The sequence below is a fragment of the Onychostruthus taczanowskii genome, unplaced genomic scaffold, assembly GCF_017590055.1.
Source record: "Onychostruthus taczanowskii isolate IOZ18803 unplaced genomic scaffold, ASM1759005v1 scaffold323, whole genome shotgun sequence".
Classification (NCBI taxonomy): domain Eukaryota; kingdom Metazoa; phylum Chordata; class Aves; order Passeriformes; family Passeridae; genus Onychostruthus; species Onychostruthus taczanowskii.
Window position 1 is genome coordinate 1 of NW_024500606.1, and position 67860 is coordinate 67860.

At 40.9% G+C, this 67860-nt stretch overlaps 1 protein-coding gene across 1 annotated transcript; it reads right to left on the reverse strand.

Annotated features, from left to right (window-relative positions):
- Positions 1–8314: 8314 nt before the first annotated feature.
- On the reverse strand, positions 8315–53657 carry LOC121339049 (integrin alpha-9-like; the record flags this gene model as incomplete). The annotated part of the gene is made up of 14 exons (XM_041410516.1): positions 53380–53657; positions 45232–45359; positions 43892–43998; positions 36738–36861; positions 30683–30750; positions 28297–28426; positions 26676–26761; positions 24031–24099; positions 20692–20829; positions 17976–18081; positions 15802–15896; positions 12507–12597; positions 11943–11988; positions 8315–8469 (listed from the first exon to the last, which is right to left on the reverse strand). Coding segments are annotated over exons 1-14 (1510 nt in total), but the record flags the coding sequence as incomplete, so codon positions are not given.
- Between the last annotated feature and the right edge of the window lie 14203 nt (positions 53658–67860).

A 67860-nucleotide genomic window follows, 5' to 3' on the forward strand; every position in this document is an offset into this window, starting at 1 on the left:
AGATCTCCTGCCTTATTTATGTCAACACTGACTCATGCCTGCCTCCAAACAGACTGGAAAAATGAGAGACAGACAGAAATAATACCCCTGCACCAAACTATAGCTGCACACAGGTTAGAAGATGAGAATCTACTTTTTAAAAGTTTTTAATAAAGAATCTTTTTTCAGTCCTAGGAACATGTTTAAACAGTAAAATATATCAAACAACCTATTATCCTACACTAAATCTTGCCAGTCTTTCAGGCAGTAGTATTAGGGACATGACATATTAGGGACAGGACTACCCTAGATATGGATCAACACACAAGCAATGTACATCTGAAATGAAGAGTACAGGAGAAAATTTGGAGCAATTTCTAACATATCTATCTGCCTAACTCTAGTCAAATGACCAAATCCCTTCATTTTCACAGCCACTGAAATTCACCTAATTCTCAGACTGGCACTGTTACTACTGTTGTTATTATTGTAGAGGAAATTATCTAGACTGTTGTCAGAGACTGAAATAGTTAATGCCTCAAACACTGATATAAAATTTTGTTCATAATAGCAAAACTGTATAGAGAGAAGCCATTGAAGCCCATCTTTCCCTAAAGATGCTTTCCAGGGGGATCATCACCACCAAGAAGACCAGCTGGAGAGAATCAGTGGAACATCGTTGTGTGATAGATGAGTAATTTAATGGTTTACTCTCACAATTAAAGGGCAAATATTATGTATATGTTAAGAGAAATTTTATAGATTTATAGTTAAGTTTCACCCCCCCACCTCTTGCACTGTTATAAAGGGATGGCCTGGGTAGTTGGGGCATTTTGGAGGGTCAGCTCATTGTTATGAATAAAAAGTTATCTATTTTTTTAAGGTTGCAGAGTTAAAAAAAGTTGAACCAGTTGCTGTTAAGTTAGCTTCATGTTGCAGCCACCTATTGTTGAGAGTTCTTCAATTACCTGTTAATGGTTGGTGATTAGCCATTGTCCCCCAGATGCCTGCCAAGGAGTGGCACCAAACCCTGCAGGTAGCAGGGCAGGGGAGTGGCATCAGAGCTAGTATGCAGATGAGAATGCATTTTGCCAGATTTTGCAGTTTTCCAGGAAAACCCCTGAAAACAACGAGCCAACATAGAATTAAGAGACCTAAGTGATGTCTAAAGATGAGGAACTTAATCCAGTATCTGCCAAGATCCTTTTTACTTCTCACCCTAACCTGAAAAGATGTCAACTAGAGAGAGGACCTGAAATGTTAAACTGAAAAAGTGGAATCTCCTAATCTCCCGTGAGGACGGAAACCCCAGCTCTGCCTGCAGACCAGCAGACAAAGCTGCATCATCCTCCTCCTCCATGCCACTCCTGGGAGCAGCGGCGGCATGGGCGCGACCCATCGATTTCTCCCCACCTGAGCTGATTCTTTTTAATAAAGGCATTAAAAAGGAGAAAGATCTCCTGCCCAATTAATTTAACTTCACTCATTACTACCTAATCTAAGAAAGATATAAGAAAGTGATCTCCGCCACTGGACAGCGAAGAAGGAGCCAATGGACAGAACACTGGGAGGGGCTAAAGGATTAAAAAGGCGAAGTATCCATTGCGTGGGGGAGCACATCTTGGGAAAAAATCCTTTGCTCCCAGTGCTGTATCATCTTCTCTATTCAGTTTTCTGTTGTATTTTCTGACAAGGTTTTAATAAACCTTTATAAATTTTTAAAAGTGGTATCATTTCTTACAATTGTGATATTTTCTTTATTGTCTCTGTCACTCTCTATCTGTTCCCCACACCTATTTTCTATTTCTTTCTTTCCTTCCCACTCTCTCTCATATTTACTGTCAAATAAAATCCATACCATTGACTTTGACATATGGTCTTGTTTGCACCTTAATTTGGGCAGAGGCATTTCTAATAACTTCAGTAACTCGATCTTGACATTTAGTTGGCATAGTCAGCAGGATTAATGTTCTCTGACCCGAAGTGTCTTTCACAATTGCATTGTCTCCTCTCACAAAATTATTTCATATACTTCCTTCTGTAGTAAATCTTAGAAATCTAACCACTACTTCTTTTAAGGAGCTGTGAGGATGTTAGGGTTCCATCCATAGGAATTCTTAGCACTTGGACCAACTTCCTTTGAGGGGTCGTTGAGACTGATTTCTTCTGGAGGCTTAGAAATTTGAATGCATCTTTCTCTGAGGGAATTGTGGAAATTATGGTAAACTGACTTGGCTCCGTGGTGTTTTGTGCAGAGCCGAAACTCCTGTTTGATGGGGACTAACGCCCCTGTACTTTTGTGTGTGTTTTGTTGTGAAAAGCCAAAATTGGGAGGTTCCAGTCTTTGAAGCCAATTCTGCAACTCCTATCTTGTGTAGAACACCCCCCACATAAGTCTGTGGTTTGTTGTGGAGAACTAGAAGCAGGCAGGTTGTAATCCTGAGGCCAGTCCTGCAGCTACTGCCTTGGGGGGATGGTTTTGTCCCTTTGCAGACTTAGGTATTTATCATGCAGCTTCCTCTGGGGGGGTGGTAAGAAAACTTTAGGGGGAAATGTTTTGTTGTCTTTCCTTAGTGAATCTGTTAGTCACCTCTCTACCCCTGCGGTGGACATAGTGAGAAAAAAAAAAAAAAAAAAAAAGAGAAAAAAAATTGGGATAGAGAGCAATTGGTTATTAAAAAGGTGATGGGTTACTAAAAAAGACTTTAGGCAGTGGCATTCCTTGCTGCCAAATTCGATCATGTCCAAAAGGAAAATCACTGGAATAAAAGGAGATAACTGATAAGGCTGACTGCTGCCAGGCAAAAAGCAGAAGCCTACTCAAACCCTGGAAAAAAAAAAGCAACTCAAATGCCAAAACCACTCCCTAATTCACAGATTGCAATTAAAGCAGTCTCACCCCCTCCACTGAACATGAAATCAGTATGAGGAGACCTCACTGAAAAACTGTGGGAAACAACAGAAGTGGTGCAACAAGCACTTTGTAGAATAAAAGCTAAAATTTCACCTAAGAAAGTTAATGCGATCAGCAACTTGTTTCATTCTGGCATATTTTGCCAGGGAAGTTTATTTCTTTTCTTTTTTATTATGAAGGTAAAACATCCCTATATCGAAAATAAGGAAAACAGTTTGGGAGCAGAGAAATTGCAAACAGCACATTCACTTTCTTTTTATAGGAACCTACCAACTCATGAAATGGAGCTGCATGAAAATCAATGAAATTTTAAGTGTCACCATAATTGTTTGAATTTTCAGTTTGTTAATGTTTGTACTTTGTATTTTTATTGCAAGTGGCTTGCTGGGAGATCAAATACTAGTTAAAGTATTCTACATAAGTTTGATTTTTGTCTAACTTGTTTTCTTTTTGCTGAAAAATTGTGTGGCAAAAGGTCTTATGAATGTATAATTTGTCTCAACCAATTTTATACATATTTTAAATCATACAAATATGTACTAACCACCCCAGTTATGCCTCAGAGGGCTTTAAAATTATTATGATTTGGCTAAATTTTTCTGATTTACTAAGTAGAGAACTAAAAAAAATCTTAACAAAACACAAGAAAATGTCACTTAAGAAATTATTAAATCCTGCTTCATAAACCTGGAGGGATAGCCATGGACTGCAAAAAGGATGTAAATAAAATACAAAAAACCTTCTACAAGCTCTTAAGGCAATGTATATTTCCTGCCATATGTCCAAAGAGGGTATTTTAACTTTGCTTCACTAAAGCTATTTATGCTAATCAGTGTAGTGACTATAGCACATTCTGCAATACACATGCTTCTCACTGTGGGTGCAGAATGTGATGAGGGCAATTTACTCACTGAAATTAAAAAAAAAAAAGGCTACTTAGGATAATACAACTAAGTTTGAAAGGGAATTAATATAATTTCTAATCCCATCAATAATATATCCACAGTTTCTATTTTATGTCAAGATTAAATTACAACTATCTTCTGGAGAACAGAGCATTGCCCTGATGTAAAAATATGCTTGCATGAGAACATTTTGCATGAATATGTTTTGTGTAGTAATTTTGTATTATAAAAAATGGTTTTCATAATATATAGAATTTTCATAATAATAATAATATTTTCATAATATATAGAATTATCCAGTGGACTAAGAATACTACATATAATATTCTTCCAACTATACGTGAATGCAGTCAAGAAGAAAACACACATCCTCAAAAAATCCATTTACTTTTATCCCAGGATGCGAAGTTAATCAATTATACTACAAGAGCCGGGAATCCTCTTGAAACCTGGCTGACTGACACACATTAATATGTATATCTGTTGAAGATACTCCTCTATAGAATTTGAAAATGAAGACCCACTGTATAATTCTGTAACTAATTTTAAAACATATTGAACCAACACCTAAGAGATACAATATTGCGATATCCCTCATATCCACTACACATTAAAAAACACTCATTCCTGGGCTTCACAGAGTGGGAGCATTGACTAATGAGAACTGGGTTGATGATTATTGTATGCTGTATAATTACTCATCTTACTGCTTCTGTTGTTTCTGTCTTTACTCCTATCATCTTTCTATTATCACCTCCATGGAGAAACCATAAACTAAAGAAGATCGCAAGGAAAGAGAAATTTATTATATGTTTGAGTCAAGGTGTGGATGTCAGAGATGGAAATAGTTCATGCCTATTGATATAAAATTTTGCTCATTATAGCAGAACTCTATAAAGGAGCCATCAAAGCCCACCCCCCCCTTAAGATGCTTTTCAGGGGGACCATCACCACCAAGAAGATGAGCTGGAGAAGATCAACGGAACACTGTGGGATCCACAGATGGTGGTGTTTTCTTTATTCTGTCTCTGCCACTCTCTTTCTGTTCCCCTCATCTATTTTCTATTTCTTTCTTTCTCTCTCTCATTTTTACTATCAAATAAAATCCATACTATTGACTTTGGCATATGGTCTTGTTTGCACCTTAATTTGGGCAGAGGCATTTCTGACAGCTTTCATAAGCAGATCTCAGCAATTTTACTATACAAGTTTACTTCCATTCTCCTTCAGGGATGAATGCAGAAGCAGCACTTGATGCACAGAGATGCCAGCAGCCTCTTTCTTGTCCTGGTCACACAGAATTAAACAGTCTGAACAGGCTGAAACCTTTTCACCCAAGATAGGAAAGGCGTTCCTCTAATCACTGGCTTTCCTGGTAATGCAGAGACCCCAAGGGAGACAGAGCAATGACCCCTCAAGCGAGGGAGGAACAGTCTAAGTGAGATTCTGAGATGACAGAGTGAAAACTTAAAATGCTGTACTTCTTATATGTCCAAGACATACTGGAGGCTGTCTCTGTCAGGAGGCATACAACTAGATGTTCAGCTCTACAACAAGCACTGAGGCAGAGTGAAGGGTCAGACAGAAAGTGCAGAGCACATCTTTCACTTGGCCATGGCTCTTTGCTCAGACAAAAACATTTCAGTGATAAATTCATACTTCTGAAAACTATAGTCTGCAAGAAACTACTTAATGGAAATTGTACTGTCATTTGCAATGTCAAGCAGTATCCATAAACAGATCCTCAGATAGCTGTTTCAGTATTGCAACTACCACTAGAAGAAGAAGGAAAAAAAAAGGTAGATAATGTTTACATGCTAGTGTGAGGCAGATGAAGATGACTTCTCTTCCCATTCTTGCTAATAAAATAACCACACACTGAAATAAGTATTGAAGACACACATTTGCCACATGAGAACACTGCATGTATGTTCAGCTTGACTTGCTGAACACTATGTAGTAGACGGCAAATTTCAGCTGCCCAAAAGCAGGAGATATGCTCAGGTTTACACCAGTAAGCAGTAATCTTGAGAATCCATGCTGACAAGCCATAGGGCAGTGCCACTCTAGATGAGCACTCCATTCTCACAGCCTGATTTAACAAAATGCACCCAGACATCTGAGGGTGAGACAATCCTAATAATTTCAGCCACAAAATTCTGGCATAGCATTTTAACACCTCTGTAAGCCTTTCAAAGTCTGAACTGCATACCAATGCATGAACAGGAATAGTCTAGGGTTTTTTCCCCATACATTTAACCATACAGGAAATTAACCACTACAATATTTACAATAATTGTACCATATTTTGTAAATTAATATTCTTCAACTGCAACATAATTAAAATGGCCTGACTGCTAGAATACTAATTGAAAGATTATTTGAGATATTTTATCTAAATCACATCCTGAATGAGTTTTATACAGTCAGATAGCTCTGGCTGTAACATTTTCAAGAAAAATCACTTTGTTAGAAGTATTGTATGAAAGGGCAATAGCTGAAGTTTATAATAACCTACTTAATTATAAAAAAGTTCCTTGTAACGCGATGTATGTTAGTCATGGAAAAAGATGCATATGTGCTTTTACCCAGTAAATCATGGGCAGTACAATGTGTATGACAACACAGGCAAATTCAGCCAGCTCTTCCAACACATGATGAACAGGGAGACAGGTCTTTTGTAAACAAGGGAAACTGACATTTAGATTACAAAAAAGGCAGTTTACTTCTTAGCCACAGATACAAAGATAGGAAATTAAAGCAAAGGAAACATTTTAAATAATGCCCCAGGAATGTAAGAACACCTAGATATTCAGAAAACCTATCTGTAATTTTTCAGAGAGGAATTAACACCTCAGGAACCCTCAGAAACTTATTTCCTTAATGACAGAATAGTGGGTAGCAAAAACAATATTTTATCAAAGCATGCATTTTTCTACTTAGAGTCATCATCTACAGAGAAGGAAAAAGTCAGCATTTAGGTGTTGAGAGCTTTGTAACAAGCTGGCTCCTGGATAAGGGCCACAGCCAGATTAATCTGCCCGAGATACAAACAGGGGAAATGTAGAGGATTTTGTAGATAGTTAGCTAGCTAACAAAGATCATGCTGGAAGCAAGAAGGAGACGAGGATAAAAGCGGCAAGGTCACTGTGCCCTTGCCGAAACTTGAGGTTGTGGGAGAAGCTTGTTAGCTAGCAAGAATGAAGGAACGATAGCAGAAACCATAACAAGGTGAACACAAGAATGTAAACGTAGACGTAGTTGACTGATAAATGACTAACCAATGATGAGCTCAATTTTTACAATATGCATTAGCCTTATTAACACTGCTATAAATGTGTGTGCCTATCCAATAAACTTTTGAGACTTGTTGTTCATCATCTGGTGTGCAAGTCTTCCTTCTCCATCATTTAGAGGACGCAAAAACCTAAACTGAAGTCTCAGTTGCACCAATATATTAGAATACAGAGGAATCTTAAATATAGTAACTCCATTTTTTTGAGCTGTTCAGGTGACAGTGACAAGCTGCTTGCAGTTCTGACTTCATGCCAATGCAAAAAGTAGCAAAAAGCCTTTTCCTTTTCTGACTTAATTAAAAACAGAATACTGCAGCAGGCTTAGGTAAGGATACAGACACAACTCACCCTTCTCAACTAGCTGCTCAAAAAGGTTAGGGCACAGAGCAGGAGGAGGCAGTGCTTCCCCCAGCTCCCCACCAGACTCACTGGTCAAGACACAGCATGCTGTGAGGCTGAGGCATCTTCACTGAATAGTACAGTACAAGTCCTCTGCCATTCTTAAAGTATGAAAAAGGTGAAACATCATGAAAAAAATTAACCCAGGCCTTAAATATTTAGAAATGCTGTATCTGTCCAATACCACTTCATAAAACAGCTAAGATTTGTAAGCATTGAAATGTAAAAGACATAAGTAGTAGTTCAATAGAGCCAAGATGTAAAGGCTAGGGCAATTGCACATTACACAATTCCATTCACCTGAGAAAATCTAAGTGTTTCTCTTCATCTGGAAGATATTCTTGCAATCAGTAAAATACTGGGCTATTTATAATCAATTTACAAACAGGTAAACTGATGCACAGAAAAGGATTTTCTCATGTCTGTTTCAAGAGCTCCTTGCAGACTTTCAACACTATTAATCCAGAGCAAATCATGCTCTGTTTTCTAAAAACACCGATAGAGGATATGGATACAGGTATGTATTATCAAGAGGTAGACAGGGAATATGAACTCAGAAGGCTGTGTTCTCTATCCTTGCAATAAGCCCAAAGAGACATTTTCCTTATTTCACTCAGGAAGAATCTGCCTCAGTATTATGTCAGCCTCATTAAGGTGAAAACACGTCCAACAAAGTTCTCAAGCCTCCAGCTTTCTGGGATTGTATGGCCCATGTTAATCTTGAAACTACTTACTTCACACAAAAGCTCTGCTACTAAGTACAACAAGAGACCTTAACTCTATTACTGAGCTTCTGTCTAGGGCCGGCACAGGTACCTTACCTATTTCTCCAGGAACATGCTTGCCGCTGAAACGAAAGCATGCTGTGACATTGAGACAGTTCACCGGCTGCAAACCATCATGGCACTGAGGAGCTGTGATATTGATAGATATGGGCAGGAAAATGGCGATATCCATGGTAATGACAGGCCTGGATCTGGAGATCAACAGAGAAGTAAAATTGAGTGACCATTCAGAGGGAAATTCTCCATGAAAGGAAAAAAAAAGCAAATTTGGTAAACTGCCCAATTTCAAGCGGACAGGAAAAATAAGAGAGTACATTTGAATTGTAAAATAAACTAGCATTTTATCTAGCTGGCAAGGGCTACTAGCATTTAAATGAAAGTGGTAATGTCAGCTTGAAGTTTAGTGCTCAGATACAGACTGCAGGCAGGCAGCTGAGGAAACTGATATCATGTAATAACAATAATCATCTCCAGCAAATGTTGCATAACCCTTCATGATGACTGAAGAGGATAACAATATTACCAGAACAGCAAACAAGTTTATGCAAATGAGACTGTTTGCTAAGCATCTTGGATGAACAGGGACAGTTAGGGAGAGACTGTGTGTTTCCACAGAATTGTCTATAGTCAAATTTGTGACCTCAAAGTTAAGGAGAGTGCACAGAGGTCCTCCAAGGAGATGGATTCATACATAATTTTTCTGACAGCATAAGAGGGACCAAGAGATATCACATCCATGTTTTCTGAAGGAAAAGTTCAGCTAATTGCCTCCTGGCAAGTGATAAGGATTGAATACTCTTATCACACTGCTGAACTGTGTTTCAGGAACTATCCAGTGCACTGTGAAGAAAAGCTTTCTACTCTTGCAACTCCAGCACCAGGTTATTGCTACCAGTGCTCCTGGCTGAGGGAGACCTCAGCCAGAATCACAGAGCAAGTTGACTGGCTTAAAGCACAGATGTCTTGCTAGGAAAACTTCTCTGTGTGATCATCCAGGAGGGATGTCACACATCCATCAGGGAGTCACACTCCCAGCACCAGATAATTTAACTGCTGGGACCAAAGCACATTACAGCATGTGGCTCCAGTGAGTTGACAGGTGCCCACATTGACTCCCTACACACACTACACTCACACAGTCAGACCAGACTTCCCATTGTTCCATAAAGCCTTTTATTCACAGTGCAGTAACACATAAACAGCTGGAGGTGGTGCCTCCAAGGAGAAACCCCAAGCAAAGCGCCCCAAGGGCTTTTATAGCCTCACAGCCCAAGCACACTAAAGTCTCTGCTCTGCCTCCTGAGTCCTCAGCTCCTGCTATGTCTCAGTGTCCCCAAGTGTCCCCTTGCTTTGGGCTCCCACCACCCAGAGCTCAATCTGCAGTTCACACACTAAGCTACTGCACTGAATTTATTTCTCAACAGTTTCCTCCTTCACACAACACAGAAGGCCCAGCAGCTTGATTGGGAAAAGCAACCCAGAAACTCAGGCACTCCTGAGCCACCTCCAGTGCAGGACTTCAGCCCAAAAATTATGGGTGTTAGTCTTCCTGTTTTCAATTCTGTATGTGTTCAAGATGAACATGTTCTTCCAAAATCAACTACAGTAATAAAAAAATTTAAAGTGGCTTGTGGAATGAGAGCCCTGCAACCAGCAGATTCAGTTCTAAGGTAGTTCCAGCAGCCATGCAAGGCCAGAGCTTGTAAACCACTTCAGGACTCTCATTCCACAAGCCACTTAAATTTAGAGGTAGGGGAGAGGGAGAAGAGAGCAGGGATTGTGGCTACACGTAATTTATATGAACTGGAACAAGAATCACATCAATCTGCTATACAGCTGCTCAGACTGTTTTATCACAGCCTGAAGTAACAGTGCAAGTTCACATTTTGAGATGGAGGATAAAAAGAAATTATAGCCTTAGAAATATATAGGTAGGGGGAAGGGAGGGGAAAAAAGTCAGCATCCTACGATCATTTCACATCTTCAAAAAAACCCACTCTTTCTGAATGCTTAGGGAGACATAAAAGAGTAAATGCTATAACTGATCTAGAAAGTATTCCAAAAAGTATTTATCCACCTATCACACACTGTGTGATTTTTCCTTAATGCTATGTCACTCGGTTATTCACTGGGGAAAAACAACCCAATGCATCTGTCAAAGAGCCATACACACACATGATCAACAGAAAGTGTCTGCCCCAAGTCATGAAATTCGGCTTCCACCAAAGGCATTAAGTATCACTTGACAAAACATTTGCTGGTTTTGGTTAAAGAACTTCACAAAAGCAGGAAGGGTGAGGGGATGCACGGGGGAGAAAAAGTTTATCTCTTTATCCTAACAGCAAGAGAGGCACACTGTAAATTGGCAGTAACAGCAATTAATCAAGCTGTTTACAAAGTTAGTCAGTAATGCACTAATTTCCCCTGAAATGGGCAAGCATAACTGAATGCATGAACAGAGGTCATCATGCTGTTGTGATGTATGTGGTTTTAATCACAATAAGCCTTTCAGTTTGTCTTCCCCTTCTCTCGCAATTAACATCAATGTAGGTGAAAAATGCAGTTTTCTTTCTAGCAGCTTCAGAGATGTGAAACTGTGAATTCCTATCTGGGGCATGGCACATCTTTTCACAGAAGCAGTTTATTAGCCTTCTCTGTCTGTATATATGATGAAGAAACAGAAAGCTCTTCAAAAGCCTTGACCACCTGACATGCTGATCATCAAAAGTATTTCTTCCCTCTCTCTCCTTTTTCTTTTTCTTCAGTGTAACTGATTCAAAAGGAAACAGAGCCAAGTTTCTCCTGCCTTGAACAGGAAGAAGGTCGGCACATCTGTTCTGCAGCTCCAGCATTTGTCTTACCTGGGTCACCCCATCCCTGTATCTTCCATTAAGATGCAGGAGTTCCTAAAGATATCTAAGTATTGAAATGATTTTTTAATTTAATACTAACGAGTATAACAAAGGAACTACTGACAAAAATCCAGCTTTCCATTCTGTTACCCAGGTCATTTGCACTCTAACTCTCCACCTACACAATTTGGTGAACCAAGCTGTCCCACCTCTGTAAGACAGAACAAGCAATTACACTTAACTCACAAACTTGAAAGAGCAACCCAGCTCCTGTGTGTACTGAAAATGTATCCGTATTTCATTTCCCTAAACACTCTTATTTCACTCTGCATCCCATTATAAAATTATATATATTCATATATATATTCATATATATATATATATATATGCAAAACTATCTATCTATCTATCTATATCTGCAAAATTACATCCTGGCATCCTATACTACTCATTTTTTGCTCAACTGCATTCCCTTCAATCACCATTGATTTACTTTAGGTAAACATAAAAAAAAGCCTTGTCACAAGTCAGGAGCAACCTTTTTAAAGAGGCACTGAGATACAACACATCTCCTTTCACTTCTAACCCTTTTTCTTCATAGACCAGGTATTATCCTGGTATTATCAGCCCTCACTGTTCTATTTAAATTGGACTGCATTCTTTGACACCATTCATGTCTAAGGTTTTGCTTAAAAAGTAATCCAGCTAGCTTCTTCTGGCCACAATAAACCGGGGAGGAAACTGGACTTAGACCACATAAGATATAAACAGAAAACAGAAGAAGACAACAGTAAATAAAAAAGATATCTCACCTCAGAAGTACCACACTGTCTGACAGGAAGGCTCCAACAGTCATATCTGAAATGTTTGCAACACTGAGGCAGTTACAAAGGATGCGTAAAATTCAGTTCTCTCAAATCTGCTGCTAAATCACAGAACATGAAACTAAAAAAAGCATTTTATGACTTAGCCAGTTTGTCCTTTCAAATATCATTATGTCATAAGTCTTGTAATTGAAGGATTAGTTCTGTGATGTTCACTTCTGCTTCGTTGTTTGATTTTTATTACTACTATTATATTCTGGTCTACTTTTTGGGTTATTTTAAGACTACCATCCTGACAGAGCATCTTCCCAGTAACTTAAAACCTTGGCCAGATACTGAATCATTGTAACTGTCCAAATACTTTAATTGTGCAATCACCGAAAATTTTTATCAGGAGTTTTGAGTGGCAGAAGGGAAATGGAAAAAGCAGCTCAGTTTCACTGACTACCTGCAATGGCAGGAACTAGAAGCCTGAAAACAACCAGCTCTGCTGTTTTCTCAGCCTGCTACTGTATTTTCCTGATGCTCTCACTGCCAGAGTAATTGACATACCTGGGTAACCATTGCTATCCATATCAACACCTCCTGATATGGACTGGCCAAACATACGCAGCTTTGGGTTTATTGTTTGTCCAGACAGCTTCTGCAGTAGAAAACACACAAGTGAAATTAGTCATTGACACAAAAAATCCTCTAAAAAAACCTCTTACCAAAACAAAAAATCCCAAAACATTTAAGCATGATTTCCATGGCTACTGGGTCTCTCTTCTATGGGTTGGAAGCGCTATGCACCTGCTGTCTTGCACTGCACCCACACAGCCCTAACAGGAAGGCAGTCAACTGCCCCTCTGCTCCTGGCTGGTAGGAGACCACTGTTGACTTGAACTAAAAACCCACACCTGCATTACAATACTCATGCAGCCCTAAGCAAAATAAGGAACAAATCAAACAGATTTCTGCATGAGGAAAAAATACAACTGCACCCAAGAGATTTTTTTAATTTCTGTGAATAAAAGTCTTAAGAAGCATCTTAACAATATTAATGATTAGCTAAAACAAAAAATCATGCACAATCATTTCTTTTCACCAAGTCTGCCAGCATACTCAAAGTCAAAATTATTAATTCTCATCCCATTTGGAAATTCTGGTTTCCATCATCTATTACAGAGTATTTTCTGCCAGTTTGGACATTGTATTTCATTTTTGCCTCCCCCACACAAAGATTAATTGACTTCTAACATAATTTCTTTCTTCTTTTAATTACTTTCTCTAAATTTGCATTGTAAATGCAAATGTCTGAAGCAAATTAACATATCAAAATCTCTTTCTCGGTGAAGGCAATCCGCCAGCTTTCAATCATTCTGCTGGGCTGCCAATGCAGGACCTGAACTCAAATCAACTTCTGACTGCAGAAGTTACAGACAGAGGAAACCATGAAGTAATTTTAAGTCTGTTGGAGGTGCTTCACTGTTTGTGACATGTGACCAACTTTTCCTGGCCCTCCCATAAAAGAATGCAATATGGGACAGAAGATCAGGCAGGAAATTTATGGAAAAAAAGACTAGCTGAAGATAAGAAAGATATCCTGACAGTTAGTTTACAGGGAAAACAGTACTACTCTGAGTACAGATATCTTTTTCTACTTGTGGGCAGGTAAGCTTAAGACAACTGGAAGTAATTTCATCCCCACATTACACTCACATTCCATTTTTAGGGGTCCCAGTTAGGGTGGTAAATCCCACCTGCAAACACCTAAAAGACATCTGTGGGTTCTTTCAGCCTACAAGACAGAAGAATAACGCTGCTTTTAAGTACCATAAATGAAAATAGCAGGACACAAAGCCAAGTCAGCTGTTTCTGCTAATACCTGCCACTGAAGCTGCTGAAGGGACATCAGAGAATGACATGTACCAGCACTATAAATGATGAAAGCAGTAGGAGGGAGAAGGAAGAGCTAACAAAATGAAAAGGGTGAAAATATATACCCTGCTGGACAACCCTCCCTCCACCTCTCACAGCTCATTTCAAACAGGAACTCCACAACAATAAGATGGATCAAGAATATAGTAATAAGATACAAAATGTCTTCCACCTTCAGGTTAAAATCCAGGGCAGATAGGTAAAGAGATGAAATTGTTACACAGTTTTGGCTGCACACAGGACATGAGCCAGTGGTGTGTCTAGTGCCCTGCACCAGACACTGGGAAATGGCAGAGAGACAATGCCTGTAAGCAGTACCCCCTTGGCCGCCTCAGGACATGGGACAATGATAGGAACAGTTCATCAAGAGTCAATGACCACACAGCCAGCCAATCTCTTGAGCTGGGTGTTTTCCCACTGGCCAGAGAGACATGTGCTGTATCTGCTGGCCTTGCTCCAATGGGGAAGGAGAGATCACAAACAGGATGCCTTCCTTCCCACCCTGCTGATCTATCCTTAAAAAATGTGAAATTTGCCCAAGAATTACCAAAAAAAAACCCAAACCAAAAAATCAAACCAAACCAAAAAACTAAACTATACTAAATAAAATAAAACAAAACAAAAAATCTAATCCTTTTCAGCAAGAGCTGGAGAGCTCTGGAGTTTTCAGAGAAGAACCTCCCAACCAGTGGCTCTTGGCAAAAAACAGACAGAATCCTCCACATGCCATACATTATGAATACTTCTAAAATGCACTGAAGAGTCACTTAACTTCCCTTTTTTTCAAAAGTAGTGCATGTCATATACATGGTAAAGAAGGACTAAACTTTTATAGTCTTTTGAAAGAGTTGCCAATATAACCACTGAACACTTTAATTCTGTGTAAACTGATTTACTATGAAGGATCCCACCCAGTAACAAAACAAAACAACCAGAACTTCAAACACACAGAGTGAGGGAAGAGTCAGGCTTTCAGAACAATAAAATGTGTCACCTTGATTTTGTAAGACTTTGTTAAGCTTTCTGATGTTTACATTCTTTCAACACAGTTCTGTAAATAACCTATGTTTTGTATTCTTTCATGGAGGTGGAGAGAATTGATGGACCCTTGGTCTGTCCAGTGGCATTGGAGAGGTGGCACTGTCACCCTCCAATCCACTGTCACCTTTGGAAAACTATAAATGTTGGAGTCAGAAAATAAAGGTGCTTCTTTTTTGTTCCCCTCAAGAGCAGCAGTGTCTGTGTCATCATTTTGTGTCTTATCACAACAAAAATATGCTAGACAGAGACTATGATACATATGTTGGGTGGCATGAGCATAAATTTATCTTCTCTACTGCCTGGCTACAGCAGCTAAATTGTCTGTGTTGTCTCTGCACAAGACACCATACCATATCCCCAACAAGGTTTTACTTCATCGTAAGTGGGTAAGGGCGATGGTACTAAGAATGGCCTTCTGACACATTGTCAGAATGCAAGAAGGCCAATAAAATGGGTAAGGAGGCACAAAAGAACAGTTAGTAACTCTTCATTCTCACAAAGTCTGCTTCTACAAGAAGTGCAACCTCCCAATTTCCCATGGGTTTCTCCACAATTTGCATGCTCAACCTTTCCAGGGTTTTCATTTCTCCTCTGCATTAGTACTATCCCTAAAAACTAACACTCAACTTTTAAGACTCTGCTTGCTTCAAGAAGATACAGCTGACAACTGTAACAAAAGAGTAAAAAATACCTCCTAACTAGCATAATTTTACCTTTCAGCATAGATATAGACAAATTTTGGGAGAAGCTATCTTCAAACCAGAACTGAGAAAAGAATATAGCTATGACAAGGTTACCTATTAAGGGACCCTTAAGTATTGTTCATTTCTGCAGGTCCTGGAAAAGTGACTTTCAGATAGGGATCATAAGCAGTAGTGTCACATACCATAGAGTACTGAGGAATAATACCATTGGCATCCCCATGGTAAATGTACACTGCTCCTATGTAGTTATCTTCCTTAGGCGCTCCAATGGCAACATCTGTAAAACAGTGCAGATTTCACAATCCATTCCATTAATCCAACTTTTCCCTAATTTTAGGATACAGCTATCCATAGGAAAACAGCTCCCCATGAAAAGCTGATCACCAGCTTATATGAACCTCGGTAGAAAAACTTAGTTGATTTTATTAAGAGCTCATGTTAAGATAAACTTTAAAAATACACAAATGCATATGAATTTGTACACATACGTATGTTTCACATAATCAGATGTTGTGCCTAATTAGACATGTTCTTTTACAAAAATGTGTTTTTCAACCAGCAACCATATTCAAAAAATTAATTTAGAATCCTTTTATAGCCAAATACCCATGAGAACAACTATGAGAACACCAACTTTGTGAACCAAGGCAAGACTGCCGAAATATTTACTGTAGCAGTACATTAAGGTTGGTTGAAAATCCAAGGCTACACAAAGAAGCTGGGTATATTAAATGGATAGGCAAGAATTAAAAGCAACTGCTGAGAGTGACTTTTCAAATTACAATTGATCCAACTTAACTGCAAACTCCTACAGAGAACATGATCCCACCTCCCGTTCTCCTCTCCTACTTGGATCTAGTGACCATGCTATCTGCTAAAATTAAGGTTTTCACAATTTCTTCGTACCCATGGACTGATCCTCTCCAGTCTCAGCATCACCGTAACTGACCATATATTAGCAAGTACACACAAGCACATGTCCAGATGCAGAGGAAAAGCATGTTCATGATTTGTGAGGGCAACCTGCAAGAAGGCTGGGTTAGGCTTAATGGGATACTGTGTCCTGAGTGGCTTGGAAGAAATAAATCCAAGCACACACTAAGTTGGCCTTTGTTTATGTCCTGGGTTGACTATATGATGCTTTTATCCCCAATCGTCTTGTCTTGTTTATACTGAATAATAAGTTTTACACCTTTAAGACTCTCTTCCAGAGAGTGAAGAGGGGAGGAAAGAAGCGTGCAGTTTGTTTTTCAGACTGCACTCACTCCTCCATATTCCTGCTCCTGGACTGTGTTGTCTGCGGACGTACAGACAGCAGGACAGAGCTCCTCTTTTCCCCTTTTTTTTGCTTTTAGTTAGTTTTAGCTAGCTGAGGCAAAGAAGTTCCCTGGACTGTGATTTTTCCTTTTTCTTGGATCTGTTCAAGCCTGCTCTGGACTGAACACCCAGAAGAGCACCGGCAGCTCCACCTGAGGCCCCTTGGCCGGGCCTGGGCCGCGGCATTTCCAGCACCAGAGAGACTGATCAGAAACTGAGTGAGACGAACTGCAACCTGGGGAGGGGACTGTTCTGAGTTTGTTTTTTTGGAGCAGTGAGAAGTTATATTGTTTGGGTTCTATTGTTTAATAAACAGGTTTCTTTCCACTTTTTCTCCAAGGAGATATTTTCTCCCGAACCGGTTGGGGGGGAGGGGGCAATTGAATCTGCTTTCGTAGAGAAGCCCCTTTGGAGGTTATCTCCCAAACTTGCCCTAAGTCAGGACAGTTTAGAAGTCCTTAATCTGCACTTCCAGAAACCAGGGCAGAAAAGGAACACTGACATTTTGTTCTCACCTACTGCTCTCACAGCATGGGGTCTCACATTGAGCATCCTGAGAATGGAGCAGGGGGAGAACAAAGCAAAAGAGAGAAATTAATAGACTATGTGTTGTCAGGAGTGAGAAGCTACTTCTGAATTATACATCTTGATAAGAAATAAGATTATGTCAACAAAACCAGAAAGGCTTGGAAAAATAGGGAAATGGTCAAGAAGAAAGAAGTCAGACATAGGTTTCTGTTTTGTTCAGGGTGAGGGTACCTACAGCCTTTTATAAGCCATACAGGGAAGAAGAAAATACAACAGCAAGGAAAACAAAACAATGTTAATGTGACCTGCACAGACACAAACTAAACCAACAGCAAGGACAGTCAGCTACAAAATGCTTTAGCACACAAATTCTACACAAGCAGATTTATCTTTAGGTTGAACCGAGGTGCTAGTCAGGTCTGGATAAGCAATGCATGCCATGCAAGACTGACAGTGTCACCAGTGTTGCTCACACTTATGGAGAAATGGCAGTGGAGGAAATTGCACTGACCTGGGAAGCCATCATCATCAATATCGCCAAGGGCAGCCATGCTCTCCCCAAAGTGTGCATTATAGGCACTGTCACCGTCCAGGGTGAGCTGCTCTTCCAGCACTCCCTAGCAAGCAAGAAATAAAAAAAGTCAGGGGAATGGTGCAAGCCCTGGATGAGGAAGCTGCCCATGTGCTGTGGGAATGATCTGGGGCAAAGATGCAGCCTGTCTCTTGCTCTCTTTGCAGTCAGATTACCTGGGCTCTAGAAATCAAATTTACTTGTATTTTAAACCTTCTGGATTTTAGTTTTAAAGGGGGAAGGGGAAGACAAAGGAGTGCATGACTTAACCAAAATAATAAATTAACTAAACAGTAACTCAGAGGTGTAATTAAATGCAGTCACAGGGACTGGTGAATCATGAAAGTTTACAGATGCCTAAAACATAAGAGCCCAGAGTTTGCTCTACTCGCATATTACATTCAACGGCCAAAATCCCCAGTTCAAGTTTATTCAGCTAAACTCCTGAAGTTAAGCTAAGGAGTATTTTTCCCTAAGCAAAGAATATTTATTAATTGGATTTGAAAACATTTTAAGTACGGGACAGAAGGATTAAAGCAAAGTCTTCCAAAAGCCTTCTTAAATTAAGAATAAGGAAATATATTTAATGAAATAAAGAGACTGAGAAAAGTTGAAAATTAAGTAGCTTTGTATTATTATGCCATGAGAAGCCTTATATGGTGCTGGTATTTCCTGCCCACTCACCTTCTGGTCAGATTTTTACTTTCTTACCATCTTCTGTTCAGGGGAAATGAACATATCCACAAGAAAAAAAGATTTAGTTACACAGTCTAAGTCTGTACCCACCTCAGGGTTGTTTTGGTTTTGCTTTCTTTGTGAATGAGAATAAGCTACTCTCTAGAACATGTACTAAAATCTTTCACTCAGCTGCAAGGAGCTCCTGACTTCAAGAAAACCCTGCATAATGAAATTGAAACACAATAGATAGAAGACAGGCAGGCCTGTATGTGTGACTCAATTCTTTTGCAGTTGTCACAGGAAAGGGCAAAATATAAGCGTTTTAAATGTAGCATCATTATGCGTGCTTGTTTTATAATACAGTTTTCTCTGATCCTCTGCAACAACCTCTTAAGCAATGGTGCTTGCAGAATGAAACTGACATCATGATGATTTTTTGCCTTTTTTTAATATACCTTTTATATACCTTTTATGTATCCTCAGTGCTCCTAGCATGCATTATTGCAATTCCTTAAGTTTGATAACTCAGCACAGTCTGGTATTCTGTTAGGCCAGAAGACCAAACATCCTAGAGACCCCATAGCTGGAGGCCAGAAAACCCTATGCTACCTTGAGAAACCAAGGTCCTCTTTAAAATACATCCTGTAAATTAAGAATAGGCCTATCCAGGGGAAAATTCTTCAAGATGGCGAGATATCAAGCTATACATTCAAGCCTCTCACTGGGGCATCTTTGTTAGATGTGATTATTTGTAAGGTCTATAAAATTGTACGTGATCTATCAGGTGTGTGCATTTTGGCACATTCCACCTTGGCAAAGTGGTACACCATAAGGATCCTTATGAAATACCAAGGGTAAAAACCCATTATCCCTTAACTGTGTCTGGCTCTTAATTTTTGGAAGCAAGGAAAAGACATCAAAACAAAGTTTAAAATGTCCACTGCTCAAAATAAAGCCCACAATCCTGCAAGCCATTGAGGATAAGAAACTCATACTAGCTTTTTGACTATTTTATAGAAGATAAACATTAACTCATGTATACTCTCACTGTGAGAAGGAAATACTGGTTATCTCTTTGGCATTCTGGACCCTATCAGCAGAACCCAACAGCAATGCTGCAACATAAACGGTGGAACCTCCTGTGGATAAAGCTGAAAAAGTAAAGCTCAATTAAAGGAGCAGTAATAAAAAAATTACAGCAAAAACACTTCTCAAGTCTCCTAAATGCTAGGACTTCTGGTGAATTTGAAGTCTAGCATAAATAAATTCAAAGTTCACTAAATACAAGCCAATTTAATTTTAGTTGTTAAAAATTTTTAATTTTTAACAACTCTTCCTTTAAGACAGCAGCTTTAGGACCTGAACATTAAATATTTCATAGTATGTAAACAACCACTGTTTTCCTATAAATAAAACTTAAGAATGTCCTTGGTTAGTCAATGCAATGAAGTTCAGACTTTTCCAAGACTGTTATCAGGTCATGTGAAATCCAGCAATAACAGCGGATAAGAACCTCCCCTAAAACCTTTATATGGGGCATAATCTGAAAGTAACATGAATTCAACCACTGCTTTCTCTCCTCTTCCTCAGTCCTCAGATATTTGTGTTCCAATTTGTGTTTCATGTTTTAGTGACCACTCAAAACACAAAGGAAACTCAAGTAAAAGCTGCTGACTCTTACTTGGTTTTGGCATCAAATCCATATAAAGCCACAAATGCCACCAAGTTTCAATATACAACCAGTCTTTGTCAGATCTCCTTGAAAGATTTACAGGTCTCTGTTGAATTTGGGCTGGCGTCTGGCAAACTACGATACCAGATGAGTCCTCCTGTGACTTCATGCTCTGCTAGAGACATCCAGAGCCCCACTTATTTGAAACATCGAGTTTCACCATGCAGCACTAGAAGGACATAAGCACTACCTTGCTAGGGACCCACACCCTCATCCCTTACCAAATCACCTCCTGCACATACTCACATTTCCTCTGTTGATATAGACTGTGACTTGACCCTCATCTCTGATCTCAGAAAACAAAGGAGCTCCAACCAGGAGATCTGACAAACCATCGGAATTCAGGTCAACTGCACATAAGGAGGAGCCAAAGTAAGAGCCCATCTGTAACCAAGTTGAGTCACAACAAAGCATTCAGTATCTGCCCACACACAGCAGGAAATCATACAGGCATGTTTTTTGTTTGACTTGGTTATTCTTTTAATTTCACATGATGACTTGCTACTTTATCACTCACAAGCACTCCTGTAGAGAAAGCTTTAGGAATAATTCTGGCAGAAATGCAAACACTTTACTATAACAGTGCATCAAGCCCGAATGTTTTACCAACAGAATAGAAGTTATACTCTGGGACATACTTAAGTGAGACACTTAAAGAGCTTTCTTAGGCTAGCTTTTGCTTGTCAAATGCATAAAACTAGGAAGGGGTGAAATGAGTTTCACAAACCAGACCCAGACAGTGATCATTCATGCCCAGCGCCAAAGTGCCTTGCAGCTGGGCACCACAGATGATCTGGAGATACCTTAAATAAATAATGAAAGAAAAAAAGAAAAACAGGCAAGAGACCATGAAAACAGGTATCTAAGACTACCTCTTGATAATAGACTATCCTTCCCTACTCTATTTGTATAAATCACTGTCAAAGGGCGTACTAGTTGTGGGTCATAATCATTGCCTTTCCTCTCATGTACAGGCAGGTAAGCTGAAACAGAAACAAAGACTTTCAATAAAAGCTTTTCAGTTGATACAGAACAAATGCAATCCACTTTCAATTTCCACTTATTATTGCTTGATAAACTTAACTGCTTAAAATAAAGAAATACATTCATTTCATTTCATTATTTTTTTTTTATATGGGTGAACATTGATAACTATCTCCCAGCCAGAACCCACATTACAAACCTCAAAACACACTTAAACACAAGAAGGAAACCAAAAGCAAGAATATTTCACCCTTATTTCATTCACTTCTGCTAAGGTAACATAAGGCATACTCTTTGAAACCAACTACAAACTATAGCCTCAAAATTAAAAGCTGCTTCAGCAGGAAACTGGGGAAGATCCACTTCATATTTGAAATTGAGTGCTGTCTTCTACAAAGTAGGAAAATCTGTGGTTAAAGGAATAATTATTTATGTTCTTGAATGCTTTTGCATTCCTCATAGCAGATGCTTGACCTCTGTGCCTAACGTTCATGACCCCGAAGTATTGGACATGCTAGAAGATGGGCAGCAGCAACGCTATTCTAAGCAGTCTCTAAGATTTAATAGTTGCTAAATATATAATGCAATGTGATTGAAGAATAGACCTTCAGTTTGTTAATGCAGTGGGTTTAGAGTCGGACCTCAAATATAATTTCATTCTAGTTATTTTGTAGCTCAAGCTTCCTTGTGGATTTATTGTTTCTTTTTTTAATCCACAAAGATTTTAAAAGAAATTTCTCATGGGCAGATTTCTTATGGGCAATAAACAAAAGTTATGAAAAGCATTTTATTATGTATTCAGGCAGTTTTCAGGAAAAAGCTATTATTTACTTAACTGCAACATGGCATGTCTGCAGCATGGGTGAGTTCACATTGTTCACAGTTCAGATAAGAACCTGAAGTTTGCAAGCTTAACATTTGTAACAAGGTAATGAATTTTCTTTTTTTGTCTGCATTTGATTTCCTAGTTCAGCCTCCATTAATTAAAAAAAGAAGGAAGAAACTGGCCAGCTGTTCGTATCTGCCTAGCAAGAATATCACAGCAATAAACTTTCACACCACTAGGGAGGATATAGCATTTTATGAGAGCTCATTTCCAAGCAGTGCTCATTGCTGAGCAGGTCTGGTTTTGCTTCTACCACAAAACAAAACAAAAAACACCAACCAAACAAAAAAGGTGATCTAGCACAGCCTTCTTTTTAAAATAAAATTCTCATTTGGATTTTAGAGAATTTATAGAAGAATATGCTAATGAAAAAGAGCCCTACAAGTACTTGAATGATGTAAATACTTGATTAGTTAAGTTACGTATAAGAGTAAAGCAATTAAATTGAAAAGGAAAAGGTTTTGGCTAAGGCCTGGAAACTTTCTGATGGCTCTGTTTATTAGGTTGAGGAATAGTCAGGAGCACATCCTTAGAGACATTTAAAACTCAGCAGGGAAAGGAAATTAACAGGAAGCAATCAAACACTGGATGAACTGGGAGGTCTTTTCCTTTCAAGATGTCTGTAATTCTGCTAGTGCAGAGAAAGTAAAATTTTGCAGAGGCCCTAAAATACAAGTCACACCAGGCACCCACACATGTAGGCTTGTAGTTTATTTCATTAAATTCAGTAAATTAACATCTCCTATTCCAGGCAAGTTTTTAAATACTGCAACTGTGTCTTGCTGGGAAAAAAACAACAAGATATAGTAACACTCCCAACCTGAGGATACAGGCAAAGACTTTGGATCTTCCTGAGGCTAGCAGGTCTTCCCAGAGCCAAAAGCTTTTTTTTTTTTTTTCCTTATCCTTCCAGAAGAACACAGGAGATCCCAGATAAGAGGTATCATTTAATCACTAAGTTATTCCTAAATAAAGCATTTTTTGTTGTTACCTATAGCTAGACATACTGTCCATTTTGTTTCTCCTGCAACACAGCTCCATTAAGTCCCCAAATGAAGAACACAGGCTGTTCCCCATCAAAAACAACACCACACTGGGGAAGCTAGATCTCACTAGTATTCACTAAATTTCATGGAGGGGGAAGGCAATTCAGCTTTAAGAGAGCAGTCTCAATAACAGAATGCAAGACTGATTTATAGTTGGAAGGGGAAATCATCATCTGTTGAGGCAATGAAATTGCTCCTCCACAAAAGAGTGTAGCTGCAACATCCCCCTTGTCACAGCACAACACAGGGAAATAGATTGGGGCTTTGCTTATTAAACCAAACTCCAGGTTACCCACATCTCCCAGTATCATCTACTAAGAGAAAATCTCTGCATCTAGGCTCACCTGGTCCACCATGCCCCACACCTCAGAGGTACTACTATAGTCACATAAAACTAAAGAGAACCACTATTACAATTTCCAGCAAGACCTTCTATTTCAGTCACATGGGCATTGAGCAGACATTGCAGTCATGACTGTTACAGAAGAGATGGCATCAGCTCATCTGTAAAATAGGTTTAGCTCTTCTGGGAGGATAAGAAGAAACAGGGTTTACTGGACAACTTATGAAGGAGTGAAATGAAAATTATGCTCTGGGATGACTCTGCCATTATTTCCGACCCTCCTCTACCCCCCTCCTAATAGAAAACACACATATATAAATGCTCACCTTTTTTCCTGAAGCCTGAAAAATCTTTATTAGAGAGCCTGATTGTCTGTCCGTTCTGAAAATATAAACCTGAAAGGTGAAAAAACCAAAAAAGTTAACCAATACTAACTATGAAGCACTTGTGCTTTTTAAATAATATCTAAATCATGATCATGACTATTGCCAGGATCCAACTTCATGACCACTTTACTGGTCAGTTTTCTTCTTTTAAAAGATGATACAGAGTTCTTCACTGTCCTGAAAAATCACAGGCTTGTCATAAGAAACACTTGAATATTATCTTGTTGCCTACTTTTTTTTATTCACTTATGCATGTCATGTATGTGCACATGTGTGCACTTAAAAGCACCTAGGCAGGCAACTTTACAACTCTCAAATAAGTGGCATCTGGAGACCATCTGGAAATAAGTAGGGCAGAAGACTGAGAATGCGTAACTCTGCTCCCCTTCCTTCATCAAGCATTCTCTTATCAAGAAAATGTGCCAGCACATACTGCATTACAAACCTCATGATGCTTTAGCAACAGTCAGGGTAGAAATCCCAATCAGACCACCCACAACATTTCCACTGTTTCTGTCTGAAGCAATTTTTAAATCAGAAAACTATTCAAACACAGCCTATTCATTGCTCATTTCCACAGGAGAAACTGTTTAATCTGTAGTCCTCAGGAATAAAAGTATTGATGATTCAAGTTCAAGAACACACCTTGTACCAAAATTTCAGATGTGAAGTATATGGCTTCTAGAAAGGGATTCCCTTCAACAGAAAGGCTGGTTCAGTCAGTCTTTGAGATTCCTGTGGCATTTCACAGGCTCCCTCCTAGCAGGTGCTCACACAGTTTGTAGGACAGAGGATCTCTTACTTCCAAGGCCATGTGAAAGAGCCAAGAACTGGAATGTGGTGAGTTATTAACAGGTGGTGAGACAGAGTTCAAAGCTGTTTTCAGTCAAGAACACAGCACAGGTTTACTGTGGACAATTGCTCTATATACACAGGACTCCCTAGCTTATGCAGTGGCATGTTTAGCACAAATACCATGTTGCCAGGTGTCTCAACTCCAAACCCAGTCTTAAATAATGACAATCTTTGTGACTTTGGAGAAATGACCCAGTTTCATTAAGAATCTTGGCTTTAACTTAAGCGAAAAGGTGTGGCAATGCTAATCATTTTCTATCAGAGAAGTGGAAAAGATCAGCTTATTAGAGTATTTGGAAAGCACAACAGGACCGCTCATTGTAAGGTTCTGTATTCAGCACCCCTTACTAAAACTTTGCCATGTGTTCCTGCTACCCGCATCCCATGCCAAGGGAGAACAATGTAAGCTTTAGACACTAGAGCAGTAGTCTTTAAACTACACAGCCAGCTGCTTTCTTGTGGATCTCTTGCTAGCAGGTGTGTTTCCACACCCTCCCCCTTGTAGAGAAATTAAATTTGTTCCACAGAAAAGCAGCTTGGAAGGAAGGTGCACTGTAGCAGCCATAACAGAACACCTGGGATAAGGAAACTATGTCTTTCTCATGCACATGTCCTCTCAGTAGCAACTCTGATGCTACTATATCCTGTACCTCCTAGTCATGCCAGATCAGGTGTAAGGACCAAGTTCATCCTCTTATCCCATTCTCCCCACTTGCACTGCTACCCCCAGGACATGGTCACTACCAAAAACAATCTGCCTGAACAGGACAGTGTTATGGGTAATGAAGACTTCTCACTGCTTGTTATGATTCAGCTACAACTCATGTCACTAAAGAGCATGAGAACCAAAGGGAGGAAGATGGAAAGGGGCTGCAGGATATCTCTGCTCAAGCAAGTGGTGACAGGAGGCCTCAAAAATGCCAAAATCTTCCAAAAGGATTGCATTTGGAAGAAAGAGAGAAAGCAGATTCTTTACATTCCTTCTCTCCCTCTCCCCTCTCCCACTTTTTCCACCTTTGGTTTGAGGACACAGTGCTCACCCTCAATCAGTTTCTCCAATAGCACGTGGATACTCAGCACAGGAGAACCAGGCTTGCCTAACTCAAGAGCCATTTCCATCTAGCCATTCACTTGTTTACATCTTTGGGACATGGAACCTATATATGCCCTTAAGAAGATCTTTTTTGTTTCCTTCCTTCTTAAGAGATTATCATCAAGATTTCTAAGTATAGCTGGCAAAAACCCAGACTCTAATACACTAAACATCAAAGTATTATGAAGTTTAAAAATGGCGTCAAGTCACCTAATCTCATTCTACTAGAGATGTTATCTTGAAGTAAATACTGAAATACTCAAATGTGTGAATAAAAGAAGCAGAAGACAAATTCTCTTTCACAAGTATTTTCATATCTACGAAAGTTTTAAGTAATACCTAAACCTAAACAAAAGCAGTGTAAAAGAGATCTTGTCTGTGTCTCATTAAAATGGGCATTGTAAAGACTGGGTGGGAAAGAGAGGGAAGAAGGGCAAAGGATGCAATGCATCATGAGGGACAGGTTGAGAAAATTTGACAACTTCACCCAACTACCTCATCTCTCCCCTGCTCAGTGCTCAAAATTACCCTGCAGATAAAAAACTCTTGTCTTCTCACACATGTTAGAACTGCATCAGTATTATATTCCATGCATTGTTGCATCCAACCCACATTACTGTTTGATAAAGAGCCACACCTTTCCGATGCCTCCATCCTGGGGAGCTCCTCCTACAATGTCAGTCAGAGTCGGCTGAGAGAAATGACCTGCTGTCACTGCATATCCTGAGAAGTAAAGGAAATAAATAAATAACCATGACAGAAAAACAGATCAGCCAGACAGATCAGGTTTATAAGGCTTCCCTGCTCCTTGGCTGCACTTAAGAGTTCAACAACCTTTCTGCTCAGGATGCACCAATATTCTGTTGAAAAGTTAATGGGGATGGGAAGTGAGAGTGCACCCTCCAGTATGCTTTCAAAAGCTGAGACAAGAAAGCCATGCGTGTGGAGATGACCAAGGGACACAAGGAGCTCATATTGGGAGCAGTTTGCCAACTGCAAGTCAAGAGAGGGAAGTAAAACAGGAAAAGGCATACACAAAAAGAGAAAAGTGATCATATGACCACGGAGAAAGTATCATGCCAAAGAGCAACAGTCCACTTGGATCAGACAGGAGTGTCCTCCTTTGGCTAAAATCACTGCCCAGGAAGGCTTGGAAAATCATGTTCCTTTTCAGTCATGGGAGACAGAAGACAAGATCAGGCTAAGAGAAGTCAACAGCTTAAAGTAGGCAAAGAGAAGACAACAGCTTTAAAAGATTTTTTTCTAGGCAAGAAGAAAAATGGGATGATATAGCAAAGAAAAATGCGTGTATTTGAAAGAAAAATATCAAAAATTCAGCTTTATTTCTTATATTAAAATAAGATATAATAATTAAAGATGAGTAGAGTAGCTTTCCTTCTAAGGCTCCTTTGTATTTGCCTTGCTCTTTTGCTACAAATTATGAGGCTCTCATCAACATGGTAAACCCTATAAATTCAAACCTATCAGTGGCAAAACCTATTTATGTCTGCAAACAGGTAAACATTAACTCTTCATTTAGCTATCACCAACCAGTATCTACAGAATGGTGGCTTTTTAACTATTAACGGTTAAGAGAAAAATGAGAGGTCAGCGCAAGACTTTAGTCAAACAGTATCAAACTGCTGAAATGCTTTCTAGGTCTCAACAGTCTTAGGCACTTCAGGTTAGGTGGAAGCCTTTAAATTAAGCATTTCAGGGACATTAGCTGGTTTTAGAGCAAGTAAAACCAATTGAGTTAAAGATGTACCTATATCCAAACCTTTCACAACTTCCTTCAGTTGCCAATAACACATTTAGATTGTGTTATTTTTGTTGAAATAAATATATCTGCAACAAATTCTGTAATTAGTTGTCGCACCCATTTTAAAGGCACACATAAGCAGACATGCAGTTCAACTAGTAATAAATAATTTGCCCATTACAGGGCAAAGGCAAGAATGTTAAGAAGATCACCACAATCCAATGTGCTGTTAAAATGTCTTTTCTATATTAGTCAAAAAAATTACAACAAAGTGTGGGGGGGAGAGTGTTAGAACAAGAGAAAAACTGAGTATTTTGAATGCTTCTTTGCTTCCAGTTAAGTATAATTTTAATGCAAATATTCTTCCTTTCACACTTTTTATAAAAATACTCTATATCACCACAGAAACAAACACTACCAACTTTACAGCATCAAGGCCTTGAAACACGTTGTTGGAGAATTTCCTACTCACAGTGAGCACTAGAGAGCTGCTTACCAAGGTATGTGTACCTCCTGGCTATAACAGCATCATCATTCAGCTTGTAGTATGTGTTGTCAGTGAGATTCAGTACTTTGACAGTTCCTGTCCAATAATAAGATCCTGGTGCCCCCATGATGACCAGTTCCTATAACAGGAAAAATGGAAGTGTGTGTGAAGAAGGGTAGGAGGAAAAAATAACAATCAACCCTTTACACATTAATCGAGAAGGAACAGGATATTTACTTGAAACACCAATAATAAGTCTATCTGTAACAACCTCCATTCTGTGTGCATTTGAACAGTATCCTTCCTTCTTCCCAAACCTGGAGGTCACTGCATATACCCTAGTGACAGATTGCCCTTTCGTAGTCCACTTCTGCTCAGCTCTTCTGCTGCTACAGAAGACTTTCCTCAACCTTACTAACCATCAAGGTTATCCCTGCTAACATAGTTCTCTGAAAAATCTCTCTACTTGCTGCCTTTCCCAAACATCCTTCAGAAGACCCAGAGACAGAAGTACCTCAGCCCACCCAGAACCCACCACTCAGCTACAGATTATGCCTTGATGCTGGCTGACATGCTATAATAACCAACCATGATGAAACAGCACAAAGGATTTTGATTTTACAACTATGAAGCTAAAGACCTGCCATGCACTCAACAAGCAGGATGTGTGTTATGTCCCAGGTGGAACATTTTGCCCAGCTCTGTCATCAGACACTTTGGTCTTTGAGAGACAACCTGAATACAGAGTCATCATAGCATCATAAAATGGCTTGGGAGCATTACAGACAACCAGAGTGACTGAACATTTTCAAAGACCATAGAAATCAGGCACAGTTTCATTTAGCATTCAAAGGTAGATAGTAATGTATAATGTTTTTGAGTCAAAATCCACTATACATTTACATTCAAGAGAAATTCACAAAGTGTTGTCCCAAAAAATCCAGCATCCTTGCAGAAAAACCTTGCTCGTGGGTGTGGTTTTAAATACTTCCAGCAAAGGACCAAATTAAGCCTGAGGAGCATTAAACCCAGGAAGTTCTCCACCCTCCAAGAAGACATGCGAACAGCTGCTTTCCTCACATCTCCATTCAATGCAAAATCATGGACTCCATCCTTGTGGGAAATTGATATTATATCCGAGTCCCCTTCAGGTGACCAGTTCCAGTTGAGGGGGGAGATGTAAAACAAGGGATTCTCCTAATACATGGACAGGAATACAACACCAACCAAAGAGCAGCATGTGCTTAGAAATAGCTTTTTCCTTGTTATGGGCCATACCTGTCAGGTCACTTACTGACAGGAAAAACTACCACCCAAAGCACTGAATACAGGATAGAGGATCACCTGTTTGACCCAAAAAGCCATTTATCTGCATTTCCTGCTGCCGTCAGACTGAAGTGATAAAAGTTCAAAGGTATCTTTTGAACTAGGGTAGCAAAGGAAAATTTAAGCCTGGGAACAGAAACAGGCTGGGGAGAGGAGATAAGTCAGGAAACAGCTGCTGCTGGCTGAACATCCAGTTACCAAACAGTGCCCTTGTGGCAACATTGCCTGCCATCCCAGTTTACTGAAATGGCAGAAGGCAATTTCTGAAAGAGAAAACCTTTATTCTATTTGTATCAGCCTGGACAATACATTATGTAGATCAGTGCACATTTATATATAATTAGGAGAGGGTATATGTTCTTAAAAAATTTAAAATAGAACAAAAACATGCAAGTGAAAAAGCCACAACCCTGAAACATCAACAAAAGAAAAAAAAAAAAACCTCCAGGCATAAGGCTACAAATTCGTTATTGACAAAACTGAAACATGGCTGATAGTCTTCTTCTGTCCAGGAAAGAATGTGGTCAAGTATTTAGAACAACTGTGGTGTGTATATTCTACCACATTTTTTTTCTCCATCTTTCTGCAACAAAGAACTGTAGTAGAACTGAAAAAAAGTGTTTATCTTCTGTATGTATGTGCATTATATTAATGCACATGTACATATACATAAACAAAATAATTCAAGAAAGACTTTTACATCATCACTTACAGTAAAGAGCTAATGACAGAGAAACACCCCTATGCAAGTTTTGGGATGTACATAATATGATTATTCCCTGAAGACATTTCCAGAGTCAATTCATTTATACTTGTCCACAGAGCTTGAGAGACACATACACATATTTATAACATATGTATACACATAGTATGAACTACTGCGCAGTCACTGTGCAAGAAACAGACACCTGAGAAATTAGACAAGGCAGAAGGGTGTTGCTGGCAGGAAGGGACCATTCTCAGCACTCAGCCCACTGTCCAAGCCATACTTGGGAATCTCCTCCTGGGACATGCAACAGGAGAGTCACTTACCAACCCCCAAGCTTTCCATGCATGTGCCTCAGCTCACCTTGGTGAAGAAGCCTGCGATCCCTGCCTGGCATGAACCATGCTCCTCCCCATACTTCTTCTTGTACTCTGGATGGAAGAAGGGAAGAAAACAAACTGTGGTCATCCCTGGCACAGCACACATGCTTCACCTGAGCCACTTGAGTTGCTACTCACACAGCCTGGAGAGACACCAGCATGCAGGGCTCCTGGGTTTTATCAGTGGATCAGCCACCAAGGTGCACCATGCAGCATACTCACCCACATCAGGGAGTACCTCAAGGAGCCAGCTGGGGAGGGAGACCAGCATGCTCCTACAGAGATGCTAAACAAGCAGTACCACAGCAGCATGAAAAGAGCAACAGCATTGCTCCAGTAAAGGTGCATTACAAGAGACTTCCACCTGTAGCAGATCATCACTGCTCAGAAGGGGGAAGCAAAAAGTGATGCACGTGCCTGTGTGCCACAGACTCTGCTCTAGGAGGTTTAACTCTCAGGCCCATTACTATCTCAGAGAAATAAAGTGATATTCCCCTACAATGACAGTCATCAAAGCCTCCAGAAACATTTCTGGTGAGGGTGCTTCAGGACACAAGCTCCAGGAAGAAAACAGTGCTGAGGAAAAGCCATGTGTATCTACATGATCAGACAACAGTCTCTTTTGCAGGATGTTCAGATCTGCTGATTTTCATGGCTGCGTGCTTAGAGATCCCAGTTCACAGGGAACCCAACCAGCACCTTACAGGTTTTTTTTATGGATTTTATATAGCAATCACTTGCCCTCTAAAACCTGAGGAATTTTTACTTCATCTTTTTGATGATGAGAAAATAAATATTTTAGGAATACATTAAGTTCATGGTGAGAAGCAGGAAAAAAGAGGAAAAAAAGAAAACCACTTTCCACCCCACCCGAATTCAAATACTTTCATCTTGGAAGTACTTGAAATTTACAGCTGGATCAGAGCCTTCCCAGTTTTTTTCCAGAGCATTGTTTTCAAATATCTACCATAATATCACTACTTCCTGTATATTACAGTAATTCATGTTCAGAAACCATTTAACATACAACCTGATAACTGTGAAACTTTTTTATACTTTTATTTTAAGCTTCATTAACTCATTGCTAAATGATAAAAATTATAATGAAATCGATGAGCAAACTGCCTCTGGAACCAAGCAAGTCCCTTTGGAGTTGCATTTTGTCTTATTGAAGATCCAAAGGAATTAATTATAAAAAATGCTGCCTTCTTGCAAAATATTTTATGTAGACATACATACACACACACATACCATTCTCCCTTTTGTACTACATATAGCCTCTTCCTAACATCATAAAGATGTTCAGAAATTCAGACATTTGCTGAGGTCATACCAGTTGCACAGGGAGAAGTTCATTTGGAGACAACATGCAGAATAGAGACTTGATCCACAAATTACAGTCCAAATGCCCAACACTCTTGACCAAGACAGGGTCCTGCCAAAAGTGATATGCATCCCAGCAGACCAGAAGCACAGCTGGGTCTCCTAGTGGTAACGCATGACAATTCTACTGAGAACTGAAGCCCATATTAGCTCATAGCTATTCAGCAAGTGTTGGGGTTCTGAACTGCTAACTCTCCACATACAGATTCTCCAGGCAGTACTTGCCTGGAGAAAAATATTTTTTTATCAATGTGAACATTTTTTTCATTCCTCCAGCATTTCATTCCTTCCTCCAGCATTTCCTGAAAAATAATTCTGTGCATGTCCTAAAAGCCCTGCATTCACTATAGCAGGATCCCCACCCTTGCATGATGCAATGAGGAAGGTCAAAGCCCATTTGGAATTAAATCTGGTGAAAGGTATCATGGCTAACAAGAAGGGCTCCTTCAGATACATCAACAACAAAAGGGTACTAAAGAAAATGTAGGTTCCACTGCTGAGTGGAAACAGGGACCCCTTGCAAGAGAAATTGCAGAGAAGGCTGAAATATTGAATGGCTTCTTTGGCTGCCTGTTTAGAAGTCTGGGGTGACATTTGCTTTCTTCCTGTCTTCAGGCTCTGTTTGCTTCAGTCTTCACTGCCAAGGCCATGACATTTCACAAGTGGAAATGTAAACATGGAGGCCCAAACACCTCAGACATCGGGGCTGTTTGAGAATTTAAAGCTCTAGCAACACAGACGAGAGACCAGCACACCAACTTCAGGGGGAATCAAGATAGATATAGTCCTCCCCAACAAACCAGCAGCCCAGTACAGACAGACACTGGACTCCTGGATTTCTGCCTAACCCTTTCAGCACAAAACTACCCCTTCTTATCTGCTCCTCTAACTCCCATCTGCAGTGATGTACACCTGCCTCCATATCCAAGCAAAATTCTTTTCCACCCATGCACCCATGGCCAAGGAGTGCCACTCATCCTAAATGGTCATATCCCTGCATCACAGACTTCTGTATCCCTAGAGCTACTCTGCCTCTCCCAAGCAATAGATGAGCCCAAAAGGGATGAAAACCTAGATTGCTTCTACCTCGCCTCCACTTCAGTGCGAGTGACACCTGTCACTCATACAACATAGCCAGCCAGCCATGAAGTAAAGCAACCAACTAGATGGAAATTATGCAGTTATCGTATCAGCTCACAGTTTTTGTATGCCTGTGCATACCACCTGTGCATGATGTTAAATTTATTTGTTTTCACATAGTTCCAGGCAATAACTGCAGTCAAGGGCAAATTTGTTGTTTCCACACTTCTTTATTCTTTTTTGTCTCCCTGCCTACTGCTGTGCATTCCTGATTACAGAGACCGCAAGCCATGAAACTCCTGCAGCAACAGCTGACAGCAAAGCAGCATGATAAGGTTGAGTCTGGAGGAGGTTGCAGCCTGTGCAACTTCAAAGATGTGCCATGAATAACACATTCAGGAAAAAAGAGAAGAAGATGGCAGTGGTTTGTAGCCAGGATGATCTCAGGTTACAAGAAAAGTGAGACGGAGGAAGAAGTAATTGCAAAAAATAACACACAAGCAAAAAGAATAATCTTTGATGTGCGACAATTCTGAAGGTAAATGCCCCGAACTTTTTCTTTGAACAAAACTCTCTGCCAGTCTAAGCAACCTTCAATGCCATAACATAAACTAAGCTATAGAGTACAATAAAATAATCTATCATCCTCAAAGATATAAACTATCATATGCACTAAAAGCTTTTTGTTTCCTGTATTACAGTGTTTCACTGCTCTAGGAAGAAACAGTAGTAATCTTTCTGACCTAGCACTGTGATACTGAGTTTCCACCATAAAGCAGGGATGTTTTGATGGCTCCCAGAAAACCAAATGTGGTTTGGACCATGGGAAAAATTACTTTTTGTTTTGGATGCAAGGAATATGATCATGTGCTGTTCCCCTTACTAACCAAAGGGATCATCACTCTTCCCCACTTCCACCACCAATTCTTACCACAGAGGAGCAGGAAACCATTCCAGCTCTCCTCATCAGCTAGACTGCCTCTCACAGTACACACAACCATCCTTCTTTGTAAACCGAATGCACTGGGGGAATGAAGAAGCAGCTCCCTTTTTTGGAAAGCCCTTAAAACTATGGGAAAAATAACCAGTTGAAAGTATTGCCTGGAAAACTGTGGCCCCATAGAGCAGCTATACCACATCGAGCTCATCTAAACCAGATTAGTTCCTACTCAGAGAGATTGTATTTTACTATTCAGTTTGCTGCTGTGTTCTAATTATTGCTCAATTCCAGACTTCTGTCAGCCCTTTCAGGGAAGCAAGGCAAGAATAAGATGGATTGAGATTCTATGCAACTATGGTTGATGCAACTATGCCGTTGCACCAGTGCCATCTAGTCCGGAAATTTCCATTTCCTCCTGATGTGCACTCAGCTGGCCTGCACCCTTCACTTGTTGAGACTTATCACCTTAGCTGCCCTAAAAACAAGGCTTCTGGAAGCAAGCACACTACTGTCTACCCCTATTTGCACATGGCAAGATCCAGAGAAGGTTGAGACACTGGAATCTTGTCGGGCAAAGGCATGTGTCCTAGAGCAGGGTTTGCAGCCACAGGTCTGGCAGCCTCCCAGCAATAGCCACAGAGTCTGTTAGTGTAGAAGCACTTCAGACTCGATGCTTTGCATTAGCCATTCATCAGTGTCAGTGGAGGAAAATTATTCTGCTCCTTCCAGAAAGTGAAGGGAAAAAAGTTACATGGATGACTGCAAACTTATTTCTCAGCAAACCTTAAACAATTAACTGCTCTGTGTGATACACCATAGCTATCTCTCTTGGAGCTTGTTTTATTGAAATGTAAAGAATCAGGAGTACACAAATGCAGCCATTCCTTGTGACACTGTGATTTCATGTTTGATGGAGTGGGGGGCTGGGTGGGAATCAGTCCCAAACATTCAATTTTCACTTTACTATGCAATTAATTAAGTCAGCATAGTACTGCATCAACCCTGCCAACTTTCCACTGGCTGCTCTACGTGTACTAGGCCCACACATTTCTATTTTTTAGCAATTCCTGGCAAATATCCCGTCAGATTAACAGCAGTTTTACTCCAAAAACATGACACATAAACACAAGTGATTCTTCTCTTACAGAAACCACATCCCCACCATGGCTTCAGGCAGTGCAGGAGCAGTAAAAAAGGCTCAAAGGGAGTGCCATTGGCATTCCTGCACGTGCACAATGTCCATAAAGTTAATATCAGATGATTTGCAGTGTACAACATCAGTGTGAGGCCTTATCCTGATTTTACTGACACTAACAAAGAGGGCACAGAGGCAGGAAAGGACAAATACAGTACCCACAACAGGAAAGCTTATATAGCTTATATGTACTCTGCTGCACAGCAGCTAGCATGGCTGGTCCAAGTCCCTCAAAACTTCTGACATATCAAATAATGACCAATTTCAGGGCAGGAAAACATCAATGCACAAGTGTCTGCCATCTCCAAAAGGTGTGTAGGTTTGCAATGGCAGATTCCTAAGCAAAGCCCAGAGGGAGGTGAGGAGCCACCTCAGAACTGTGAGCATGAAATGGACACAGTTCTGTCACAAACCTGGCTTTACAGACCACCGAGCTAGGACCTGGCCACTCAATAGCAACAGAGAAACTTGCCATTCAATAGCAACAGAGAAACAGGACATTCACTGCCTTATCCCTCTCCAACTTACTAATGCCAGCACCAAGCCTGCTGCTGGCTGCTGCCAGCTATGGACAGGAGGGCAACTAGTTAAAAGCAAATAAGTAAAATCAGAGGTCTTGTCCACAACAAACCCTGCTGTATGTTGTCCTCCAAATTTGCCCACTTCCTCAGGCTTCTACAATGAAGAAATGAAAGAAAGGAGGAAGCAAGGGTGCTTTCCCCAAAACATTCCTCTCAAGGCCAAGAATCTTAGGAGATACTCTCTTCTACCTAACAATACATTTGTGCCTCTTTTTCAGTTAATTGTTTTTGGCCAAAGAGACTCTGTCTTCTGAAGTCTTTAAAAAATGGTAAGGAGAAATTAAAATTATGGCACATGGAACTTGGTGCAGAACCAAAAGGCACAGCCATCCATGGCTCAGAGGTGGAGCCCTCCCTCTGTATCCACCTCAAACCCAGATCTTAACACAGCAGCAATTTAATATAAATTGTTGCAGAAGTACCCCGAAGTGAGGAAAGTAACCCTTCTCCCTGTCCCACATCCCAATCCTCTGATAAACAGCAATATAAAAATGGAAGTGTTTCCACAAAATAGGCAAATTCGTTTGTGACTGCAACATAATTCAGGATTTTTATTCCATGTCACAGTGAAGGACAAAAGGCCAAGCTCATAGCAATATCTTCTCATTATTTACCTAAGGGGAGAGCTGCTGCCTCAAAACACAATTCAGAAACTTTTCATTCCTCCAGTAAAGTGCAACCATGCCACAGAATCCAGTCATTGTGCTGTTCTCCCAACTTCATCCAAAACCCAACTGCCACCACAGCTAGGCCACAAGGCAGTCACATGTTAAAAAATAAAATCAGTAGTGAAGGTTGCTGTATTATTAGAAGCATAGCAAGAGACATTATAAGCTCCACTCCTGGCCTGACTCCTTACCTTCATAGCAGGGCAAGAGCTTCCTCCCTTTGGACTGCAGGTCAGGAGGAATGATGTTGCAGAAGCCATGGGGCAAGATATACTCTGTCTCATAGTAGATGTTTTTCCAGCGGTGTGCACATGCCTAAAAAGATCACATAACATGGGTTACTGGCCCAGAGTCACAGGAGATCACTCTGACCAAGGCAGAGCATGCATGAACAGGACCACTTCACCCCACAAATCCATGGTACTCTCCTTACATTCCACTGTTTCTAAAGTATCTTCTCATTGTTACCTTCTGCAGCTCAGGACCTTGTCTAACCTGGCAGCTCAGATCTCAGCCTTCAAATGTATATAACTAGGAAAACAAGAAGTCTCAGAGCCTATGCTGGAAATTACAAAATCTCTGACTGTGCATAAATCCTTGCAGACAGCAAAGCTTTTCTAACTAAAGATGCAACCCAACAAAAGGTGAAAAACAGGAATAAAGACACTGAGAATACTCAGAAGGTTATACCACCAATAAATGCTTGTGTGAGTCAAAGGATGGTTTCCACTGGGAAAGGCAGCTCTGTGTTCTGGTGACAGATGTGCTGAGCCTTGCTTACTGGTTGTGAATTTAATTGCAAATGCCAAGGATTTTGTAGCAACAACAGTGGCAACACTAGCCAAGGTGCAGACAAGCTGCAGAGCTTTATAGTGAAGAATGAGATCATCCTGAAAAACAAGATTCACCAGACACTTGCTCAGTACAACTGCCACACACAGCACACAAGGCACACATGCAAGCAATGTAGAGCCGGGTTCACAACTTCTCAGAACCCATTTGCTCCAAAAACTAACACTGTATTGCTGCCAGCCTGTTATAGTGTGCTTTTATACTTTGTAATAGTTTTGATTTTGTATCCCCTTATTCTCCCCAGTTGATGTACCCCTTTTTGTACTCCCTTCCTCTACCTGTGTAACCATTCTCCTGTGTTGAGATCATCCCCCAAATCCCCGCCCAGGCTCTCTGTCAGTCACTCAGCATCCCATCCCTTCTATCCAGATCTTTTGGTCAAAGCCGTCGAGTGATTAGCCCGAAGCCAGGGGTCAGCCCCCCAAGGATGATGTTATACGCTATCCCAAATGTCCATCCCCTAAGGCTGTATCCCTGGAGGGTCTTTATTGGTCAGCAAATGTATCTACCCTCGGTTTCCTCCCCCCCTTTAAATGTAACCTTGAGATTCCTTTGTTGGACTCTGAGCACGGCGCCCCCTGAGGAGTGGGGCCCTCTGGGGAGCTCCGAATAAACCTTGGACTGGCCCCCTGCTGAGAGTCGACCTTTTACCCTCCACCGATGTCTCCAGCATCTCTTCTGATGCAAAGGCGACCAGCCTAGCTGCCCTCAGTACCCTCGGGGCACCAGAGAGTGTCCCCCTGCTGTCGGTCACTTCGGGGCTGCCCCTCCTCCGCTGTTTGCCGACCCGGGGCTGGCCGGGGTTCACTGGGAGGCACCCAGAGAGACAGAGACCACAATTCGGTTTCTGCTCAAGATTTATTTGGAATAAAAGAAAAGGAACGTTAAACAGCAATAGCTTTGAACTTAGCACATGCCAGATCTTATCTCCAGCTGGTCTGAGTCTACACTTAAGTCACTGTAGATTTGTCAATTTATATAATTTAAGGTTTAACTCCATGCTAATAGACAAGCCTCTATGCTACAAATCATCTCCTCCACATGCCTCCAGCTTTTCCTGGATGCTTTGCATCAACCACCTTCATGAATCCCATATTTGACTCCATCCTCCCCAGATGAGATAAGCTGTCTTCCATTTCTGTGTGCTACCCCACTTTTCTGCTTCAGCACCACAGAGCTGCCCATAGGAACATCTCAACACTGTTAAAAATATATCCACTCATAACGCACGCACAGCTGTGTCACCTCCCCACTAAAGAACATGGGATGTGTATCAGCCACTGAGAAGCTCAAAATTCAATCCAGCCACCAACAGATTTCAATATACTTATGTCCAGAAATATATAAATAGGTAATGCTACTCTCAAAGAGCAAAATCAGCTGTACAAAACCTGCTATACTGTTAGTAGTACTACATTTGATATTTATTGCTTTCTTAATTACCTGTGCTCAGAGAGGCACGTATTTGTACATACGGCTATCACAGAGGGACAGTGAGGGGCTCTGGGGGCTGCAGAAAGTTTTGCACCACACTGCATGCTGCAGGCTGCAACCTGTGATGCAAAGAATCCTTCTGAGGACACTCGGCTCCACACCCAAATGCATGTGAGAAGTACAATAAAGAGCAGCTTTGGAGACTCCTGTATGCACTTTGAGGAGGCTCAGTTATGATTTCCATCCCCACGCACTACCCATTCAAAATTCAACAGCAACAGATAACCAACATGTGAAACACTCATGTTCAGCAAAACCAGGAAATAGCTTCTGTCCTGATGGATCTGTAAGCACAAATATACACATGCATAACCATTGCAAAGACAATGCCATAAATACACATACCGTTACAGCAACAGCATCATCAATCCCAACACTGGATATAAATTCAAATGGAAACAGACCATGAGTATTTTTTAAAATTTTGCAAAGATAAAGGATTGTGGTATTATAATTTTATATTTCAGAGACTGCAAGACACTGACATAAATTAACCTACTAATTAATCTCTCTCAGAAGAGTACAAACAATGAAGTCAGGGACAATAGCAGCATTTCATCACAAGCAGGTGGCTTTGCTCAGGAGTGAGCTGCAGAAGCCAAGAAATACAAAAGAATATAAGGAGAGAAAAAGCTTCTGCTGGGTAAGAAGTATGTTCAAAATCAACTGGAGGCTATGGGCTCAGTCTAGCAATTCTGGACACAAACGAATCTGTTAAGTCTTGGGTTAATGACCACTTTTCTGTACCTTCATCATGATGTGTATTCAGGCACACTATAGTTCACCACTGACTGCCTTAGTCCGCAAACCTTCAAGGGATGAGCTCTCCTTGGTTACAGACTTCCCTGTGCCACTGCTACAGAATTTGACATTTTTACAATGGACAGGAGTCCAGCAGCTCCTCTTCCTCCTCAAAACTCATTTCTCTGCAGCCAGATAACATTTGTTTCCCTAACACAATGCATCTGGTTTTGTTTTTTCTGTCTTCTCAAAAGCATTTAGAGTTGATTACAGTTCACTGTCACTGTATCATTCAACATTGCCAAGGCAAGGTGATGTGGCTACATGCTTCCTTCTCTGGCAGCAGCAGCACATGTCTGAACAGGTCTTTGGAACAGAAGTGAGTCACCTGAATTTGAGGCAATTCCAAACAACTGACAATCTATGCACCCTATTTTAGATGCAAGTTATAGATAAGTCCCTGTGCAATAAGGAAACCATTAGCATACTTTGGTGCTCAGCAGCTGCTGCTGGGGTACAGGTTCCAGCTCTACCACAGAACAGGGGAGAAATTATACAAACGCTTGAAGCAAAATAAAATGCTTCTGAGCAAAGCAAGATGTGATATCTATTGATGGCTGACACTGCAGTACTGCAGTATAATGAATAGGCCATTTCAGAACTGCTGACACTTGGCTTTTTTGCATATTGTTGCAGCCACCAGCTCTGTTCCACAGGAAGAGCAACACAATGACAGAAGTGGCAGGTATTTAGGAAGAGCAAGACTGAAGGATGTGGCTTGTCTCCCAGTCACAATGCAATGCCCCTGGTTCCTCTCCCAACAACAGTAAAAGGAGGAATTTTACTGTTTCAGTTTGGAAAGAATGGGCAATCTCAGATGTATTATTGCAGTACTGAGATTAATGCAGACTGATAGTTTCTTGTCCTTGGCTATACTTTCTCATTCAATCTTACTCCTACATTTGTTTATATCCTCATTGTTTGATGCTTTACTATTTAATCAATCACACAAACACCAAATTCTGGTTTAGTAACATCCTGGCACAATATGGGCTCAAACACAATCTCCCTTTTACCAAACACCAACTAAAGCCCTCTGGCATGCTCCTCACCTTCCCTAGCTGACACTCTTACAGGAAACTGGGAAAGGCTGATAAGAAAAAATTTAGGCCACTAAGCAGCTAAGCACAAAGCAAAAGCATACACTTCTTTATAAAACCCACAAATAAACTGTGTGACTAGTTAATTTAACACAGGATGCCAAGAGCATGAATATTTCACACAGGCAACTACACTTGTTTATGGGGGAAAAAAGTCCACCCAGGGCTACTGACCAGAAAGGTATTACTTTGACTTAAAGGAATTCCTGGGGGAGATGTAAATAGAGTTTAATATCTGACAATATATACTCTACACACTCCTAACTAAAGAAACACACTCAAGTTATCTAGCAATTAAAAAAAAAAAGGCAAATACAGCTAGGAACACATATTCAGACACATCTTCTCAGAAAACCAGTTTTTCAAATGGGCCTCAAAGAAAAGTTACATTTTAAAGAAATGCTAGTCCCTAAAATTAGAAGAGCGCATGTATGGAAGACCATCTGTGGGAAAATCACAAATCTTTTTCAGTAAAAAGTTCTCAAAACAGAGAGCAACAATGACCTGAAACATCCGGGTAATTTCCTTCCACAAAGGAATCTGTATGCATTCATTTCAGGCTCTGTTTACACACAGATGTGCACAGACATATAATTAGTAGTTTAAGACTTTGGTGATAAATAATAATGAGAATTATATAATTAAATATTCCCCGGCATCTCAACATGGTCTGTGTGGTGAAGGGCAGCATAATCTTGTCAGAGGCCTGAATTAGGACTGTTTTAGATCAGTGTCACTTGCGGAGACATTTTACCAGCCTAAGCTGCACTGAAATACGCATACTGCCAGCTGTGTATTTTACTTTACCTATATTTCACTTTTAACCTGCTTTATGTGTGAAATTTCTACCCTCCCAGCCCTAAGACCACCCATGTCTCTCACCCTGGTACCCTCCATTCAGCCAGCCAGCACCCAGCTTGGCAGCTGCTTGGCTTTCTGCCCCATCAGCATTCCCTTCAATTACTGCTTCTCTTTAGGGAGATGACCCCTAAGCATCAGCTGCTACTCGCTTCCCTTGGAACCAAAATACACAAACCTGCTATTCTTAAAATGTAGTTTTGACAAGAAATTAAGAGTTGCCTGAAAAAATTTATTAACAACCTTCTAAAAATTAATTAGGATGAATGCCAGCCTGATGACTCAACAATGAAAAGGATGTCTCTCAAGGGTAGTGTTACCCTGATAAATGCAAGCTAATCCTCACACAACTGTGCAAGTTGTCACACACAACTGACTCCCTGCAGCTCAGGATACACCCTGAAAATATTAATTGCTTACACTACCATGAATGCCTTAATTTTGGCCTCTGTTGTATATGTTCACAGTGTATTTTATTTATGCCCCTCTTTCTCCCCTCCTCCTTTAGTCCTGAACATGTTTAAACCATCCAAGAAAAGTAAAGGTAGCCCCTATCACACTAACAAGGTATATACCAAGAGAGATGAGGCGAAAAAATATCACAATTCTGTGACAGAAAGGTATCAAACCTACCTGCTCTCCCACGGGGAAGTCGGTGCACAAGGATTTGGGGCATAAGAACCTATACCCTAAGCACATATTAAAAAAAAATCTTTGAGGGAAGGAGGTTTATCCTCTTGCCTTTTACAGTTGATTGGTACAGTAATCACTGCACAAGTTCTTTCTCACTACCAGCTTTTTGACAGTTTGATGTTACATACAAGGGCAGTTCTTTATATCATTGGAAAGATGAGGCCAACTGAAAGTTTCCTATTCACAAATAGTGCTGTTTAGAATTAGACTGCTGTCAAGGTTACCCTGATAAAACCTTGATATTTGCCTGCCACATATAATACACACAACATTTTGTTGCATATTTCTTTTTATTTCTGTTAACTTCCCTGCAGACACGCTCACTCAGGTAGACAGAATCCAACCATGGATGTATGTACAGGCAATAAATGTAAAATCCCCATGCATTCTAGAAAGGGTTTTGCCCAGGACTCTTTACAATATGACAGGAAAAGTTTTGTGAAGAAATATTGCACATCTTAAAGATTACATCTGCTCTCCTTGTCCTGTCTATGTGCATAGTAACCACACTGAAATCAGTAAGTCAATCCACACACAGTTAAGACATCTCTATTTGCAACTCTTCTACTTTGTCAACAGGAAATTAATACAGATAAATGAAAAATATGGCCACAAAGAGCAATTTACATTTTTCCTTGTAAGTTTTGAGATGCAATTCATATGCTCAAGGAAAATGTATGCTTTCATATTTCCTACATAAACACAGGCAAACTACAAAAAGAACAAATTAGCAGAATACCTCCCAGACAAATTGTATTTATTTAGTTCAAAGCTATAAACCCTAAGATTTAGGAGCAAGTCCTTGGCTGACACAAGTCAGGTGTGATGGCTTGGAATCCTCCCTCTATCAATCACGTCCTCTGGCTGGGGATCACTTCTGCTTTGCCACTTGTCCCGGCTAGATGGTGACAGGGAAGGCGGCAAATCCCCCCTTTGAGCCACGTTGAATCCCAGCTACCAGTGACAGCACAGCATAAACAAAGAGCAGCACCACGGGTCCCGGGGTAACTTTATTCGATGGTCAAACTTCCCCTCTTCAGCATCCCAGGACCCCAAACTGGGGGCAGACAATGACTTATATACGGGGGGCAAGTCCCAAGGGGAGGAGACAATCTTTAGCAAATCAGGAGAATTGGGAGTGAAAAACAAGGTGGGGAATACAATGTATAAAACAAAAAAAATTTCAAGGGACGAGAACATTTTCAGTGAGCTAGTAAAATTTGGAGAAATACAAAACTGACAGGGAAATTTCTCGAAAGAAGGCAGGTTGGGGAAGAGACTGGCATTTAATGAAAGGAGAAGTAAAAAGATTCTGGAAAAAGAGCAGGGACAAAAGGAGCAGCATAAGGAAACTACAAAATTAAAAATCAAACAATAAACATACTAATATAACAAAAAACACACTACAACACTGCTTGAAGAAAGGGACTACAGAATCTGCTGCCTCTTACTCTGGACTCCGTCAGTCACTGCCCAATACAATCCTGATGTGCTTAGTCAGGCAGCAGCTACATTTTCAACAAGATCAAAGAATAGTATGGACTTACCAGCACACTTCCACCAGCCTTTGGCTGTCTAGCTAGGCTCACACCCATCCATTCATCATCTCTGTCTTCCTTACAGGTCTTTCCACAGAGCATGCCCCGAGAATTGCCTACAGAAAAAAAGGGAAAGGCAGCAAGGCAAGAAGACATGAATTTTAAATACCTACCAAAGAATCCTGACAAAAAAAGAGATTTCCCATCAAACATTTGACAATGCTTTTCTCTCCCCCTGCATCCTGATTATTTATTAGTTTGTGAATGCATTAACTGGGGCAATGTTCTCACTCTTAAGTGACACCATACATATAAACAGCTGAGGACAGACCCTGCTCCTAACAGCCAGCAGCTATCACACAATGTTCACAGCCATCTTAAATGAACCATCAAACCATTAAGTCAATGGGAGAGGTATCAGATTGCCTCCTGAATGCAATCTTGAAAGTGAGATCAGGGGTACTTAAAAAAAAATAAGGCTGAAATCTGTAGTCCTGTCAGGAAGTACTCATGAATCCATGACAACTTACAATCTGGTAGAGGATAAACCACTTAGTCAAAATGCTGTCTTAACACATGTAAACTTCATAAACAGAAATTCTACTTAGTGTAAGTATGAAAAGATGAACAATGCCATATTTTATAAAGGCAGAAAAAGCAATGTCACCAAGAAAACCAAACTATTAAAATGCTTCATTCTTTACCATGATTATCCAGCAGGAAGTTTTAGATCATAATTTTACTTTAGGCCTCCACCTTCCCCTGCCTCAGACAGTTCATCACAGTAACTGAAGTCAACCCTAACCCCATGCAATGGCATACAAGAGGTCTCACTGAGACCACTTTAGTACAAAAAGTAAACTCAAGAAATTATTTGCTGTATTATGAGGGAACCCATAGATTACCACATTACCAATAACACCACAAATCGTGAGCCCATCACTGCATTGCCTGGCGTCATCTCATGCACTTTGACTTCAGCACTTCCTGGAGCAGGCAGCAGCATGCCAAAACATGTACATAGTCACCAACATGATAAAAAGTCACACTGAAGCAGGTGAAAAAAAGACAGAAGCTCAGGTTTAGCAGGGAAAAATCCACATTATGTGGTTACTCCCTGGAAAGAGCAAGCAAGGTCATTGAGAGGACACTAGCACCAGCAGGATGTTATTTTGTAATGCCAAAAAGAATATGACACTTTTGTTAACAGTGTTCAAAATCCATCAGGAAAGGCTGACAGCTGCCTCTCAATATTTTGGGGCCAATTTGAAGTTGGAAGATGGACTTCTGGCCATGCAGTTTCGATTTTTTTGGTTGCCTCCTGCTGTGCCAACATCATAACTACCCACCTCTCCCCATATCCAGTTCTGTGCATCTTCTGTCAGGGTTGGTATGGACTCGACATTTAAACACTGCTCCTGGGGACTGAACAGAGGTGCTGTATTTAGATTCTGCCTTGGGTGCACCAACCAAGACCCTGGAAACCAGAAACATAGCAACAAGTGATTAATTTCAGGAGGAAATGAAAAAAATTGACAAACACCACCAAGGCTCACATTGCCAGAGCTTCGCTAGCAAAAATACTTTTCTCAGCAACCTTGTAAAACAATGACACCAATTCACAAACTGAAAACATCACACACAATAAAGACAGTGAAGCCTTTGTGCTACTCCACAGTGAAGCCACAACTATTTTTAACAAATACAATTTCCATTAGGATTGTACCACATTTAAAGTGACACACCCTCACCACACACCTCCCAAAAGCTTTTAGGATACCATTAGGAGCACAACAGCATCTGCATCCATTTTTCCTCAGTTTTGGCTACATCAATCCAGAACTGATACACACACAAGCGGATAAAATGTGAACCTCCTGCTGGCTGCAGTCTTGCCAGGCAGCACAAGATTTGTAAGCTTGTTTAGAAGGTGGAGACACCCAATTCTCAGAACATTCTATACAATTACATCTTGAATAAACAACAGCAAGAAATCAAACCAACAATACAAACATATGTCTTCCACATACACTGCTATCAACCAACATTTATCCTTAAGGCTGTGAAGATTCTACCTGGACCCCACATAAGATCTAGTGTTTCTGGGAAGCACGAGTGGCCTGCTCTGACCATTTCGATTACCCTCAAAAGAAAGATGGTCAGCACCTTTTAATCACTTGTGCTAGGATCTAGTTAAACTCTTTTAACAACCAGGCTTCTATCTTCTCATGCCCTAAGGGATGCTTTTTGAGGAAGATTACAGGGGAAGAACAAGTATTGAAGTACAAGTATTTCACTGTCTCCTCATTAAAAGTGTGGATGGGTGGAATGTAGGAAAATAGAGATAGTGATGAAGGTAATCTCACCCCTAAGGAGTTACAGCTGTGCTAATTATCAAGAATTAGGAACAGGCCTGCCCTTAATAGGCCACAGCCAGATCCAATTAGGACAGGTACTGTAAAAGAGTAGGTGGCTGGTCGAGGAAGATGGAGTTTGTTGGCTGTGCTGAGAAGAAGGAGTAAGTGCTGTGAGGAGCTGCCCATGAGAGATCACCAAGAAGGTATGTAAACCTTTGCAATAAGATGGCAACATAAAAGGACAATCTTTCTCAAGAAGTTGTGACCCCAGACTTGGGCAGGTGAGTAGGAAGAACGAGGTTAAGCAGGGGGAGGGCAGCTCTGAGGAAGGCAGTGGGGAGCACCAAGTTGCTAAGTAACAAGCAAGTTCTGCAATTCTCTTGTACTGTCACACATGACAGATCTCCTGAATGTAAAAAAATCCTCACCAAAGTTAAACCCAGGGCTGGAATAAGGGCAACCATCTCTAAAGGGCTACAGCTCCAGAAGTCCCCTGTGCAGACTCAGGCTACTACCTGGGAGGCAGCAGCTAACCAAGGAGACACTGCTCTTGGTTTAGCCACTAAAGAGCTATTGGTGCAAAGTCAGTCTGCATATGTAACTCTCACAGATGGACAGCCCAGCACCAACCCCCACCAATCCCCACAGGGATGTTTTCCCTGTTCTTAACTTTTCCCTCATCCTCCAATCTAAAGCTCCATACCAGTCACCACTCCTCATCACCATCCTAGTAAGCAAGGAGACCCAAGGCACAAGATTTACACTTGTCCAGGGCCAACCTGAGTCATCCAAAAGAGCTTCTCCTGCATCAGAGCCTCATCTATACACAACAGGAGCACATCTCCACTCCTGATACACTGCCTTGGATGTTGGATGCAACAAAACTGTTCTGTGGTAAAAAAACACCTGACACATTTACAAAAATGTGAGAAACGCCTATGTTGAGTGACCATTTTCTCTGAGGTTTTATAAGCTAAACTGTTTCATTTGGATCATTGTGATGGAATTTCTCTTGCACTCTGTAACACATATGTTTTCTCAAGTGAGGAGAATTTTAATGTCCAAAATACTTAAACTGCTAAAACCTACAAAGGCTGCACACTTGGGGAGCAAGCGCAAAGGAGCCTGTAAAATAGCTCTAAATGGAAATCCTACTAGGCAGGCAGCAGATATAAAATCAAATGCCAGTCATTTCATTTACAGAGGCAATGAATGCATAACATTCACTTATTGACAGTCATGAGATCTAACAAAAATAAACATTACTAGCTTAAAGAGTTACAGGTTCGAAGTGCAAAAGGAAACACCATGTTTCTATGAACTGTTATAACAGTGAGATAACACAGGTCACACTGAACTTCAGTTTAAAACAGGTTCTGCTCTAACCTAAGAAAAATAAATATGATTTAGCAATTAGTGCACAAGATACGTTGGGTGAGACAATGAAGCCTAAATTACAAAGCATTTTCATCTCTATAAAGATGAATGGAAAAATTGATAATTAACAATTTGAGTACACTACTGGTACAGATAATGCTGCTATCTTGAGCAGTTATACCTTTCAAAAAGAAAGCGTACATTGCCATTTCTTCATGTGGACTGAGCAGAAAGAAGCAGCCAGTGATGTGTGCCGATGGCAAATTTATTTTGGATTGTCTTGAATGTCCATGCATTCAAATTTGGTATTTCACATACAGCACATACTATGTCATCTTAGGATCTTGTCTCATTCTCTCACTCTTACACCTAAAACTCAGCAGTTGAAACCTTTGCAGAGCCACTGCTTCATCTAGCATGACCCACGTTCACCCATGCCCTAAGATGGTTACCTTCAGGGAAACAGGAGGTTTTCTGTTGGTTCACATGCTTTTTGGTTGGTATTTGTCACATAATAATTACTTTCATTTTATTCAAAGGTTCAAGACTGAAATATTTCCTTTGTCAACAAAAAGACTTGCTTACTCTTTCACTAGCTTATGTATGTAATGCCTTAACTGTTGTAAGGAAGTCACACATTTAACTGTCATGAGACTTTTAAGCAGACCTGGATAGACAACTCATTTCCATCTAAATACTTTGGGACTCCTGGAGCAAAAAAAAACACCTGTTTGTATCTCCTCTACATATTTAAAACACTTTTGAAATATTTTGCAATGTTTATGAAACAGCACTGCAATCAGAGGAAGTGGTTTTTCTGTGCTACTATATCAAATCAGAAACACACTTCAAAACAAAGTCTTAGAATCTAATAGTCTTCTCTTATTTCAGTGCTGTGGAGTCTTGTCTGGCATAAACACAGAAGATATAAATACAGATAGAAGAAGTAAAACTTTTCAATATATTCCAAATACTTTAACCAGCATTTATTTGAAATTACTGATTTTTGCAGTACACATTTCCAATGCTACTATATGACTATTTGGACAGTCGGCAAGCAGGTACCAGCAGTTCTCCAGCATTTTGCCAAAAGGCTTACTGTGTGAGTAATACTCTCTGCAGAGATTATTGATGAGTGCAGGTTCTCACCACAACCATACTATTCCATGGGAAGCCCCTAGAATATTAGTGAGTAGCTGCATCAAGATACCTTGAAGGGGAAACCCCATTAAGAGAAAGAAGTTACTTTCTATGGAGAAAGGAAGATCACTAAGAACAGGAGGAAGGGAGTTTGGAGCCATTTCAGCCTTTTTCCTTGAGGTGTACAGAAATCTGTAAGCAACAGCCTCATCCCACTGGCTCTGAAAAAAAACCATTGGGGTTTAAACCAAAATAGGGAGCAGAAAGGCCACTTAACTTTCTCTTCTTGCACTCATACTCATATGATCAACAACAAACATCTTCATCTGTATTGCGAAAATTATGCAGCTGCATGGCTGGAAACAATGCCACTGAAGGAGTTGCAGCAGCCAATTTTATTGGATGACAAGAAGCTTTCTTGGCCACAGAGAAGTTCACACCTCTTTAAAATTACTTCCTGAAGAACACTAATGATCACTTCCCTGGTTCACCCTCAGGACATACAAATTTGGAAATTAAGTGTTGCATTTAACAAAAGGGAACAGTGAGCAAAAGTGCAGAGCTGACCAATGGCTGGAGAGATGTCAAGCACATTAAGCATCGTCCTATAGTACATCAGCAGTGATTCCTGCTGAAGGAATGATGCAACAGCGCAGAAACCAGACTCATTCTTTATTGTAAAACTCACAGCAGGACACCATGCAACTAAACTGACTTCATTACTTTTTTCATGCCAGATTATTTTGCCAGAAAAGATGAAACGGTCACCCTGGACTTGCTGAGAGATTTGAGGGTGTCTGCAAGAAGAGGGCATAAGGAGGGAAAGAAGGAGAGTCTAAAGTAACATCTTATTCATTTTAAAAAAGGAGAATCAGAGATTTCAAATTATTACCACCTTTTATTTGGAAAAAAAATGGGTTTTTTTTCTTTTTTAACTGTCTGGGTTGTTTCTTGGTTGTTTTTTGAGTCCTTACTCCAAGTTCCATGATTATATCCAGAGAGCAGAAGCACTTCAGCTTGTTCCTGCTCTAAATGCAATCAGACACTTGGTTTCTTGCTGAAAATTGCAATGACGGGTAACTGAGTAAACCGGTCAAGATTTACAGCCATAAAACCCACTTAAGGAAGGAAAAACAGACATTTTCAGAAATACAATAATCTCAGCACATCTCTGTTGAGAAACACTTCTTGAGACAAGAAAATGTGCAAAGAACCATCATTGCAATGAAGTATTGTAGAAAACATCAAAGGCACTGACCGGCTCCACTACTGTAGTTGTTGTGTTGCAGGATTCATTTGGTGTGTTCTGTTACCCCCTAAAGCTATAATGGTTCGGTCCTGGGATCCCCCTTCCCCCTCCCCTGGAACCTCTCTCTCTGAGAGTGTCAATTCGTTCTCTCCTCCCCTGTTTCCCTGGTTACCTTCTGTCAATCCCTCCCCAAGTTCCTGTCCATCACCCACTGTCTCCTTCCCATATTCCAGAAAGTTCTCCTTTCTTCGGTGGGTGATTGGATCGGGAACAAAGGTCCCTCCCTGTCACATTCCCTACTGGCTAGCCGGCATGTTTCTCACAAGTTTGTTCACTCCCCAGTTCTCCCTCATTGGTCAATGTGTCGTGTTCCCACCCCCTCTATAAGCTGCTGTTTTCCTGACTCGTGGTCCTTGCCGGCTGGTGCACTGCAGTAATAAAAGGCTCTGTATTTTACCCCCGGGAAGGGTCCCTCTCTTCATTCTCCTACTTCGCCTGCCTGCTGCTCCCTGCTGCCCCTTGCTGAGGCGCTCCCGGGACGCCCCGGCGCATCTAGGGAGTGCCCCCCCCCCCGGCTGTCGGCTGCCGTGCCTTCAGCTCAGCCGGTGCGTCCTCCTCCCTGCCCGAGGGAGTAGAGAAACTCGGACAGCAGCACAGCATGTAGTGGCGGCTGAACACCCGGTTCCCAGTTGTAATTCCTGTGTGCAGCAGCCTGACTATTAGTGTTTATCCGATTTAAGATTTCATACCAAATATCTCACCTCCCTTTTTTTCATTCTGCATGCATATTTGGCTCATATGAAGCCTGAAAGAATCACCAAACCCTGAACCAGTTTAATGGAAACCTACAGGCTTAAGGTAGGTAATAAAGACAGGTGCCTTTGTCTTCTTGGACAACAGAGACTTGAAACGTGGAAGATGTGGCTATGAGAGATACCATCTTAACATGAATTGGTGACTATATATATATATACATACACACACACAAATATGTTCACACACACCAGTGCACAGACAAGGCTACAGAAAACAAGACAGCTCTCATGATGAGTAGGATGTTAGGTATCAGGCCCACAAGCAATGAAGAGCAAGAGTTTCCTGAATACCTTCAAATTCTTGAGAGCATATTAAAATATTAAACAATTTTAGATGGGTAGGAGCCCTATCAGCATCAGATTTGATCAATCACATTTTTGCAGACTCACATAGTGCTAAACTCACTGGGCAAGCCTTCAATGCCCAAAATATCACTGTCTAAAGTTAAATTATTTGAACTACTTCCCACTGCAGTGTACAGACCCAATTGACATGAGAAAACTGAAATCACAGCTCTTCCTTGGGTATATAAAAGTCACAAGAAGAAAGAAAAAAACTTGACACACAAAACCAAACAATAACTCTGACTCTTAAGAGGAGCTTCTTCAGAAAAGTGGAAGAAGGCTGCATATACTTTTAAGAGATTCATTATTGACCTCTAGGATGCACACACAAATTACAAGCACAATTGCACATAGCACACTAGAATGAAGGGAAGTATAAAAATATTCTTCTCCCAACTTGTTATCCCAGTGTCAGTTGGGAACAGGATTTTGAAGTACTCATGAGAACCAACTTCCTGGTCTCACAATGAAAAAAGGAGCATTCCCATCAGTGGTGACAATCCCACCCTGATGATTTCTGACTGTGCTGATGCTTACCATATTAAGCTGCCCTTCTGGGTGTTAGGCCTAACAACTTTTATATTTAAAAACATTTAATGATTTAGATGTTAGGTTGGTTTGGTTTTTTTCTTCTGGTGCCACAGCAAAGGCACCATGAATCAGCTCCATTTTCAAAAAAAAAATGGAATTTACATAACTGGAGATTTTATTTTTGAGCACCAGACTTCTAACAGATCCCTGCCTTCAAACAGATACCCAACACTTAAAAGTCCAGCATGTTTCTAAATGAAGTGGGGGTATCTCCAAGACTCCTCCCTAGTCCACCTTCCCTTCCAAAAATACCACACCAACAGGTGCTATATGAACATCATTCATATTCTCAATCAGAATGACAGACACCTACATAAGAAGCAACAAATTCTACCACTTTTTCCCACCACACTGCAGTAGATCAGCATTTCATTCACCATCGTGAATCCCCAGCAACTTGTGTTGAATAGAAGTTCCTTTCAGCCTTTGCACTCTTCATTGACTCCTAACCTAAGTTAAGCACTGCTTTAAACTGAGATATTTTCTTCTCTCAGGGTGCTTTTCCTCTATGAAATCTTTTTATAAGTCCTTAAAAATGAATGCTCCATGAAAGCCACTATGGAGAAAGGCAGAGCACAGAACTGCTTGTGAACTAAAGGGCGTGAAAGAAATTCATTTTTAAATAACTGTATGCCAGAATGAATACATTTATTTAAACCACAGTGCACCAAAGTTCCAACACCAATACCTGAATATCTAAGTATAAAAAGATAAAGACATGCTTTGTGGATGCTTACTGGCAGCAGTGGCTCCTACTCATATTAGAAGGGCACCAGATGACACCAGCTAGGTCCAATTAAAATAAATCACTTTTAATTCTAACAAAGAGCCTCTAACCCGGACAACAAACAAGACTATGGTCCAATGCTCTTTTCAATCAATAGGAAAACAAGAAGCTCGCCAGTTTCACAAGTTTTTGGATGTAGATAAACATTCTTTGGCCATTTTTTTTTTCAAGTTACACAGACATTTCCTCTAAGATTTGGAAGCGTCTCGTCAGCCTCCGAAGGAATTTTGTCCCTCGCCAGGCAGGGTGCGGGTAGTTTAGCTCCGTGAATGCTGAGCGCGCTGCTCTCGGTGGAAGTTACCGGTAGTAGAAACATTTCCCATTAACACGGCAAAACCCATCATCATTCGTAACCCGTGCGCTTTTTCCTACGCAGTCCAGATGATGAGCGGCTAAATATTTCCCGCGAGGAAGGGGGATCGAGCACAGCGCCGAGACATCGGCCGCGGGCCAGCTGGTACTTGAGGACAATTAGGTCACAATGCCAAGAGCCGGCTGCCAGACCAGAAAGGACATCCCCGTGTTAAAACGCCTCCCAGCGCAGGGCCCCCTACTCGCATAAGAGAAATCACTCGTGTAGAAAGGGCGCGGAGCCCACAACTCCGCCTCCAACGAGCCCATACGAAGAGGTGGACCGAGCGCGGGGAGAGACCCCGCAGTCCAGGGCGGAGGCGCCCCTTTGCGGCCCATTCGAGGGGACTCGGGTCCTGCCGCCCCGCTGCGGGAGATGCGGCTGCCAGGAGGGATGGATATCCCGGCAGCGACTGCCAGGCCGCATCCCCGCCGCCACCCGCACCCTAGCCGATCCCGGGCACGCGAGGGACCGTGCAACTCACCACCGTGTCCTATCGTGGTAGTGCTGCAGCACCGAATACCCAAAGAAGGAGCCGTTGGGACCCCGGAAAATCACGGGGCGACCCACATCCACGTTGTAGGAGTGCACCACGGCTACCCACAGCAGCGTCCACAAAACCCGCGCTCCGCGCTGCCGCGGCTTCGGCATCGTGGAGTTCCCTAGACAGCCTCCCTCACCGAGGCCGCTAAGTGCTGAGCTCCAGCCCACCGACTCCACCCTGCCCCCGGCGCTGACTCCAAGGTTGCGTGTCCGGGCGCGGCGCTTTTGTGCCCGCCCCGCGTCGCGTCTCGGTCCGGCCCCGCCGCGCCCCGCGGGCACCACGCGCCCTTCGGCCTTGGCCGGCCGTAGCGCCGGCACCCCCTGGCGGCCCTGGGCGGTACCTGCCGTGCCGTGCCGCGCCCGGCCCCCGCCACCCATCGGCCCCGGGACGCGCCGTCCTCGGCTCTGCCGCTCGCCTCCTCCCGCCACGGCACCCGCGCGTGTCCCGCGCGGTCCCACAGCTTTCCCCTCGGTGTCCCTCTCTTCCACGAAACTGCCTGTCAACTATGACTTTCTTTCATTTTTCCACCTACTCCCCTTCTCGCGCAGCCCCTCCCCCGTTCGGCCCCTGGAGAGGGAAGAGGGAAATCGCAAAGTTTAGAATAGAAAGACATGGAGGAATCACTCCTGACTTCCGTTAGTTTGAGGCTATCAGCCCTTCTTGAATCTGGCACGCGGAGATGAATGCTTCGTGAGTGACAGATGAAAGATCTGATTTGCAGCACCCCGAAACGCACGGGAATTTTCTTGGGAAAAGGGAAGCCATGACGAGAGGCAGTGTCTTTTTTCAGGGCAGCAGAAATGAAAATACTTCCGGTAAAAAAATCAGACCAGTGTTTTCTGGCAAAAGTACTTCAGGTTTGAAAAAGAAGCAGCAAACTTCGTGGCTAGGTAAAAGCTGAAAATAATTGTTCTAATACTTGAAAAAATTGACAGAGAGCAAAAATAATCAGTCAAACATGCACTAATAGATGAGCAAGAGCAAAGGCAAGAAGATAGTCTACTCCAGACGATAAGACAAGGGTGATCATCACTCTGTAGGAAAAGGGGAGGAGAGTTAGGTGCTAGAAAACCCTTGAGCCCACAAAGCCCATCCTTTTTATTAAAGTGAAAAGCAGTATATTTTAGTGCTAAGGATTCATGTGTTTAGATCCTTCTTGAGGATCAAGCCCAGAATCTCAGAGTTATCCTCTGATAGTTTCTCACAGATAGTTATGACATGCGTGTGTTTCTGTTAGTCTTGGCTTTGACTATTTAATTCCATGCCATGTATGTCACATCCCTCATACATAAGAAGGTGTGCTATGAGCAGAAAAGTTGTCCATTTTTTTAAGTTGCAGAGTTAACAAGTTAAACCAATTGCTGTTGTTAATAACTTCAGGTTGTAATCACCTCTTGTTAATAGTTTTTCTTCAATTACCTGTTATCAGCTCAATGGTTATCAGCTCAATGGTTAGAAATCAGCTCAATTGTCCCCCCGCTGCTTCCCGGAGGATTGACACCTGAGGCTGCAGGTAGCGGGGGCGGGGGAGGATGTGACGTCAGAGCTCGTATGTAAATGAGAAGCCACTCTTGCAAGAAAAACCCCTAAAACAACGAGCAACATGCAATTAAGAGATCTAACTGATGTCTAAAGGTGAGGAACTTAATCCCATGTCTGCTAAGATCCTTTTTACCTCACACCCTAACCTAGAGGAAGACGGCTAGAAAGAGGACCTCGAATGTTCTAATGTCAGACTGAAAAGACGGAATCGCCTATTCTCTCGTGACGACAGACGCCCCAGCTCTGCCTGCAGACCAGCAGACACAGCTGCATCATCCTCCTTCTCCGTGCTACTCCTGGGAGCAGCGGTGGCATGGGTGCGACCCGTCGGTTCTCCCCACCTGAGCTGATTTTTTTAATAAAGGCATTAAAAAGGAGAAAAATCTCCTGCCCTATTTATTTCAGGTGCACCAGGAGAAACAGAATAAGTCCTGGGAAACACAAGAATAGAGGGGCCAGGAACTCTGATACAACAGGAACTGCCACTTATGGCAGGTCACTGAAGATTTGCAGCCAGGTCCAGTACCTCTTGCATATGCACACGATGGTTAATGTTATGAATAAAAAGATACCTATTTTTATTTAAGGTTACAGAGAAAAAAAACGGTGGGACCAGTTGCTGTTAAATTAGCTTAATTGTAAAGAGTTCTTCAATTGCCCGTTAATGGTTGGTGATTTAGCCATTGTTCTCCCAATGCTTGCCCCGGAGCTACACCTGGACAAGCAGCCCAGGAGAATAGAAGTGGCCTGGGACCACGTACGCAAATGAGAAATGCACCGCGCCAAAATTTTCCCGTTTTCCTAGAAAACCCCTAAAAACAACGAGCCAACACAGAATTAGGGGACCCTAGGTGATGTCTAAGGACGGGCGTGAAGTCCAGTGCCTGCTTGGATCCTTTTTGCTTCACACCCTGACCTCAAGAGATGTTCCATAAGGAGGGGACCCGAAGTGTTGGCCTGAAAAGCAGGAATCTGCCAATCTCCCGTGAGGACGCAGTCCCCAGCTCTGCCTGCAGACCAGCGGACAGAGCTGCACCACCCTCCTCCTCCGTGCCACTCTTGGGGACAGCGGCGGCGTGGGCGCGACCCGTCGATTTCTCCCCACCTGAGCTGAATCTCTTTAATAAAGGCATTGAAAAGGAGAAAGATCTCCTGCCATATTTATGTCAGTTAATGCGTAATTTGCTTCTGATGACACCAGTGACCTCCAGGGAAGAGTGCTACATGTTGAGGCTCTCGGAAATCTGTCATGGAAAAACACTCTTGCAAGTCAAATCTTTTATTGAAGGAAGTTCTTGGTGAAAGAGTAATTATTTTTCTGCAAACGGTTTGCATCAGGATTTGTTTTCAGTAAGGAGGGAATTCTGGGGAAAGCTGTATCATAGTATCCATGTGGCTCTTTCAAAAGCATAGCCTGTTTCTGCAAGGGAGCATCCTCACCAGGAAGATTGCTTGAAATCATTGCTTTTGAGCATCACCCTCAGAGCAAGTGCTCTGGTGCCAAATGTACATGTTGCTGTTTAGAAACTGTCGTTTTTGATGTTGACTGTGATGCCAAAAAGCAAGCATTAACGTAAACAATTTCAGGAACAGGTTAAATAGAGAAGTAAAAATTACAGAATTTGTGGGTGGGGGGGGGGGGGGGAAAGATGAATGGATGTTGCCAGTCACCAAGATGTTTTATATTGGCTGTGTGAAGCTTAGTGGTATAATTATTTAGTGTTCTTGTTCAAGGTGGCTTGTGAAAAGGTTGGAGTATGAGACTTCCTTCATCTAACTATGACTAGGGTTATGAAGAAGTGAAAATTTTCCAGTCAAATCTGAGTGGCACAATGCTCACTATCAAATAAAAAGGGAAAGTCACTATATCAGTAACTTCAGCCTTAGGTGTATGATCAAACTGCAAGAATTGATTTGTTTATTGGTGCATCAAGTGAAAACAGCAGGGCATTTATGTCACATTAGCAGGGAGATTTATAACATTTAATAGAGAGATTTCCACAGGGATTTTATAACTGTGTAATCAATATGGATAAAAGTAATCTGATTTAGGCAGAAAGTCAATACACCTCAATTAAGCAAATTCCACAAATGGCATGCAATCATTAGTACTACAAAGCCACATCTCTGCCTTTGGAAGCAAGAAAGTGTTGGGGGTTTTCAATTAATTATCTGGGCACTAAATGGTGCTCAGACAGCTCTCAAACCAAGTTAATGTTGATGATATGCTAGAGGGAGCAATGTGTTCATCCTTCTCTAGAGGGAGGAGGGAAGCAAAGCAACTAGATGAGGTGAATGCAACACTTGTCTTTCATGTTGTAGAGTGCTCTTGGGAGGACATATTTCAACTAGAAGTGATTTATACAAAACTGTGTCAGTCCTTAAAAATGTCAACTCTCCATTCTTTGCAAGGAAGAGTATCGAGGGAAAGGCTAGGAATATAGTACTTCCATCCTTTTCTTTCTTTTATTGCACATCCAAATACTGAAGTCATCTCACAACATTTAATCCAACAGGAAGTTTGCCAGTCCAAACAGAAACAAAAACAGAAATTGCCTGGCTCAGTGATGTATATTTAGCTGATAAAATTCTGGCATGCCATTTATGAAAGCAATGGGACATCCAACTGCAGCAACGAGGACAATAAAAATGTACAGTTAATAAGATGGTAAAACTAAGGGTTGAAAAAACAGAATAATATATTAAATCATATACGACAGAATTCCCTCCTCACTGAACCCAAATCCTCGTGCAAACCCTGTGTGATGGAACCATTCAAACCAGGAATAGCTATATAGGCACTTCCATATCTCTATTTTCACTGTGTGAGCCTTGATGTTTGTATCATCTAGAGAAGCTCCATAATTGCGCCATAGGGCTAATTTGTACTTTACACCTAACTATATTAATTAAAAACGGCATTTTGGCAAGACTCAGTCTCCAGGTTATAAATTAGAAATATTATCTGTAAATTGAGAATCAACAGTGAAGTAGTACCCTTGACAATACTTTTTAATTAATAGTAGAGCCTAAAAAAAATGTCCAATGCAATAATGTTGTAGCTGTGGAAAGAAAATGAAAATTAAAACAAATGCCCTGTGTCTTCATTGCTTAAAGATTCAGCTGTGTACAGACTCCATTCATCAAGAGTCAGCATTAACAGACAAGTTGTTTTCCTGAAAGCTTCTCTGCCCAAAATGGCAGTTCAAAGAATGACTAGGAATCAGTCAGACCTGGGAGTCAAAATATTAGATCAAACCATACAACTGCAAAGACTTCAATTTTCAACAAAAATTCAGACTTTAAATGATGCACAGAAACTTTTGGGTATCATTAATTGGGTAAGACCTTATTTAGGATTTAGGATTACCCACAATTCACACCTTTATTTAACATCCTTAAAGGTGACACTGAGTTAACCTCATCAAGAAAATTAACACCGGAGGCAAAAACTGCACTTGAATTAGTAGAACAGGCCATATCAAATAGACAAGTGTATTGGATATGTCCAAAGGTTTGCATTACAGTATTTGTTTTTAATCTAAAAATAAGCCATGTGGCAACATATTCCAAAAGCACATGAAACACATCTCAGGTAGTTACTCTTAAAATTGCCACACCAGCTCCATGAGGCCTCTCTTCAGCAAAATTATGAAGAAATGTTGTTTCCTTCAGGTCCATTGAAAGATGCCCCACAGGCCCACTGTAAGAAAGGGGACAGGTTATCAAGGTACTTGAGCCATGGTTAAGGAAAAGTGAAGCTCTATCAGTGGACAGTTCAGAGCACCCAAAGCTGAGCTTTCAAGAATGGTCAAGAGATAAAACCTCTCTTTTATTTATGACTACACAGAAACTCCAGAAATATTAACCACCCTACACCAAAACTAGCTTCTAATACCTCCTAAACAATCACTGGAATGCAACCATATATATGATACCCCTAAAACATAATTAATGGATATCCTTGATACTTAAGAAAGTTGACATGCTCTTAATTGGACTTGTTTGATAGCTTTGTTTCAGTCTCATCTAACTTAATGTTTCTTGACAATGTAGTGAGCTCTCACCCATGGCTGAATTTTAACTTCAGACTAGGTGAGGCTGTTGAATGAATTAAGCAAATTGGAGAAAAATATATTGCCTGCTTTCAAAAGACATTGTTCCAGGCTATAGCTCCTCTCTATAATCTTTTTAATAACTTCATGGGGATTATAAGTAATGGAGTTGAACGCTGAAATTGTGACTTTTTACAAGAGAGCTTTTTTGTAGAAGACTACCTCTTTACTGCTACCCTGGAACTTCTGAGAAAAGTGCTGGGCCAACGAGAGAAATACACCAAAGAGAAATGATAAATCAAATCCTCCTTCCAGTTGTTGTTTTCTGTCCAGGATCAGGAGGGCAATAGACCTGCCACAAAAACTGTACTTTCTACAGCAACCTCAGGCTGTCAAGAATTTGCATACCTGAGATACAGAGGCACAAAGGATTGTTATTACAGTTTTTGTAAGTAGCTGAGTCCTAGCCTCCATCAGTATATGAGTTGCAAACCACCAACAGCTCTTCCCCCTTCTTCTAGAGGATCCCCAGGAGAATGGGACAATTTCCTAAGGAGAACCAACATGCTGCAATGTTGCAGTGAAGAGTATAAATCATGAGATTCTGAAAGCATCACCTCTCATGAAAAAATCCCACTGATTTCAACCTCAAGGATTAACTGATGATGAGACCTAAAAAACAAATACATTATTATAAACCTGGAATTATTTTCATTAATAGAGTTTTAAATCTATGTGGAATTAACTAGCCAAAAATTATACCAATTTACATGTCCTTAAATTTATGTCTTAGCCTTCTACAAAATTACAGCTTAAGACAAAGATATGAGGTATATAATTAGATAGATAGATAGATAGATAGATAGATAGATATAGTCAGTCTGCTTCCTTTAATTTTCATCTCATAGTGAACCTCCAGTGATAGAGGTTCAGTCTGGATCTAACCCACAGAAAGTCAGGGAATGGCTCCCAGAAACTTTAATGAAGCCAGACTATTTAGAATTTTTAAACCAAATACAAGTGGATTTTTTCTCATTTGACTACATCAGAAGTAAAATCACAAGTGGGAAACATGTTCTAGATATGAGAAAGTCATGGAATACTTGCCGCATGATGGCTTCTGTCATCCACCCTTTTTCTACATGATATTAAATCTCACTGAATTAGCCATTGAAGTGGTATCTCTTCTTTCTGATTTAGCCTCATATTTTAAATGTATTAGGCTGAGATCCTAGTGGTCACACAAGCTTTGGCCACTTGTTGAAACGTCCACTTTACACCACAGCTTTCAAATATCTTGTTTGGCATTCTTGGCACATCTGCTATCCATTATTCAGCCATTCAATGTTTATTATTTCACATGTTAACTATTGTACACTCCTTGTATGAGAAGTTCATATAAGCAATAATCTATTTTAATCTTTGAGAGATCTAAACCTATTCTCTACACAGAGAAGACACTTTTTGAAGTTGTGTGTGTGAGCTCAAAGCTTGAGTTTTAACCAAATAACCCTTCTGCAATCCAATTATTTGTAAATTCTCTGCTATGCTATGGCTTAATTTGGTGTATATTGCACCTACAGAGAGTTCAGAAAAATAAACTGTGGGACACTACGACTCCTTAGGACTTGCTATTGGCCTGAGATATGCCAGAAGCAGCATAGTTATCCAGCTTAATAATGTAGAAAACACTGAATCTGAGCATCTGTTTGATGCCAGTGATTTTATAAAAAATAAATAGTAAAAAAGAAAGAAAAAGCCAAACAGAATTAAACCCTCAAACCCCCCCTGCCCTCCACCAGGACAGAATTTTTGGGAAGTACAAATAAATTCAAATTAGTGGATTTAATACAAGGATTTTGCATTCCCCAGAGTGATATTCACTATGTAAATGTAATGTAAAGAGAGAAGCACGGCAGATGTGATAACACAACAAGCTCTCTTGTTTATGAACAACATTATTCATATACCTCAGTGACTGGCCTGGCTATAAGAGAGATTCTGGGATGAATTCAACAGTAACAACCCTGCCATCACATAGATTAGCAAGAAAATATGACAAATTTGGAGGTTGATCTGACAGTTCCATGGTTCACTCTCTCATTTCTAAGAAGCTGCTTATAGCATCACTCTATTAAAACTAAGTTACATACTCTTAGACCAACCAGGTGTTACTAGCAAGGTTCAAAAAGTCTTGGGATGTTTTCCAAAATGGAGACAGCAACTCTTGTGCCCAAACTGTGAAATTATTTTGGTATAGACTCCTCTATCAAAAATAAAAAAATCTAAGCTCAGTTGTAACTCCAATTTCAGAGAAAAGCAGAACCTTTGGAAAAAATTAAGAGTATATTGTGGTTCCCTGGCCTCCTTCTGAGTGCCTAGAGACCTGCATGTCCCAGGTGAAAACAAGCCATGCTTCTGTCCTCAGCAACATCACTCAGGGACCAGCTTGGCTGGGTTGGTCACAAAGCACAAAAAATCAGTTGAGATATTAATTGCCCTGCCTTCCCTGACACATGATAAATCAGTCCAGGCATCCCAGTGAAATATATTAAACAAACTATGCTCACACGTAGTTGACAGCAGCATTGACATATAAGATACAGTGTATTTATTTGATTCCCTAACTACAGTATGCCACTACTGCTGCCACAAAAGGCTTTCTGAAAATCATCAGGATCCTTATGAGGGATGTCTACAAATATACCTAAGTTGACTTCTATTTTTGAGCTTATGTAGAGCTTATATTAGAGCTTATCTAAAATAAATGTTAATTACAGTTTCCCTAAAGTCACACACTCTTATTCTCAACTTAAAAATAAGCTGTTGATTACATGCATTTGCCTCTTATGTTCAGTCTCCCCATTTTATATAAAACAAACAGGATACCTGTGCTGTCTAGCAGCTCATTGAAAGTCATTCTTCATCTTCTCCCTGTTTAAAAACTTATTTCCAAGGAAATACTGATGCACAAGCTCTGGAAAGGGTCAATGAAGACAACTGAAATAAAATGTTTAACAAATAATTGAACATAAAAGAGATTACCTGTACAATGAAAGGCTGGCTGTGGCTGTGACTGTTGCCCAGCACCTCTCCAGCCTGCAGTGTTCTTGCCTAGAGGAAACTGCTGCTGGCTTGCCCTGCTGCTTTACTGAGGTGTCCACATGCACTCAGCCAGGTGTGACATCAAGCATAGCTCTCCAAGCAGAAAGGCTCTCTCTAATTACAAAACCTATTTTTTTAAAGGTTTCATACCACTACAAAGAACTAAGTGTGGCATTCACGTTCTCTGAAAAAATCCCTTTGCCCAAGATTTTTCTCATGAGAAGCTGAGAGGCTCCAGAGAAAAAAAGAAAACAATTCTTATCTCATTTGCTTCTCCTGTGTTGTTCTCATGTGTGGAATGTGTTTGGAGATTGTTTACCCACAGGTGATTGTCTGATTGGATTCTAGTGTGAGTTGTTTTGACTCTCTGGCCAATTACAGTAAAGCTGTGTTGGGACTCTGGAAAGAGTCATGAGTTTTGATTATTATCTTTTTTAGCATTGAGTAAGTATCTTTTCTGTATTCTTTAGTATAGTATAGTTTAGTATTCTTTAATATAATATAGTATTATAAAGTAATAAATCACCCTTCTAAAAACATGGAGTCAGATGCATCATTCCTCCCTACCACGGAGGTTGCCTGCAAATACAATCACTAAGAAAGTTCAGCCTATACTGCATATGCTTAAAAGCCTAAACCTAGCAGGTCCTATGTGTGGCCATGAGCAACACACTACAAAGCAACCACATTTCCTTGTAAGACCTAATTCATGCTGGCCATTGCCATAGATACATTCTTCCCTCTATTACCGTGCTGAGCAAGTCACGTTTAAAAAAGACAACATTAAAACCCCAGCAGATGTAGCATAGATACACCTTTATACAAAGGCACACCCAGATTCCCAGGGACTAGCATGGCAGTTTCGTATTTACTCACTGTTTGAACAAGGAGAGTACTCTAAGATATCAGCTCAAATTCCATACTATTTTAAAGTAGCATGTGAATACTTGCATCTTGAGGAAGAGTACACACAACCAGGATCTCTCCTGCTCATCCTGTCTCTATCTGGCAACATTTCTACCAGTCCATTCTAGAAATGAGGTCCCACCCTAGCAGAACCTGCATAAAATACACAGAAACTGTGCTTCACCTCTAACAGTTTAATATCCTGAGAATCATTATGTTCTGAATCCGCTGAAGCTGAGAGAGCTGAGAGGGGGGAAAAAAATCCACATTTAACTTAGCTAGTGTTGTGGCTTAATGAAAGTCTGGTTTTCAGTTGCGGGGGGCGGGGGGGGGGAGGCAAGGGTGGCTCCCTGTGGGGGCCTGCTGCAGCTAATGAACTGGCTGGTTTTGAAGGGACAATCAGCTGGCTAACTTTGGGGATTGAGGTCTGGTTGGACCACTTGAAGGAGTCAAGCAGGCCCCTGTAGAAAAGCACATTTAAAAAAGAAGGAAGCCTGCGAAAACTCTTCGCTTCTGGCTTTTGAACAGGCTGGACTGGGCCGGGTCTGCACGGTGGGGCCAGGCCACCCTGGCCCTGCGCAGCCAAGCTGGCGCACAGCTCAGTTAGGATTTCTGCCATTGCCATGCCACCAGGACTATCCCAGCACCACAGGCAACTGTGTGGCCAGGACCAGCACCAGGAGTGGCCCCGCAGCCAGGATCCATGCAGCCAAGGCAGCACCATGCAGCCATGGCTATTTCTGCATGTCTCCCAAATGAATTTTGTTTATTCTGGCACCAGCATCGGGAATGGCCCTGCGGTCAGCACTGAGGGCAGCCCCAAGGATGACTGGCTGGGGCTGGGAGTGGCAACCCCATCCTGGTCTGGGAGTGGCCATGTGGCTGGGACTGCGCAGCCAAAATCAGTGCAAGTGTGGCAGTGCCACGTGGCTGCAGCTGTCTCAGCACAACTCACAACGGACTTTGCTTAGCTGCTTTTAGCCAGCTGTGCTGCAGACAGAAGGACAAAAGGAGCGCCAGTAGTTTTTTCCTTTCTTCTAGTGCCTTGCATGAAAGAAAGGTGCGGGGTGATGCCAGCAGCCACCGCAGTTTGTGCAGTGCCAGTGATCAGCAGCAACAGACACAGTGATTCCTCAATTGCAGAGCCTGGACAAAATCAGCCTTTAAACATTTTCAAGACTCTATGCTGTTTTAATTGATAAAGCTTGAGAACAAATGAGCCTATGAACACTAATTTTCTCCCGAGTCAGGAAAAGGAAAGGGTGAAGACATGAAGACATGTAGAGAAAACAACATGGACCCGGAGGATAGTAAAGAAGGAGTCAAATTCTAGTTGGGGCGGTGGGTGGTGGTGCGGAATTGAGGAGATGCCTCAGTCTTGGGCTGAAATTCTCTTGTAAGCCATGGTGGTGGACTGGGGTACATCAAACTCTTGATTCCTTGTAACTTATGAAAATGGGGATGTAGTGTTTTAACCACAACCATGAACAGAGGCTCTAGTGCTAAAGCGAGCAGATGTGGAAGTGATTTTGATTCAATGAGAAATTTGGACAGAGAGATATGAGAAACCTTGCCCCAGTGATAGTAATAGAAAACACTCTGTTCCCAGAGATGGATGAACTTTTATTTTATGTTAGAAGAGCTCATCCTTAAAAGGGCACCCCAGTAAGTTGACATTGCTCATGAAAGCAGCTGTGAGATATCTGCAAGATAGGGAAGGACTTTTCACACTGTGAACAGATTTTCCTTTCCTGGGCAGCTAATTTGCTGTGACACTGAAGCCACAAGAGACCTGTTTCTTGTGGAAAAGTCTTTATAGCATGAGAAGAGAGACTCCTCTCCCTAAGTAGACTGAAGAAAGACTATTCTAGAAGTGACAAATTGACTGAAAGTCCCAAGTTTTGTCTTCTTACGTTGTCAGTGGGAAAGAAGGTGGGGTGAGAGGAAGTGTTCTGAATGTTTTATTCTGATTTTTTTTTTTTGTCTTAATTCTGTTAATAAAGTTTTCTTTATACTCTTTAAGGTTTGTGCCTGTTTTGCCTTCCTTCTCCTAATGCTTATCTCACAGAAAGAAAATGAGTAAATATACTCAAGTAAATGCATCAGCACTTAGCTAGCTCTAGACCCACTACAGCTAGACACTTCCTGTACTGAATATTTGGTTGGATCAGATTTAATTAAGTAACAACACTGGAATCTTGGGGCTGAAGTGTGGTGTGCTTTAAATAACGTGCAGATAACACTCACTGCAGGGCTTCAAGGTCAGGACAGTTTCCTTTAATGTGAAAACACATTTCAGGGAAGTAGAAGGTAGAAACTCAGCCTAATTACAACTTTCTTTACCATAAAGGAAGACACTAACTTTTCACCTCACCCTCCCTCCTTTTTCTTTTCTTTTCCCTCTTATTTATCTACCATTCTAAAAGGGCCATGTAACTGGGGATACACTCTGCTGTTCATTCCTTTTCCTTTAAGCAAAGTTAAATGCTTACAGAAATGCTGGACATGCAAGCTGTCTTGACACAATCAGGCAAAGGTGTCTCTGCCACAGGCATGCAGACCTGGTTTGGCAGCAGCACCCACGATGCTCTCCACACACATGTGGGGGACATGGTCAGCTCCCACAGCCACACAGGCCTTCATCTCCATTTTGAAAAGTTACCTACTAAATCAAAGTGACTTTCAACTAATTAGAAAGCAGCTAACATTTGCCTAATGGCCACCAGGTAACCTGGACTGCTCCGAAAGTTGCAACCAAGAGATGCAAGCCATGTGTCACAGCAGATTCCTGCACTACACTGAGCTCCATTACCATCCATTGGTGTTACATGATGTGCTAGCACAGCCATAAAATAACATAATTATTGTAAGCTTAATTATTTCTTCTCTGATATGTCACGTGGTATTAGGTGGCAATGGCAGGAAATAATGGCTGGCACTGTTCTACAACAAAAGAAATCTCCAGAGATGTACTTCCTTTAAGTCAATCAATGTGCCTTTGAAATTACTCTAGCACATACAGGAAACTAACTCAGTGTTGACAGAGGAAGACTAGAATCAGTGTAAATGAAAGCCTGAGAAAGAAAATAAAAGGTAGCAACTGCTAGAGCATGGATAGACACATGTTGCAGAAGAACATGCAACTTACTGCTTACTTCTGTTCTATCATTTCTAATTTTCCATATAATGAATATACACAACCAAAGAGAGTTTGAAAATCCCACACTGGTAGTGCTATTGAGAACCAGCATCTATGAACAGCTATACCATAGCTTGGTCTGGATATTCCTCACATAGCTGAGAGGCTGCTAGGCTTCTGCTCATATTGATGGCTATAACAAAGCTGTAAGGAATTCACAAAAGAGCTTTTTTTTCTTGAAACAGCAAACAAAAAATAAGTTTCTTAATTTAACGAACTCCACAGAGGGGAAAAAAAGTCTCTTCCGTAGCACACATAGAAGGATAATAGGATTTATGCAAGAGTTTCGATTACAAAAATCAAACCAAACTTCTAAGTATTCATTCCAGTTTGCAGAGTCTGAAATCCTCCTTTCAGAGGAAAGAACCACATACCACATGGGAGAGTAAATAAATTTTAGCACAGATTACAGAAAGAGGTACTATAAATGGCAGAACTAGAAGATGGATGGATTTATAAATAATGTTTATAAAAAAGTTTGAAACGGTATGTTGCCAAAAAATAACAGCCTAGGCACTGAAATAATATATAAATAAAATCCCTGGTATTTTTAATCTAAATTAACGATGTTTAATCCTTAGAACACTAGAGGATGCTCGATAAACATTTTAAGTCTTATCTCTATAAACAGATCTATAAATTTTCTGGCACATGTGCAAAAGTTCATAAAATTACAAATATCATATATATTGAACATAAGACAAAGGCATGGTTCAATATAAAATGATCCAAATACATTTCCTTGCAGATGCATCTTCTAACAATCATGTCTGAATGAGTTTAACATCCTCTAACCTTTGCTAAAAAGGCAGCCCAATCTTTGATTGGCACTACTAGCACCATTTGACACTCCAACAAGAAAAAACGTTACTCAAAGCAAAGGACTCACTCTCATGCATTCACCTTAACTTTATCTAAAGCAATGTCTTATTTACATGTTGTCTTTTAAGAAAATCTAGAAGCAGTTAAAACTTCAGCCTGAAGAAAATTTTATACTTAGTACACTTTCCATTGTATGAAGGAATAATTACGTGATTGCTAATGAGTATATGAGTATATATATATATATGAAAAAACATCCCAAGCATTTAACTTTTTCTAAATGTGAATTTGGGTAGTGGTTACCTGATTGAAATGACTCTATAATCCCTTTTGGATTCTTTATGAAGATTACTTAAGGGAAAAAATATTATTTAGGCCATGCAATATTATATGGCTATTTCAGTTTGTTCCACTGCACTTAGGTCACATTTGACAAAGCACAGCTCATAACTAGTTTCTTTCATGGAAAGGGAAAAGAACAAAACCAGAAAATGTGAAAAATAAGTCATCTGTAAGGACAGGAGAACTGTAGGAGAGCACAGTAATACTTGCTGTCAAAGTAATAGATGCCTGCAGTGAAGTTCCCAAAGCCTAAGACAACGTACAGGTTACATGGAAAATTGAAACTCAAATCTATGTTTTACACTGCTGTAATGATAGCAATTGCAAAATCCCACAAATCCTCAGCCAACTATGAGAGGAATAGAGCCAAACATACTCAAGTCCAGTTGAGGTTGCTGTTCTCACAGTCTGAAGGATGCCTTTCTGTTGCGATACAGCACAAAATGATGA